General features: G+C 45.5%; 4 protein-coding genes, 1 long non-coding RNA gene and 1 pseudogene across 7 annotated transcripts; 4 read left to right on the top strand and 2 right to left on the bottom strand.

Moving 5' to 3' along the window:
- Positions 1–5136: 5136 nt before the first annotated feature.
- On the top strand, positions 5137–7386 carry LOC117071505. The gene is made up of 2 exons (XR_004432329.1): positions 5137–6511; positions 6875–7386. It is a non-coding gene; the product is annotated as an uncharacterized LOC117071505 (long non-coding RNA).
- A 231-nt stretch (positions 7387–7617) lies between these two features.
- UBR7 (ubiquitin protein ligase E3 component n-recognin 7) lies at positions 7618–30596 on the bottom strand. 2 transcript variants are annotated; one of them, XM_033191516.1, is made up of 11 exons: positions 30217–30596; positions 27714–27847; positions 27280–27340; positions 25870–25965; positions 23326–23379; positions 23023–23128; positions 19454–19662; positions 18826–18975; positions 17428–17590; positions 14501–14562; positions 7618–7792 (listed from the first exon to the last, which is right to left on the bottom strand). In XM_033191516.1, exons 1-11 carry the CDS (start codon positions 30364–30366, stop codon positions 7700–7702), a joined length of 1278 nt encoding a protein of 425 aa, XP_033047407.1. In that variant the 5' UTR covers positions 30367–30596; the 3' UTR covers positions 7618–7699. The 2 variants fall into 2 exon arrangements, with proteins under 2 accessions (XP_033047407.1, XP_033047408.1); XM_033191517.1 differs by lacking the exon at positions 27714–27847 and having other exon boundaries at positions 30217–30552.
- LOC117071503 lies at positions 12723–13525 on the top strand (annotated as a pseudogene).
- Positions 30533–35062, top strand: GON7 (GON7 subunit of KEOPS complex). Its single transcript, XM_033191518.1, has 2 exons — positions 30533–30827; positions 34178–35062. Exons 1-2 carry the CDS (start codon positions 30620–30622, stop codon positions 34270–34272), a joined length of 303 nt encoding a protein of 100 aa, XP_033047409.1. The 5' UTR covers positions 30533–30619; the 3' UTR covers positions 34273–35062.
- A 17349-nt stretch (positions 35063–52411) lies between these two features.
- TMEM251 (transmembrane protein 251) lies at positions 52412–54520 on the bottom strand. 2 transcript variants are annotated; one of them, XM_033191521.1, is made up of 2 exons: positions 54445–54520; positions 52412–53242 (listed from the first exon to the last, which is right to left on the bottom strand). In XM_033191521.1, exon 2 carries the CDS (start codon positions 53224–53226, stop codon positions 52831–52833), a length of 396 nt encoding a protein of 131 aa, XP_033047412.1. In that variant the 5' UTR covers positions 53227–53242; positions 54445–54520; the 3' UTR covers positions 52412–52830. The 2 variants fall into 2 exon arrangements, with proteins under 2 accessions (XP_033047412.1, XP_033047411.1); XM_033191520.1 differs by having other exon boundaries at positions 53992–54479.
- A 22-nt stretch (positions 54521–54542) lies between these two features.
- MOAP1 (modulator of apoptosis 1) lies at positions 54543–57270 on the top strand. The gene is made up of 2 exons (XM_033191519.1): positions 54543–54922; positions 55119–57270. The coding sequence occupies exon 2, from the start codon at positions 55239–55241 to the stop codon at positions 56292–56294; it is 1056 nt and encodes a 351-aa protein (XP_033047410.1). The 5' UTR covers positions 54543–54922; positions 55119–55238; the 3' UTR covers positions 56295–57270.
- The last annotated feature ends 12809 nt before the right edge of the window (positions 57271–70079 follow it).

The raw sequence follows: 70079 nt of genomic DNA on the forward strand, positions 1-70079 counted from the left end.
TTCTTGTGCAGGCTGTTAGCCTGTGGAGGGTCTTCAGAGAGGGTGAGGAGGCAGAGCCAGGAAAGCCTGCCTGGGAGGAGGGAGGAAGGCAGGAAGAAGGCCTGCCCGGGCTGGGGGATCCTCGGGGTACCTGCAGGGCAGGGCCGGGGCTGGGCCTGCCTCTGCCACTTCCTGGCTGTGGAAGCTGGGGCAAAGCGCCTAACCCGTCTCCTCATCCTTAAACTGGACATAATGCGAGTGCACTTCTTGAGCGCTTGTTGCGGACTTTCCATGTCTGACTCGCGATCCTCAAGTCACCCTGTGCAATAGTTCTCATCCTCAGGTTCAGGTGAAGAAAATTCTCCTCAATACCCGCCTTGCAGGGCTGCTGCGGGCTCCTGTGGGCACCTGTAGACGCCTGCACTCTCCTGGAATTCCTCACCCTTCATCTAGCTAGCTCCACGAATATCCTCCATCTCTGGAATCTTCTGGTACAGTCGTTGCCAACCCTTTTGGCACCAGGGACCGGTTTCATGGAAGACACTTTTTCCACGGACAGGGGTGGCAGAGGGGGTGGGCGGTTCGGGGTGGGGGGATGGGGAGGTTGGTTTCGGGATGATTCAAGCGCATTGCTTTTAACATTGGATTCTCATAAGAAGCGCGCAACCTAGATCCTTCTCATGCGCAGTCCTCAAAAGAATTCTCCTCCTATGAGAATCTAATGCCGCCGCGGATCTAACAGGAGGCGGAGCTCAGGCGGTAACACTCACCGCGCACCTCCTGCTGTCTGGATCCTAACGGACGATGGACGGTACCGTGGGACCCTCGTTCCAGCAAATGCACCATAAATGCCTCCCTGCCCTCTGAGACTGATCTAAAAGCAATTGTTCTTCCCATCTCTCCATGTTCCAACGGAGCCACTGAAGTCCCTGGGAAGTCCAACTGTAAGTGACCCCAAGAGACCTTAGTGCCCCCAACATCCCACCATTCCGGGGCTGCTGGGACTGGGTTCTTTGCAGAGTTGCAGTCAGGTGACCCTGTGCCTGCCGCTGCCGCTCTCCCGAGCCATTCGCCAGGCTTCTTCCTACAGAAGTCCCCTGATGGCACCCGAGGTTGTTTCCTCACCCTGCTCAGGTGTCCTCCCCGACCCCCAGTGCCAGCGTCCTTGTGCTCCTACCCCTCCCCTCCTGCCTCCTGCCCTGGCTGCCCTCCTAGCTCCTCCTCACCCACTTAGCCCTCTCCCAGGACGTGGGCTCCTTCTCGCTCTTTCCACGGACTGTGTGTCAGGAAGGGCGGTGGGAGATGTCTCTCTCTAACACCCCAGCACGTCTCCAGCCCCCATGGTCCAGAGTCCCGCTCCCACCCCTGCAGCTGCCACCCCCAGTCACTCCTTTCGTATCCTGAAGGCTTTGGCTCCAACCTCACTAACGTCCTCTCTGGTGTCCTCCTGGTAGCTGCCTAGACCGTCTCCAGCTACCTGTCCATGGCACAGCTCTCCCCTGTCCCCAGAACGTCTCCACCTTTAAAATCCTAACCTCACTGCCCGCTCTCAGGCCGGATCGCCTCCTATCCAGAGCCTCTCCCTGGACCTCCTCTGAAACTCTGGCCTCCTTGCTCCCCTGCCAGGATGGCCCAGCTTCCATAGGTGGCAGCCGTCTCAACGTGCCCAGCTGCAACCCATCCTCCCCGCCCAACTCAACCCATAAGCAGGGTGTCCATCTCCAGCTTTGGGAGACTGAAGACAGCCATGCCCCAGTGGTACCTGTGGTCCCCAGCCTCCCGTGGCTCAGTGTGCCTGGGTCCTGCGGGTCAGCCTTAACATGTTCTTCTCGGGGCCACTTTCCACCCCTCTTCTCTCACCTGAGCCGCCCTCCAGCGCACTCCTCCCCCCCACCTCTTCCCTCCTCTTACCTGAGCCGTCCTCCAGCTCACTCCTCCCCTCCCACCTCCCAGGGAAATGGAGGCTGCCAATGGAACTCCCTTGATTTTGAGGCCTCATTTCAACACCCTCACCTGCATCCCCCTGCCACCAGGTGTGGTGGTCCTTCTGTCCCATCCTATCCCATCTTCTAACAGCTCCAATGTCACCTGTGGTCCACTCTCAGCAATGGCTCCACCTTAAGAATGTGTGTTGGCCCAAGTGTCTCTGAACTTCAACAAGCAACTCCCTGGACTGGCCTTCTGCAGCTGCACCCTCTCCTTGTCCCCTCACAGTGGTGCCAACTGTGGCACACACCCTGCCCTCTGCAATCTGGCCTCCACCCACCACTCGTGGAAATTGCTCTAGCCAAGGTCACCCGCTGGTGACCTTCATCATTAAACGCAGTGGATGCTGTCAGGGCCCCTGGGCCCTCCCTCATTTCTCTTCTATCCAGGAGCACTCCTGCCCCCCACCCCCTCACTCTCCTCTGGCCTGCCTGATGCCGAGGCTCTGTCCTGCCTTGGTCCCTCCCCTCCCTCTCTCCTTCTTGGGAACCAAGTGCCCAACCAGGACATTAGCTCTGGAGTGTCCTCAACCAACATCAGGGGCTTAGCATGAAGAACGCTGCTTGCTGTGTGGAGGGTGCCTGCCCCCGGACCAGCCTACCTCCTGGAGTGTAGGACCAGGGAGGGGCCCAAGCAACCACAGACAAGGCCACATTACCCCAAATCAGCTTTACCAGGAATAAAATGGGGGTGGGGATCTGTCTTTCTTATTTCTAAGTTGGCTTAGAACTTAAAATCTCAATGGACCCGGACCCTTTTGCTCTTGACTTTGCTGCAGAGGCACCCCGACTTCTGTAATGTGGGTTCTTGGCCTCCCCAACCCCCAGGATGCTCTTCTCAATCTGCACTTCAGCTTCGGCCTTCCTTTCAGCGCTGGTGTCCCTGCATCTGCCCGAGGCCCCCTTTCCTTCTCACTTTTCCATATCTCCCTGGGGAAGAGCCCATTCATTTCCATGGTGCCAATGAGTGTGGCTGCTGATCACTCCCAAAGCTCATCCCCAGCCTTGGCCCCTGGACCTCAGATCCATTTACACAGCACCCCTCTCAGATGCCCAGCAGGCAGCTCCAAGCCACTCAGCACCTGTCTTCTGCCCCAGCCTAGCCTGTGCCGCGACAAAACCATTTGTTGCTCCCCACGTCTTTCCTATGCAAAAACCTCCTGGGGAGAAGCAGACGCCAGTGCCACGCAGCCTGTAGAACCGTGAGGCAAAATAAACCTCTCTTCTTATAAATCACCCAGTCTCTGGTATATTTATTTATTTATGAGACAAGACCTTACTCTGTCACCCAGGCTGGAGTGCAGTGCAGTGGCACAATCACAGCTCATTACAACCTCCACCTCTCAGGCCCAAGTGATCCTCGCACCTCAGCCTCGCAAGTAGCTGGGACTGCAGGTGTCCGCCACTATGCCCAGCTAATTTTTATACTTCTTGTAGACACAGGGTTTCGCCATGTTGCTCAGGTTGGTCTTGAACTTGGACTCAAGCAATTCTCCCACCTCAGCCTCCAAAAGTGCTGGGATTACAGCTCTGAGTCACTGTGCCTATCCCAGCCTCAGGTATTTCTTTATGGCAATGCAAAAAAGGATGAACGCAGTGACCCAAATGGGATGTGGCCTTGCTGGCTCCCGGGAGGTCGGCCAGGTTGGCTTCCTGTACTTCCCATGTTCCCCAGATAGCAATGACCTTCAGTAGGGCTGGACTAGGCCACTTCCTGGTCCTGTAACCATGCAGACTGATCTTTCAATTTTCTTCTGCTCCACTAATGTCCTTCAAGGGAGGTGGGAGAACTGCAGTCTTCGGGGCATTGATGATTATAGAGTCATCTCTTTTTAGCTGTGTAAGCAACTCCAGGACTGCAGAGAACACTTTACCCACGTAAGTTGAACTCACCATGGGTGATGACCACAAGTCCACATCCAAGGTAGCAGGAGTTTGGGGGAAGCCAAAGATGGGTCACTCTACTAGCTTTTTGGGTTGTTTTTATGTTTACTTAGAAATAATGGCTACTGTGTAGGGTGGACCTCACCTTTTTCACAGGCTGCCAGCTCCAGCCCTCTCCCTCTGCACACAGCAGTACCTGAACACTGTGACTGGTCACACCCCAGCCCATTGCTTTGTTCTGCTGTTCATCTAGACCCCAATTATTAGACCCCAGGGGGTATGGTGAAGTCGGGTGGATGAAGGAGCTCTGCTCAGGGGACCTTGGATCAGGCTGCATTTTATAGAATAGCAGAATAATGAACTACCCAATGTCGTGAACCAGTCCCTCTGCTTTGAGGGCAGGACCCCAGGGCGGGAAGAGCTGTTAGAATATACCATTACATTTCTTGGCCGGGCGCGGTGGCTCAAGCCTGTAATCCCAGCACTTTGGGAGGCCGAGACGGGCGGATCACAAGGTCAGGAGTTCGAGACCATCCTGGCTAACACGGTGAAACCCCGTCTCTACTAAAAAATACAAAAAGCTAGCCGGGTGAGGTGGCGGGCGCCTGTAGTCCCAGCTACTCGGGAGGCTGAGGCAGGAGAATGGCATAAACCCGGGAGGCGGAGCTTGCAGTGAGCTGAGATCCGGCCACTGCACTCCAGCCTGGGCGACAGAGCAAGACTCTGTCTAAAAAAAAAAAAAAAAAAGATATACCATTACATTTCTTTTGAAGAGACAAGGTCTCGCTCTATTGCCCAGGCTGTAGTGCAGTGAGTGGCTATTCACAGATGTAACCACGGCACTCTATAGCCTCCAACTCCTGGGCTCAAGCAATCCTCCTGCATCAGCCTTCCAAGTAGCTGGGACTACAGGCATGAACCTCCATGCCCGGCTCTATGCATTTTTTTTCTTTTGAGACGGAGTCTCACTCTGTTGCCCAGGCTGGAGTGCAGTGGCGCAATCTCGGCTCACTGCAAGCTCCACCTCCCGGGTTCACGCTATTCTCCTGCCTCAGCCTCCCGAGTAGCGGGGACTACAGGCGCCCGCCACCTTGCCCAGCTAATTTTTTGTATTTTCATTAGAGATGGGGTTTTACTGTGTTAGCCAGGATGGTCTCGATCTCCTGACCTCGTGATCTGCCTGCCTTGGCCTCCCAAAGTGCTGGGATTATAGGCATGAGCCACTGTGCCTGGCCTGCATTTTCTTATAACCTGCAGAGGGAGGCTGTGTAGACTTAAATATGACTAAAAACAATCTGAAAACCAATGATTTTGTATTGGTTTTATTTAAATTTTACAGAAACCTGATTAGAGTTAAGTATGTAATTATAAGTCCAGTAACAATTTCTACAAAAATGCACATACAATGCCAGAACTCCTTAAAAGCAACTAATATCATATTTGTGTTTTGCATAAAACATGCATTAATATGTTGGCCAAAATGAGTCTCTACAGGAAGAGACAGTCCAATACAGTCGATAAGAAAACTAGTTGTGAACAACAGGTAAAAAAAGAGGTTTCCAGTTAATGTGAAAGAAGGAATAGTACCTTTCATAAAACAAGCCCTTCAGCGTTGGGTTAACTGATTGGTACTATTGTGCTGCACGTAATGTAACACATCACCTCCAAGACTTGGTCCTGATGGGTCATAGGAAGTAAGGGACTTTCTGGTAGTTACATCAGATATTTGAGAAGATTAAAAGCTTTCTGGACATGATGGTATACTAATAGTAGAACCTTGCAAAAAGGGTTTGAAACATTCTCAGACTTGGAAGAGCTCCCAAGCTTGATAAACAACCTCAAAGATACCCCGAGCCTCTGACTGGAGCCCTCTGCACAAGGCCAGCTCAGGGCTCACCAGCATGTCCTACGGCCACAAGACCTTCCAGCTCCACTTACCACCCTTCGTGAGGATCTGTAATGAAGAGACTGAGTGCTGAAGAACATGGTTGTGCCATTTCTTTGAGGCTTTGACTTTTTATAAGGCCTAGTTCATCTCGTCCAGGGATTGGGCACTCAAATGAATACACAGATGCTGGACACATAAGGAGTATTAATATACATGATGGCCCCACAGTCTGAAATGCTTTTATTAACATACATCAAGATGTGTCTCCGACTGTCAGGAAAGACCTTGTTCCTCCAGAGGGAGAGAGAAGCTGAGGGCTCTCTATGTATCACAAGGCATTTACTACATAGACTAAGGGGCGTTAAAGAGGTCTCATATCAACTGAAAGGACTTCCCCTCAAATGTGGGGCTCTGTACAACCTTCCATGAGGATCTTCAAAAACAAGATCTCATAGTCGCTAGGGAAGTGGTGGTGGACGTTAACATTATATACACAAAACTCTGCATTCGTGCAGCCTCGGGCCTTGTTTGGAATCTCTTCCACAGTCTGTCTCTTCCAAAATAGGGCTCCCTGCCCTGCTTATTACAAGTAAGCTAACTCAGGATCTGTTTTCTTTAGCACAGATTTGAGGGGGAAAATAATAATTTATTGGGGTTCTAATAACATTTTCATACAGAATATCAAAATAGGTCCATTTTTGATATATGCTTATGAATATCCCTGATAATATCAAGAAATCCAAAGGACTTCGTAAACCACCAAGAGTTCACAGGGGTGGCCCCGGTCTGTTTTCTAGGCAGGGGTGAGCCCGGTCTGTTTTCTAGGCAGGGGTGAGCCCGGTCTGTCTTCTAGGCAGGGGTGAGCCCTGGTCTGTTTTCTAGGCAGGGGTGGCCCCGGTCTGTTTTCTAGGCAGGGGTGAGCCCGTCTGTTTTCTAGGCAGGGGTGAGCCCGGTCTGTCTTCTAGGCAGGGGTGAGCCCTGGTCTGTTTTCTAGGCAGGGGTGGCCCCGGTCTGTTTTCTAGGCAGGGGTGAGCCCGGTCTGTTTTCTAGGCAGGGGTGGCCCCGGTCTGTTTTCTAGGCAGGGGTGAGCCCGGTCTGTTTTCTAGGCAGGGGTGGCCCCGGTCTGTCTTCTAGGCAGGGGTGAGCCCGGTCTGTTTTCTAGGCAGCAGAAAAGGGACTAGTGTACTGGCAAATGTTCTCCAGCAAGCCCTGTGAGCGCTACAGTACTGAAAGTCTAATTCTCGTGCCAGTAGAATCGTGAACAAAAATTTCACTTGAACTGTATTAGTAAAATTCATAACAAAGGTTTGCTTCCTCAACCCTATCATCTGCTAATCTCTCTGCCTGTGACAGACATCCAAACCAGAAAACCATCAGTCCTGGCTACTCTGGAGGTTGGGCCTAGAGAAAACAAGCCCCAAGATCCTTTCTAAGCTATGACCAAACCTCAGAAAACAGGGATGTGAAAGAAGGAGCAGACCAGGCTTGAGGAAGCTTTGACCCAAGGCACCACGATCATAGGAGCGAGGGGACCTGCAGAGGTTCTAGGTGACGGGAAGAGAGCCTTCCGTGACGCCTGCGGAGGAGGTTCTGGGAGGCAACGGCTCTGTGGCAAAACACACACGTCTGGGAGTGAAATAACAGATCATTCAACAAGACACCAATTTGCTTTCTCAAAACCAAATCAAACTTTAAAAACTACGCAAATAACCCTGGGTGCACTGGAGTAGGAGTATACTGGAGAAGTCTGTCGAATGAGCTGCATTAGCTGAGTCACAGAGGACGCTGGCTGTGAAGTCAGCATCCACACTGTGGCTACTGCAGCTAAAGAGAATGAAGGGAGCGCAAGGCCTCTCCAAACAGAGGAGGACGGAAAGGGGGCCGAATGTGAACCACACCTCTTTTATTCCAAGAATGGGAAGTGTATTTTCATTGGCCTGAATGAGAACCTTCACACTCCACTCTAGCTGCAGTAATACTGCATCCCGTCCACTCTTCTTCTCTTTTTTGACTGAAACTCTTCAAAGAACTGCTGAATGTCTTCTCTCTTAACAACCTGTGGATGAAAAGCAAAGATTATGAAAGAGAACGAAGTAACAGAATCGCAATTATGAGGCCACAGCACTCACAAGCAAGTCAAATGATACTGCTAAGAATTATGTTCATGTGCAGTTAATGATACCATCTCCATTTTCTTTCTTTTTTTTTTTTTTTTGAGATGGAGTCTTGCTCTGTCACCCAGGCTGGAGTACAGTGGCATGATCTCGGCTCATGCAACCTCCACCTCCTGGGTTCAAACCGTTCTGTTGCCTCAGCCTCCCCAGTAGCTGGGATTACAGGCACACACCACCATGCCCAGCTAATTTTTGTATTTTTAGTAAAGACAAGGTTTCACCATGTTGGCCAGCCTGGTCTCGAACTCCTGACCTTATGATCCACCCACTTCGGCCTCCCAAAGTGCTGGGATTACGGGCTTGAGCCACCGTGCCTGGCCACCATCTCCATTTTCTAGGAGGGATACTCAGGCACAGAGGGCTGACCTGCTCAGAGCCACACAGCTGGGCACAACAGCAGAATGGTTCAAAGCTGGGTGACCCCTTACTGCAGTTTCCCTTTACAAAATAAGACAACAGGAGCACCTGTCTAGCAGGGTCAACTGAAGGCTGGATGAGCGACAACGCCCATAAAACACTGCCTGGCACGTGGCAAGTTCTCAAGATGAGCTGAAACTGGCAGAGCCAGCACACAAACTGAGAACCCCAAAGTCCTCCTCAGACCACTGCCCTTTTACCACATCCTTTTACCACAGCTGTGTTTCTGAATGTCCTCCAGCTCTGCAAAAGCACCCACAAAAAACAAAATGCACTATACTGGGAGATTGTGCTTTCTTTACCAGCAACAGAGGTGTTAAGAAAAAGGAACTAAAAAGCTTTTCCCTCTGGCCAGGCACAGTGGCTCATACCTGTAATCCCAGCATTTTGGGAGGCCGAGGTGGGTGGAACATGAGGTCAGGAGATCAAGACCATCCTGGCTAACACGGTGAAACCCCCTCTCTACTAAAAAAATTTAAAAAATTAGCTGGGCATGGTGGTGGGTTCCTGTAGTCCCAGCTACTCGGGAGGCTGAGGCAGGAGAATGGCGTGAACCCAGGAGGCGGAGCTTGCAGTGAGCTGAGATCGCCCCACTGCACTCCAGCCTGGGTGACAGAGCGAGACTCTGTCTCAAAAAAAAAAAACTTTTCCCTCTTTGTCATCAATAAAAAACCAAACTTAAGAGTCCAAAATTAAAGATGTTTGCTATATACACAGAAAAATAACTGGGAAAAAACTCATACTATAGAAGCAGCACTTTGAATAAATCCACCTTATGCAATAAAAATGGAAATTTATCTATTTTATTGGAAAAAGGATTTAGTGTCCCATACAAAGGTGTTTATGATATTAGCAAAATAAAATATTACAAATAACAAAATAAGACAAAGGGAAAATACAAATAAAAAAGCAAACTGGTCTAGGTGCAGTGGTTCACGCCTGTAATCCCAGCACTTTGGGAGGGCGAGGTGAGTGGATTGCTGGGGGCCAGGAGTTCAAGAACCAGCCTGGACAACATGGCGAAACCCTGTCTCTACTGAAAACACAAAAATTAGCAGGGCATGGTGACGGGGTCCTGTAATCCCTGCTACTCAGGAGGCTGAGGCAGGAGAATTGCTTGTACCCAGGAGGCGGAGGCCACGGTGAGCCAAGATCGTGCCACTACACTCCAGCCTGGGCGACAGAGTGAGACTCCATCTCAAAATAAACAAAACAAAATAAAACAAAACGCCAACTGGACAACCTGGCAGTCCCTGCCCACCACAACAGCGAGTCTGCGCCAATGGATCCATCGAAAGCTGTCTAATGCCATCACAGAAACAGGTTTATTTATTTATTTTTTGAGACAGGGTCTCCCTCTGCAACCCAGACTGGAGTGGAGTGGCGCAATCATAGTTCACTGCAGCCTCTACCTCATTGACTCAAGCAAACCTCCCGCCTCAGCCTCCCAAGGAGCTGGGACTATAGGGTGCACGCCACACCTGGCTAATTGTTTTTTTTGTTGTTGTTGTTTGTTTGTTTTTGAGATGGAGTCTCGCTCTGTCTCCCAGGCTGGAGTGCAGGAGTACAGTGGCACAATCTCGGCTCACTGCAAGCTCTGCCTCCCGGATTCATGCCATTCTCCTGCCTCAGCCTCCCAAGTACCTGGGACTACAGGTGCCCGCCACCACACCTGGCTAATTTTTTTTTTATTTTTAGCAGAGACGGGGTTTCACCATGTTAGCCAGGATGGTCTCGATCTCCTGACCTTGTGATCCGCCCGCCTCAGCCTCCCAAAGTGCTGGGATTATAGGTGTGAGCCACCACGGCCAGTCCATGCCTGGTTAATTTTTAAAATTGTGTAGATAGGAGGTCTCACTATATTACCCACACTGGTCTCAAACTTCTGAGCTCAAGTGATCCTCCCACCACTCCCTCCCAGAATGCTGGGATCACAGGTATGAGCCATGACACCCAGCATGTTTATTTTTTAATAAGGTAACACATGCTTATTGTTCAGAAAGAAGGACAGTGAGACAAGAAGAGTGAAGGAAAGAGAAAGAAAAAGAGAGCACGTGAATGCATTTGAGCAAAACGGGAAAGAGATAAAGAGAAAGTAAGAAAGAGGGGTATAAGGTGAAAACTTCCCCTCATTCCCTAGTAAGTGCTGCTAACATACTCAAAATATCAATGCTAACTTGGAATAATTTTCTCAGACCAGTAGCTGATACACCAGTTTCACAAGCACCAACAGTAATACTGCTGCTCAACCAGTGAGGAATCGAACCCCTAACAGATTCAGGATGCAGAGGCTGAACACATCCTGAAATGACTGCAGCTCAAAGTTCTAATGTACTTGGCTAAATGGCATGGGAATTTACACTTAACAAAATGCTAATAAATAGGATACTTGCAAGGTGCAAAACAAAGTATCTGTCCCTACCTTGGATTACAAACATTAACCACAGACAGCCCGTTAAGTGAAAGGAAATAATATCTCTAGCAAGGATACTGCAGGAGGAGACCTAGCAACACACAAATGAGACTGGACAGCTTTCGGTTTCTGGATATCCTCAAACGGTCACAGCTAATGTGCAGAGGAGAAATGCTAGTGAATAAATACTTGGGTTCAATAAAAAATCAGTTTTTTAATTTATTTCAGAAAATTTGTAGTTCCTAAGTTTATTAATTATTATTGCTTTTTAGAGACGGGGTCTTGCTGTCACCCAGGCTGCAGTACAGAGGTATGATTATAGCTCATTGGAGCCTCAAATTCCTGGGCTCAAGCGATCCTCTGATGTCAGCCTCCCAAGTAGCTGGGACCACAGACACACATAACCATGCCTGGCTAAAAATTTTTTTTTTTTTTGTAGAGGCGGGGTCTCATCATCTTGCCCAGGCTAGTCTTGAACTCCTGGGCTCAAGCAATCCTCCCACCTTAGCCTCCCAAAGTGCTGGGATTACAGGCATGAGACACTGTGCCTAGTCTAAGTGGTTTTTTTTGTTGTTGTTAGATACAAACATTAAATAAAAGGCAGTCTATCATCTAAGAACAGCTAGAACTTATTAACATTATCCCTATGGACAAATACAACCAAAGCAGACAAGCTTTATGGCAACCTGAGGTTTTTGTTTCTTTTTCTGTGAAGATCTGGTTAGTAATGTTATGGAACAAACAACAAAAATACCATATTTTTGTGGCTTTATTTTTTTGAGACGGAGTCTCGCTCTATCGCCCAGGCTGGAGTGCAGTGGCTGGATCTCAGCTCACTGCAAGATCCGCCTCTGGAGTTTACGCCATTCTCCTGCCTCAGCCTCCCAAGTAGCTGGGACTACAGGTGCCCGCCACCTCGCCCGGCTAGTTTTTTTTTTTTTTTTTGTATTTTTTAGTAGAGACGGGGTTTCACTGTGTTAGCCAGGATGGTCTCGATCTCCTGACCTCGTGATCCACCCGTCTCACTCTCCCAAAGTGCTGGGATTACAGGCTTGAGCCACCGCGCCTGGCCAATGACCTTTTAAATTATCTGGTCAGACAAAACATTCTCTCCTAAAGACTCCTAAAGAGTGGCTCTAGTGATAACAAGGACCCGGATGTTTAAGATACCTGTGAAGACTTTGAGTAAAAGTCTCCAATGTGCATGAAAAAAGAGAACATGCCTAACTTTTTTCTTTTATGTAATTTTAAGTATATGTATATGATAAAATAAAGAAAACTGACCACAGAAGAGTGGAGGTGCAGCAGCATCAGCATCGAGGGCATGCCTGCGCACTATTTCAAACACCGCAAAAGTCCCCTGACAGCTCAGAGGTTACCACACTGAGGCAGAATGCCCCACTACACCCACGAACATTCTTAGTTCTAGCACCAAAGAAGCTTGAGTCTGTATTAACCAGAGGATAGTCTCTGCAACAGAAACAAGAATAACTACATTAAGTTTTAAGAACTGTAGGGAAAGACGGGTGCGGTGGCTCACGCCTGTAATCCCAGCACTTTGGGAGGCCGAGGTGGGTGGATCACGAGGTCAGGAAATCGAGACCATCCTGGCTAACACGGTGAAACTCCATCTCTACTAAAAATACAAAAAAACTAGCCAGGTGTGGTGGCGGTCGCCTGTAGTCCCAGCTACTTGGGAGGCTGAGGCGGGAGAATGGCGTGAACCTGGGAGGCAGAGGTTGCAGTGAGCCGAGATCAGGCCACAGCACTCCAGCCTGGGCGACAGAGCGAGACTCCGTCTCAAACAAAAAAAGAAAAAAAAAGAACTGTAAGTAAGTAGGAACTGTTCCCAGTGATAGTGAAGAACAGTCTCTAAAACCTGAGAAAGCCATTTAGGAGAAGGCTCCTTTAACTTTACAATTCATTTTGCAGAAAGGCAGCAGGCAGCACTGTGACCCTGTCCAGAAATTCAGGCAGTTAAATGTTCTTCCCACATTTATGACAGAAAAAAACGACCTAGCCTTTTGCGGGTGGTGGCGAGCGCGGAGAGGACGCCATGAAGGCCTCGGACACACTACGAGTACAAGGTGGTAGGTCGCCGCCTGCCCACCCCCAAATGCCACACACCGCCCCTCTACCGCATGCGAGTCTTTGCACCTAATCATGTCGTCGCCAAGTCCCGCTCCGGTACTTCGTATCTCAGTTAAAGATGATGATGAAGTCTTCAGGGGAGATTGTCTACTGTGGGCAGGTGTTTGAGAAGTCCCCACTGCGGGTCAAGAACTTCCGCATCTGGCTCCGCCGTAACTCCCAGGGCGGCACCCACAACATGTACCGGGAATACCAGGACCTGACCACCGCGGGCGCTGTTACCCAGTGCTACCGAGACATGGGCGCCCGGGCCCACTCCATCCAGATCATGACGGTGGAGGAGATTGCAGCCAGCAAGTGCCGCCAGCCGTCAAGCAGTTCCACCACTCCAAGATCAAGTTTCTGCTGCCCCACCGGGTCCTGCGCGGGACCCGTCAGTACAAGTCAGCTTCACCACCAAGAGGCCCAACACCTTCTTCTCGGTGCAGGGCCTTCGCCCAGGTGTGCCCCAAATAAACTCAGGAACGCCCCCCACACCCCCCCCAAAAAAAAGAAAAAAAGAAAAAAACGACCTAAAGTAGGTAGACAGAGATGGTATCTTCTAAGAAAGCAGGGCTCAAGACAGCCAGCCTCCCAAGTAGCTGAAACTACAGGTACAAGCCACCATGCCCAGTTCTTTTTTTTTTTTTTTGAGATGGAGTCTTGCTCTGATACCCAGGCTGGAATGCAATGTCACAATCTTGGCTTACTGCAACCTCCACCTCCCAGGTTCAAGCGATTCTCCTGCCTCTCAGCCTCTGGAGTAGCTGGGATTACAGGCACCCGCCCTCATACCCAGCTAATTTGTGTACTTTCGTAGAGACCAGGTTTCACCATGTTGGCCAGGCTGCTGTTGAACTCCTGACCTCAGGTGATCCGCCCACCTCAGCCTCCTGAAGTGCTGGGATTAAGGAGTGAGCCACCACACCTGGCCACCATGCCCAGTTTCTATTCTAAACTATGGAACTTAGAATTCCAGAAAATGGGTCTGGTGTTAATTTTTCCTGCCCAGTCATTTTCCCCTCCCCGTCCCAAAGATCCATGCTTCAAGGTCAGGATCAGCAGAATCGGTACTGCAGATTCCTTCCAGTGATCTGCTAAGCTACAAGTACTCTCTCAGAGGCCGCGGGACTGCGTCCTCCCATCATGCCTCCCCGCCCAGCTGGGGGTGGTGAGGACTCCCAGTGTAACTCTGGTGTTTCACTACCTCTTACTCATTTCCCTTAGCCTGCCAATTTGCTCAAAATAGTCCCTGATTCAACTCTCAAGTACCCACTTAAGTCGCAGTCATTTTTTCTTTTTTTTTGAGATGGGGTCTTGCTCTGTCACCCAGGCTGGAGTGCAGTGGTGCGATCTCGGCTCACTACAACCTCCGCCTCATGGGTTCAAGCGAGTCTCCTGCCTCAGCCTCCTGAGTACCTGGTACTACAGTCGCCTGTCACCACGCCTGGCTAATTTTTGTATTTTTAGTAGAGATGGGGTTTCACCATATTGGCCAGGCTGGTCTTGAACTCCTGACCTTGTGATCCGCCGCGCCCCACCAGTCGCAGTCATTTTTAATCATCAAAGGAAATAAACACTTCATTCAAAACTTACAGGGCTATGATTAGAATTCTTTAACTCAACATACCGTGCCTTCATCAGCAAATCTCTTGAGATAGTCTTTAAGTTCAGTCTTCAAATCATTGTATTCTAAATCAAAATCACAAAAGTATTTACATGTAGATAAACCATTTGCTTTCAAAAACAAAATATACTTTGCCATTGACACCTGGCTCTTAATAATGTAGTTTAAATAAAAATTTTCTTTAGTGAAAGCTGCATAGAAACTCGTTCCCAAATTATCTGCACTTCCTCTATGTTGATATCTGAGACCCTTTTTCATTAAAAAATAAAAAGCTGGCCGGGCACGGTGGCTCAAGCCTGTAATCCCAGCACTTTGGGAGGCCGAGACAGGCGGATCACGAGGTCAGGAGATTGAGACCATCCTGGCTAACGCGGTGAAACCCCGTCTCTGCTAAAAAAAATATAAAAAACTAGCCGGGCGAGGTGGCGGGCACCTGTAGTCCCAGTTACTCGGGAGGCTGAGGCAGGAGAATGGTGTGGGCCCAGGAGGCGGAGCTTGCAGTGAGCTGAGATCCGGCCACTGCACTCCAGCCTGGGCGACAGAGCCAGACTCCATCTCAAAAAAAAAAAAAAAAAAAAAAAGCTGCCAGGTGCGGTGGCTCACACCTGTAATCCCAGAACTTTGGAAGGCCGAGGCGGGCGGATCACGAGGTCAGGAGATCGAGACCATCCTGGCTAACACGGTGAACCTTGTCTCTAATAAAAATACAAAAAATTAGCCAACCGCAGGGCGGGGCCTGTAGTCCCAGCTACTCAGGAGGCTGAGGCAGAAGAATGGTGTGAACCTGGGAGGCAGAGTTTACAGTGAGCTGAGATCACGCCACTGCACTCCAGCCTAGGTGATAGAGCAAGACTCTGTCTCAAAAATAAATAAATAAATAAAATAAATAAAAATAAAATAGGCCGGGCGCGGTGGCTCAAGCCTGTAATCCCAGCACTTTGGGAGGCCGAGACGGGTGGATCACGAGGTCAGGAGATCGAGACCATCCTGGCTAACACGGTGAAACCCCATCTCTACTAAAAATACAAAAACTAGCCAGGCGAGGTGGCGGGCGCCTGTAGTCCCAGCTACTCGGGAGGCTGAGGCAGGAGAATGGCGTAAACCCGGAGGCGGAGCTTGCAGTGAGCTGAGATCTGGCCACTGCACTCCAGTCCGGGCGACAGAGCGAGACTCTGCCTCAAAAAAATAAATAAAATAAAATAAATAAAAAGCAAAAATTTTTAAAAAGGACAACAAGCAGAGATATTCTAATCCCATAAAGATTAAGAATTTTTAAAAGGGCTTCCTATTTCTCTGGAATTCTGGTAGCTGAAATAACCTTGGACTTGTTGAATATTTATTTTATTTTATTTTATTTTATTTTATGAGATGGAGTCTCACTGTCACCCAGGCTGGAATGCAGTGGCACGATCTCGGCTCACTGCAATCTCTGCCTCCCAGGTTGAAGTGATTCTCATGTCTCTGCCTGCCGAGTAGCTGGGACTACAGGCACGCACCACCATGCCTGCCTCCTTTTTTGTATTTTTAGTAGAGACGGGGTTTCACCATGTCAGCCAGGCTGGTCTCGAACTCCTGACCTCGGGTGATCCACCTGCCTTGGCCTCCCAAAGTGCTGGGATTACAGGCGTGACCCATCGCGCCCAGCCCAAACAAACTGACTCAGTTTACATTATGTACAAGGTACCTTGAGGGCTACAAAAATCTTTTAGGTGCAAAAATCTTTTTTCTATCCTTGAAAAGTGTTTACCCTAATAAAGGCAAAAAGAAATTACCAGTTATAAATAAAAGACAAGGTGCAGTGGCTTGAACCTGTAATCCTAGCATTTTGGGAGGCCAAGGCAGGCGGATCACCTCAGCTCGGGAGTTCGAGACCAGCCTGGGTGGCATGGTAAAACCCTGACTCTACGAAAAATACAAAAATTAGTGGGGACGGGCATGCTGGCTTACGCCTGTAATCCCAGCACTTTGGGAGGCCAAAGCGGGTAGATCACCTGAGGTCAGGAGGTCGAAACCAGCTGGGCCAACATGGTGAAACCTCGTATCTACTAAAAATACAAAGTAAATTAGCCAGGCATGGTAGTGGGTGCCTGTAATCCCAGCTACTTGGGAGGCTGAGGCAGGAGAATCACTTGAACCCGGAAGGCAGAGGTTGCAGTGAGCCGAGATCGTGCCACTGCACTCCAGCCTGGGCGACAGTGAGACTCCATCTCAAAAAAAAAAAAAAAATTAGCAGGGCACAGTGGCATGCGCCTGTAGTCACAGCTACTTCAGAGACTGAGGCAGGAGAATCACTAGAGCCCGGGCGGCAGAGGTTGCAGTGAGCCAAGAATGCACCATTGCACTCCAGCCTAAGAGCAAGACCCTGTCTCAAAATAAATAAATAAATAATAAAAGACAGAAATTACTGATGCCATAAAAGACACATAAAAGTGGTGGCATCCAAGTGGAAATGGCTGGGATAGAAATCACTGAAATAAGTTTGGCATGCTGCCCTTGGGTAGTGGTGGGGGGATGTAAAAGCCTTCAATCAAGGGTTTGGGGGTATTTTCTCCTCTAGTGGTTTCCTGTGAACCACTAAAGCAACCTCAAGAACTGTCAAAATGGTGACATGCCTTGCTCAAAAAGATGACACATAATGTCCAAAAAATTGTTTCAATGGATGGAAAAATTTTATTCATCCATCTACCCTTAATCAGAAATAGCGTTATGTTGTGGTTTCTCAAGCATGTAATTATTCTAGCGTGTAACTCTGCTTCAATGGTAACAGCAGCTGAATACCCACCAATATGAAAATCAAGCAATGATCTACAATTCACAATTTTAATTCTTTGTATTAAATTAAAAATATAGGTGTTTATTGCCCCCTTTATAGTTTTTTACATAGTGAAAGAAACTGAATTTTCACACACACACACACACACAGTATTTACCACAAATGAGTTCTACTTGCTGGACTCTATTCATGCTGCTGAGGGTATCCATTAGGGGATCGCTCCTGTCAGTGGCCTGGGCAATCTTGCCTTTGTTTTCATAAGCCAGAACTGTGTCGTATTCATCTGTCAGGAACAAGACATCTAGATCTCCATACATTTTCTTTAGAAAAAAAAAAAAAAAAGAAACAGTTTCCCCATTAGAATTGTTTATCATTCTCAGAAAGTCAATTTCATCAGAATCACTAAAAATGTAATTTTTAAAATATTAAGACCTAGAAAAACTGGAACCTCAACACAGAATTGCTAGAAGGATTTATTCTTTTTGCCCAGATTTCTGTCAGAATTCTCCCAATTTCCCAGATGTCATATACTCGAGATCTTTATTTAAAAATCAGTGATAGCTGGGCGCGGTGGCTCAAGCCTGTAATCCCAGCACTTTGGGAGGCTGAGACGGGCGGATCACGAGGTCAGGAGATCGAGACCATCCTGGCTAACACGGTGAAACCCCGTCTCTACTAAAAAATACAAAAAAAAACTAGCCGGGCGAGGTGGCGGGCGCCTGTAGTCCCAGCTACTCCGGAGGCTGAGGCAGGAGAATGGCGTAAACCCGGGAGGCAGAGCTTGCAGTGAGCTGAGATCCGGCCACTGCACTCCAGCTCCGGCGACAGAGCAAGACTCCGTCTCAACCAAAAAAAAAAAAAGAAAAAAAAAATCACTGATTTACTGTAACTTTCTTTCTTTCTTTTTCTTTTTTTCTTTTTTTGAGATGGAGTTTCACTCTTCTTGCCCAGGCTGGAGTGCAATGGCACGATCCCGGCTCCTTGCAACCTCCGCCTTTCGGGTTCAAGCGATTCTCCTGCCTTGGCCTCCCAAGGAGCTGGGATTACAGGCATGTGCCACCACGCCCAGCCAATTTTGTATTTTTAGTACAGACAGGATTTCACTATGTTGGTCAGGCTGGTCTCGAACTCCTGACCTCAGGTGATCCACCCAACTTGGCCTCCCAAAGTGCTGGGATTACATGCGTGACCCATCACACCTGGCCAATTTACTGTAACTTTCAACCAGTGTTTCCAAGCAACTTTTTGATGTAACAAAGAACTGCTATTTGCCTAAAGATAAGTAAACTAAAATTAAAATAAGCAAATTTAAAATACTGCATAATTATCCATTTCTTCCACAAACATTCCAACTGTAAGTACTATAGCATAAATTTGCTTAATGTAAAAATTTTGAGGGTCTCCTAAACATTAATTCCATAAATATACTGTTCAGGTGTTCTTTTTATTTTTCTTTCTTCCTCTGGTACAAAAATTGAATTGTTTTCCCAGGTGTCCTTATTTTGGGGGACAGTACACAAAATATGCTAACACTGAAATTAATCAGATACTTTACCATACAGTCTTGGCAGGTACACAACTTGCTACGCCAGTTCAGGGGCCAATAGGTGGCAGTGTCTTTCTTTATAAACTGCTTAGCTTTAAGCTCCTGAAGTTTGCAGCCAGATTTTGATTCTGCGTTGAGGCTTTCGTTCTTAAACACTGTCTGAAATAAAATTAAGTTTTGAAGCATGTTTTTTAAACTACCACAGTTTTCATAGTTTAGATTTTGTAAAGAGATTTCTTTAGGCAAAGGATAAAATTGAAATCCAAAGCCATAAGTTTACAGAATTAATTCCGCTTCAGTTTTCTTTCGTTTTTGTTGAGACAGAATCTCGTTCTGTCGCCCAGGCTGGAGTGCAGTGGCATGATCTCGGATCACTGTAACCTCCGCCTCCTGGGTTCAAGCAATTCTCCTGCCTCAGCCTCCTGAGTAGCTGGGATTACAGGCACGTGCCACCATGCCTGGCTAGTTTTTGTAATTTTAGTAGAGATGACGTTTAACCACGTTGCCAAGGCTGGTCTCAAACCCGTGACCTCAGGTGATCTGCCTGCCTTGGCCTCCCAAAGTGCTGGGATTATGGGCACGAGCCACAGCCCCTGGCCCAGTCTTATTTCTTGATGGCTTGTACTTCACATATTACCTGGAGATCAGATTCAGAACTAGAGCTAGCACATGGTTCACTGTTCTGCTCTGCTTTAACCTCCTGGACATCATCCTTTCCCTGTTCTGGAACATCCTCTTTGAGGGTACTATCTTGATGCTCTCCATTTTCAGGTTTAATAACTTCCTGATCACCTATTCCATCAATGTTCCGCACCAATCCATCATCCTCAGTGGATATTTTGGTTACTGTGGGTTCAAAGAAAAGAAAAGAAAAACACATACACACATATCCACTGACCTAACAGACAATAAAATCCCAACAGACAATAAAATCCCTTATTCTATTATTATTATTTTTTTTTTTTACAGACAGATTCTCAGTCTGTCACCCACGCTAGAGTGCAGTGGCATGGTCTTGACTCACTGCAACCTGTCTCCCAGGTTCAAGTAATCCTCATGCCTCAGACACCCGAGTAGCTGGGACTACAGGTGCGCGCCACTATGACTGGCTAATTTTTTGTATTTTTAGTAGAGACAGGGTTTCACCATGTTGGCCAGGCTGGTCTCGAACCCCTGATATCAAGTGATCTGCCTGCCTCAACCTCGCAAAGTGCTGGGATTACAGGTGTGAGCCACCACGTCAGGCATACAATAGCTCTTGCCTTTTTTTTTTTTCCAGATGGAGTTTCGCTCTTGTTGCCCAGGCTGGAGTGCAATGGCACAATCTTGGCTCACTGCAACCTCCACCTCCCGGGTTCAGGCAATTCTCCTGCCTCAGCCCCCTGAGTAGCTGGGATTACAGGCATGTGCCACCATGCCTGGCTATTTTTTATTTTTTATTTTTTAATTATGTTATTTTATTTATTTTTTTTTTGAGACGGAGTCTCACTCTGTCCACCAGGCTGGAGTGCAGTGGCGCAATCTCGGCTCACTGCAAGCTCCGCCTCCTGGGTTCACGCCATTCTCCTGCCTCAGCCTCCCTAGTAGCTGGGACTACAGGTGCCCGCCACCGCGCCCGGCTAATTGGTCAGGCTGGTCTCAAACTCCTGACCTCAGGTGATCCGCCCGCCTCAGCCTCCCAAAGTGCTGGGATTACAGGCATGAGCCACCACTTCTGACCTAAAATCGCTTTTTCTGATTTTAAAATATTTCAGAATCTGGAAAAAGAGATTAGTCCACCATAGTCTCCGAAATACTGAGAAAGAAAATACTGATGCTTCTTTAGGTTATGTCTGTCTAACCCAAAGAATTCAAATAATTGAACAATTTATTTGAAAATATCAATCACTGCTTAAGCACTTTACACATAAAGGAGAAAATAATGTACTGTACTTGTTAGAGACAGAATAAGAAGTAGGAGGAAGAGATTGAACTGTAAACACAGACAGAAGGGTAATTTTTTAAAAACAGCTTTTCTTTATGGGAAGAAGAAATAAAAAAACGATGGGTGTAGCAGCAGATACACTCTGAGACAGAGAAGAGAAACGACAGGGGAGCTCACATTGGATGCCAGCATTTCAATGTAATAGGAGATGAAGCCATCTGCTGACGGGAGAGGAAATGAAGGGAGAGGCAGGAGATCAATTTTAAAAACCCAATTAAGCTGGGTATGGTGGCTCACACCTGTAATCCCAGCACTTTGGGAGGCCAAGACAGGTGGATCACCTGAGGTCAGGAGTTCAAGACCAGCCTGGCCAACATGGTGAAACTCCTTCTCTACTGAAAACAGAAGAATTAGCTACGCATGCTGGTGCATGCCTGTAATCCCAGCTACTTGGGAGGCTGAGGCAGGAGAATTGCCTGAACCCAGGAGGCATAGGTTACAGTGAGCCGAGACTATGCCACTGCACTCCAGTCTGGGCAACAGAGCAAGACTCCGTCTTAAAAAAAAAACCCAACGAGTAAGAACTATACATAGATAGGTTCAGCATCTGTGGACAGTGAGAGAGATCACTGGAAAGGGTATGAACAGAAAGGGAGCAGCACTTAAGAACTCTGAGGCAAACTGGCCAGGTGTGGTGGCTCACGCCTATAATCCCAGCACTTTGGGAGACCGAGATGGGTGGATCACTTGACATCAGGAGTTTGAGACCAGCCTGGCCAACACAGCAAAGCCTTGTCTCCACTGAAAATACAAAAATTTGCCAGGTGTGGTGGCATGTGCCTGTAGTCCCAGCTACTCTGGAAGCCGCATCACAAGAATCGCTTGAACCCAGGAGGCGAGGTTGCAGTGAGCCGAGATACCACCCCTGCACCCCAGCCTGGATAACACAGCCAGATGCTGTCTCAAAAAAAAAAAAAGACAGAAAAACATGAGACTGGAGGTACAGCTATGCTGCTCATGGTTTGTATGGTGAACTGGTCTCTAAAGATGAGAAGGGCAAGAAATTATGAAGCCAAAGCAGCAGATACTACGAGTTTAACTGCCACCTTAAAAATAAATTAAGAAACACATAAAGCATTACCAATAAGATATTTAATGCCTCAGGACCATTCATTAATTAGTTGTTTTGATTTAATTTCTTAGTGTATAATAAAAGCACCAGATAGGCTGGGCATGGTGGCTCATGCCTGTAATCCCAGCACTCTGGGAAGCCAAGATGAGTGGATCACTTGAGCTCAGGAGTTCAAGACTAGCCTGGGCAACACGGCGAAACACTGTCTCTACAGAAAATACAAAATTAGCAGGGCGTGGTAGCGTGTGCCTGCAGTCCACTTTTATAAGGGCACTAATCCCATTCATGAGGGCTCAGACTTATAAAACAGGCTCAAGTGAGCTTGTTTGCCCCTTTTAACAGGTACTGACACATAAAAGCCTCCATCTACGAGGAATGGGCCCTCAACCAAACCACTGACTCTGCAGGCACCTGAATTTTGGACTTCCCAGCCTCCAGAACTGTGAGAAATATCCGTCTATTGTTTATAAATTACCCAGCCTAAGGTATTTTGTTCTAGCACCCCAGACAGACTAAGACACCACCCCCTCGCCAACCGATACCATGTGTTATAATTAACAACTTATTTCGGTTCTATTTATCTTTCAAAATCCCATTCGAAAACTGCCTCCTCCATTTTCTCTAACTCTGGTCTCATCAATATTCTCCATCATATCATTTAAGTATAAATTTGTTTTTGGTAGTATCCTAACCAATCTATGCACCTTGTGGAGAAAGAACACATACTATTTTTTGGTTTTTTTTTTTTTTTGAGATGGAGTCTCGTTCTGTTGCCCAGGCTGGAATGTAGTGGCGTGATCTCAGCTCACTGCAACCCCTGCCTCCTGGGTTCAAGCGATTCTTCTGCCTCAGCCTCCTGAGTAGCTGGGATTACAGGCACGTGCCATGATGCCCGGTTAATTTTTGCATTTTTAATAGAGACGGGGTTTCACCATATTGGCCACGCTGGTCTCGAACTCCTGACCTCAGGTGATCCACCTGTCTTGGCCTCCCAATGTCCTGGGATTAGAGGCGTGAACCATCGTGCCTGGCCAGAACATATACTATTTTATAACCACAGAGTTAAAAATAGTTGCTAAAAATTCTGAATTGAACACACAAATTTCACAAGCACAAGTTTGTGGCACACTAACTTCACAAAGATACCTACCTGCCAATTGTGCAGCATAAGCCCACAAAAAAGAACAACGTTTCATGCAGGCCTGGCATACCATCTCCTGAAAATCCCCACTCTCAGGGGGAACGGCACCAAGATGCTGTGAATATAGAACACCAAAAATTTTCTTGTGATTGCCAAACTGTCCAAAATGTCCATTATTTTATAAATAAATACCGTAATAATACACTGATCATATCACTAGAATTTATTTTTAGAAGAGTAATTATAATGTAAAATATAACCTTTATCTTTTTGTGATGACAATGGTTTCAAAACGTAGAACATTTTCCTTACCCTTCCATGGAACCAGTCTTCACAGACTACACACTGGATCATCTCATCTGGAATCTAACAGAGAAAAGCAGTTTGTTAAGGATTACACTGAATTCGGGAACATGGAAGTAACCTGGCACACAGTAGAATAAGATACTAAATATTCATTCCACATGAACTGGTGTTCCAAAGGCTTACATTGAGATAAGCCCTTTACAAACAATCTCAAAGCTCTTTCACATCAGTTACTTAATATCTGATTCTCACAAAACTGTGTAGACAAGGAGGGCATTCCCATTTTATACAAAACTCAGGCCCAGGCAAGTAATGTGAACGGACCAATGCAGACAGTGACAACTAGGACTTTTCACCACACCATCCTTTAATACAATACTCAGTTGTATTACTGTATAAGGATAGTCACTCCAGCCTTCTTTATGATATTGAAAAATTAGACAATGTCTTTCTGCTGCAGAAAAACCATCCTGCCAAGTACACTAAAAAGTAAATGTTAGGAAAAACCTCTTGATAGATAACTCCTCTAATTTGAATAAATTAAATAATTAAATGCTGGCCCTAGGAAAATAATATACCAAAGAACACAGACTATTTGGGGGATGATTTTCTTTTATTCCCAGGCTCTCTTAACTGTTAATTAACATCCCAATGTTGTCCTTTTCCTGTTGTAGGCTTCTTAAAGGGGAAAAAAAAAGCACATATTGTGGAACAGGAGGAGCTGTAACACTTTACTACACGCCTTAAAATATCCAGTTTTGGCCAGGCGCGGTGGCTCACGCCTATAATCCCAGCACTTTGGGAGGCCAAGGTGGGCGGATCGCCTGAGGCCAGGAGTTTGAGACCAGCCTGCCCAACATGGTGAAACTCTGTCTCTACTAAAAATACAAAAATCAGCCAGGCATGGTGGCAGGTGCCTGTAATCCCAGCTACTCAGGAGACTGAGGCAGGAGAATCGCTTGAACCCAGGAGACAGAGGACACAGTGAGCCGAGATCACGCTACTGTACTGTACTGTACTGTCACCAGCCTGGGTGACAGAGCGAGACTCTGTCTTAAAAAAAAGAAAGAAAAAAAAAATCCAGTTTTAAGATTTTATTTTTGCTAACTCAGAGACCTTCAATCTGTCCCTGTACATAATTTGGTTTAATAATTATAGTTCCAATGCAATTAGAAAACAAGGAAGAAGGCAGAAGGCTAATATCTCTAAAGACAAAAAGTACTCTTTCAAATCAGTAAATACTCAAACAAAACCCAAACCAATCAAAACATGGGCTGAGGATATGAAAGGACAATTCAGAGGGAAGGTTATTACGGATGTCCAGCAAACTCGTGAAAAAATGCATAATCTCACTTATCATCAGGGAAAGAAAAAAAATTTAAGATACTATTCTTCATTTATCAAAATGGCAAAATTTCCGACAACTGGTAATACGCAGGGTTGACAAAAGTGTTGGGGAGAAAACATTATCATATACTGTTGCTCGTTCAACTTTTTTGGCAGATATGATCACAATTTTATTTTATTATTTATTATGATTATTATTTTTTGAGACAGAGTCTCGCTCTGTCACCCATGCTGAAGTGCAGCGCCGCAATCCCGGCTCACTGCAACCTCTGCCCCATGGGTTCAAGTGATTCTTGTGTTTCAGCCTCCCGAGTAGCCAGGACTACAGGCATGAGCCACAGTGCCCGGCCAATCACAATTTTAAACCCCACAAATACACTTTGATCTGTCAATTCTACCGATCCATTCTACATAAATACGGAGTATACTCAGTTGTATTACTGTATAAGGATGGTCACTCTAGCTTTCCTTATAATATTGAAAAATCAGACAATGCCATTCTGCTATAGAAGAACAATTAGGTTGACTAACTTATGGCATATGAAGTTATGACACTCCGCAGCAGTTAGAACGGGGTAAGTGTGTTTGTTAACATGAAAGAATGTCTATGATATACTGGTGAGAAAACCCAGCTGCAGAAGTGAGTGTACAGAATTTTCACTTCTGTTAATGGAAAGGAAATTACACACTGAAACACACATTCAAACACTTTCATGTGCACAGAAAAAGACCTAAAAATATACACACCAAAAGTGTTAACAGTGGTTAGGCTTGGGAGGTAGGAGGTGCAGGAGTGAGGAAGAACTCATTTTGAATTTTGCATATATTCTCATTGACATTTTTAAGAGGATGCTGTTTGTACACCCCATTTCTTTCCGTAAAGAGACACAAGAAATTGAAGGTCATTTCTTAGAAAGTGTTAGGGGGCAGGGGGAGGCAGTCAGGGAAGGAGAGGAAGGGAAGAAGCTCTGGCTTTGGGAAAGTCCTCTCCAATATTTCATTCTTATGATGTAAAAATGAAAAGAATGGTTGAGATGTGTACCAATTATAGATCCAACCCAGATTCATAAGAAAAGATAAATCTAGAACCCTTTCACCATCCCGCACTGCCTCCTGAAGAGCCAGAGGCTCAGATATGACAAGCAGTTGAGGAATCAAGGCTAGAGGGGACACACTCCCAGGTTTAACTTACAATTCTCTTACCTCGTCTTCAGGATCAGGATAAGGTCTCTTGCAAATGCAGTACAATCCAAAAAAGTTGTCATTGTACTTATTGCCAGAATTTACCTTTGCTTTGTCCTGAAATATAATATTGATTTCAATAATAATATGATCTAATTTTAACTATAATTTCACACATTATAAAATTAATGCATTCAATACATTTCCACATTATTTCCCCCAAGATGCTGATCTTTAACTTTCAAAGTAGGAAAAAAAAAACTCACTACTACTAAAGGGATACTTTTTTCAGGATACAGAGAAAAAATAAAATGTTTTTTTTTTGGTGGTAATTAGGAGAAATTAAATACACCTATTCAGTAAAGTGGAGATAAAAGTTAATCATAAATATTAATTATCAATCTATGTGAACTGATATTGGCCTGGAATTTCAAAGTACTTCTTTTTCCTTTTTGATAGAGATGGGGTCTCACTATGATGCCCAGGCTGGTCTGGGGTCAAGCCATTCTCCCACGTAGGCCTCCCATAGTGTTGGGATTACAGGTGTGAGTCACCATGCCCGGCCTTATTTATTGGTTTTTCTTTTTCTTTTTTTTTTTGAGATGGAGTCTCACTTTGTCACCCAGGCTGGAGTGCGGTGGCACAATCTCGGGTGAGAGAAACCTCCGCCTCCTGGGTTCAAGCGATTCTCGTGCCTCAGCCTCCCGAGTAGCTAGGATTACAGGCACACACCACCATGCCCAGGTAATTTTTTGTATTTTTAGTGGGGGGGGGGTGGTTTCACCATGATGGCCAAGCTGCTTTCAAACTCCTAACCTCAAGTGATCTGCCCACCTCGGCCTCCCAAAGTGCTAGGATTACAGGTGTGAGCCACAGTGCCAGTCTATTTATTGTTTTTGTTTTGAGATAGAGTCTTGAACTGTTGCCAGGCTGGAGTGCAGTGGTGCAATCTCAGCTCACTGCAACCTCTACATCCTGGGTTCAAGCAATTCTCCTGCCTCAGCCTCCCAAGTAGCTGATGGAGTAGGTGACTGGGTGCCACCATGCCCAGCTAATTTTTGTATTTTTAGTAGAGACAGGGTTTCACCATGTTGGCCAGGATGGTCTCGATCTCCTGACCCTGTTTATTGTTTTTAAGTCATACCCTTCGCTTTAAAAGCCTCAGAGAATAAGTACAACCAATATAATTAAACCTGAATTACTTTCAAGTACATCTCTCCCCCAAACCTTTCATATTAATTACCATCTATCTTGTAGGCTCTCAACAGTTTATATAGTTTTTCCAACAAAGTAAAAAATGAAATGGCCATCTGCAAAGAATAAGCATAAGAACTTCTTTTTTGGAAAATACAGGTATTTGTTTTTTACCCACTCTGGCAAATATTAACCCCCGCTGCTCTAACTGCATTTACAGTTACAGTGCTTACTTACAGGAAGTAATTTGCATTCCAAAGTTTTAAACTTGCTGTTTCCACAATCACAACGAAAATTTCTGAAAAAAGGAGGAAATAACAATTTTATTTTTCTTTTTACAAAATCCAATTTAAAATTTCTTCAAGCATTCAAGCACATAATAAGACTTCACAATTCTGGAAATTAATATGTACAGAAGCAAATATTTATATCACATACACACAAACACACACAAGTAAAATGATGGCAGAGAAAGATGAGTAGTTTGAGTTTGTACCATATTATGTTTTTAAAGGCTCTAGAAACAACTCTCTCTAATTATATAAAATAATTACATGAAATTTCACTACTGTACAACAGCTTTGCATGAAAAAACAAGATTAGGAAAAAGTGTAGATGGGAAAGAATCTATACTTCAAAAGCATTTAGTAACAATCTCTGACTATGTTTACCTTTTTGTGTATAGCTCAAATAGTTTGTGACTTCCATGACATTCATAACTGCAAGCTAAACAAATTCCTGCTGGTTCTTCTCCCTCTGGGGTGCAGGTACTACAGGCATATAGTGCTTGCCTCTTTACTGAGCCCTAAAAGCCCCCAAAATGGAAAAGAGAATTAATGTAATAGCATGGTTTACCTAATACCCACACTAGGAACTGAAAAATAATTAAAATCAGATTATCTGTGGTCAAGACCTTTCTGTAAAAACCATTAAAACTAAAAAGTTTACACAGCAGAGCATCAACCAAAACACAGTTGTGTTGCATGTTTCATTTTTATACTAGTGCTTTTTTTTCATGCAAGCACTTTTTTATTTCTTCCTAATTTATTTATTTTTTGCAGAGATGAGGTCTTGCTATGTTGCCTAGGCTTGTCTCAAACTCCTGGGCTCAAGCAGTTCTCTGCCTTGGCCTTCCAAAGTGCTGGGATTACAAGTATTAGCCATGACACAAGTCAGCACTCCTTTCTTAAAGTGATAGGATGTCTGAATTTGTCAGTCGGCTGTGAATAAATGGATCTGTTTAATCATTTTAACATGTGAAAACACAGGAGCATATGTATAGGTTTATGTAAGTAATATCACACTTTCATCCTGCAAAATGTTTGTAAATCCACCAAAGAGAGAATCAACACATGCAAAGAATCTCTTTGATTTTTAGGAGATGCATGCTGAAGTATTTAGAGGTACAGTGTCATCATGTGTGCAACTTATTTTTAAATAGTTCAAAATTTTAAAACAACAAATTTTAAGTAGAAAGGAGATAAATGTGACCAAATGTTAAAAAGTGAATATGTAGGCTGGGTGCAGTGGCTCACGCCTGTAATCCCAGCCCTTTGGGAGGCAAAGGTGGGCAGATCACCTGAGGTCAGGAGTTCAAGACCAGCCTGGTCAACGTGGTGAAACCCCCATCTCTAAAAAACCCCACCTACTAAAAATACAAACATTAGCTGGGTGTGGTAGCGGGCACCTGTAATCCCAGCTACTTGGGAGGCTGAGACAGGAGAATCGCTTGAACCCAGGAGGTGGAGGTTGCGGTGAGCCAAGATCAGGACATTGCACTCCAGCCTGGGTGGCAAGAGTGAAATTCCATCTCAAAAAAAAAAAAAAAAGTGAATATGTATAATAGGTATAGTTACTTTCCTCTAGGAAGGAGGAAGATAGACAAGGAGGCTTCCGGGATGCCAGTAAGGTTCTATTTCTTTCTTTTCTTTTTTTTTTTTTAAGTTCTTTTCCAATAAGCCTTTTGCACTCCTAATGTTCTATTTGTTGATCTGGGTGGTGAGAACATGCACACTTTCCTTTCAAGCTGTGTACATGATTTGTGCAAATTTCCATTTTTTTTTTTTACCACAATAAAAAGAAAATATTAAGGGAATCCATTTTATAAAGGTAACTACACTTCAAAAATAGTTTACATACAGACTTAGAACTTTTTTTTTTAAGGAAAGCAGGCGAAAAATTGTTTTAGTGGTGACCAAAGGTTTTAAAATACCTGGGGCTATGTCTGGATACCAGGTTTATTCAACAATCTAGCACTTACTTTGCAGTGTAAACTAAACTTGGTCAACAACGAGAACTGGTATTATGACCTCAGTTCATACCACATAATGAACGCAAGTCTCTCTTCTCATCTCCCCAGTGTTCCAATCCACCCCTCTGCCTAGGTAACCCTTCTTCCTGCCAATTCTTATCCTTTGTCAGTCTTCTTCCTACCCATCCTTTTCCATTTTTGTAACTCGAAGTATAGGGTGAGTCACTAAACACATCACACCCCCTCAAACACTTGCTCACTCATAACGTCTTCCAAATGCCAAATAGATCCTTTTCTCCTCTCTCCCCTCCCTTGCCAGAGCCACTTGCTGTTCTGTTTCCGGTCTATTTCCAGGGGAGGAGGGCAGACTGCAGACAGACATGGGTACTTGCTTCATTTTGCCAAAAAAAGAAAGAAAAAGTACTAGCTAGCACTTGTCAAACTAAATTGCAGAGGAACTAGCTGTCAAGGAGCTCACCGCAAATCCCTATGGATTTGAAAATCTCTTTAACCTGACTCTCCCATTTGGTCCCTAATAAATAAATAAATAATCTTAGGATGGGAAAAGCAGGGACAAAGATTTCTGGATCTGAGAGGTCGCGGGCTGGTTTCGTGAAAAGCAGTGGTGCACCAGGAAGAGGCTGGAGAGTACGGACAGAGCAGCTGCTCCAGGGCCCTTCCTGGCTGGCCGGACAGAGTTAGAGAGAGAAGATGGGGGCCCCTGCTGGACACAGGCTGAAGGGGGCCCAGGAGGTTGGGGATAAAAGGGAAGGGTGGGCTTGGGGTAAGCAAGCGGCAGACTAACGGCGGCCCCGGACCACCACTGGGGAGACGACTGCGGCAGGCGGGAATAGGGACAGCCGGGCCGGGAAGGGGAGGTTCGGCGGGAGCCGCGGGAGACAAGGCCCGGGCCGCGTGCCCACCTGCGAGTAGGAGCACTTCTCGGAGTCGCTGCCGCCCAGGACAGCACACGCCTCATTCTCCAGCTCCTCGTCCTCCTCGAGGACGTCGACCAACGATACCACGGGCTCCAGCTCCGACTGCCGCCCAGCGGAGCCCTCAGCTCCGGCCATCCTCAACTGTCACCCGAACCGCGGCTCGGCCCCGGCGGAGGCGGGAAAAGCGGCCACGAGGGGCGTAGCCGGAGGAGGCGGGGCCCGAGTGCCAGGAACCAATGACAAGGAAAAAAGCGAAGGAAGGGGGAGGAGCGACTTCCGACAAACGGATGTCACTCCTCTCCCTTCTGCCGCCTGCGCGGGCCACGGGCTGATTTCCGCCTCCGGGTGGCGCTTCCCGGTGTCGTGTTCTGGAAGCTTAGCGGTCACCATGGAGCTGCTGGGAGAGTATATCGGGCAGGAAGGGAAGCCGCAGAAGCTGCGGGTGTCCTGTGAGGCGCCGGGTGACGGCGACCCTTTCCGGGGCCTGTTGTCTGGCGTGGCCCAGATGAAGGAGCTGGTAACGGAATTATTCGGCCCCCTGGTACAGGCGGAAGTGCAGCACCGGGTGGCGGCGGCTCCAGACGAGGCCCTGGACGGTGAGCTCTGAGACTGTGCTGCAGCGACAGGAGGACGGGGCGGGCGCCTGGGGAAATTGGCTTGGGGAGCCCGTTTAGAGTGGCAGACTTGGGCAAAGTGAGCCTCGAGGAAAGAAGAATTGCATCTAAAAATTTTTGGCGGGCCAGGCGAAGTGGGGCTCACGCCTGTAATCCCAACACTTTGGGAGGGCGAGGCAGGAGGATCACTGCAGGTCAGGAGTTCCAGAACAGCCAGGGCAACATATCGAGACCCCGTTTCTATTATTATTTCAAAGATAATTTAAAAAATAAAAATTGTTGGCATTTATCACCATATTTATTTGGGCTGCTTCTACTCAAGCATTTCCACGACTCATCGCTATTTCATTTATTTCACTAAAAAACGTGCCGAATGCCTGCTATTTGCCAAACCCTGAGCTGAGCCCTGGAGGAAGAATGAGGTGAATGCGACTCAGTTCCTGCCCTTGTGAAACACAAGGGAATTAGGCAGGCAGACACTCTTATTAAAAGTGAAAGTGGGCCGGGCCGGTAGCTCACACCTGTAATTCCAGCACTTTGGGAGGCTGAGGCGAGCGGATCACAAGGTCAGGAGTTCGAGACCAGCCTGGCCAATATGGTGAAACCCTGTCTCTACTAAAAATACGAAAATTAGCTGGGAGTGGTGGCAGGCACCTGTAATCCCAGCTACTCGGGAGGCTGAGGCAGAAGAATCGCTTGACCCCGGGAGGCGGAGGTTGCAGTGAGCCGAGATCGCACCACTGCACTCCAGCCTGGGCGACAGAGCAAGACTCCGTCTCAAAAAAAAAAGAAAAAGAAAGTGGTTCTATGGCCCTCTGTAAGTGTTGCAAACCCAGAGACCCTCAGAAGGCTTCAGAGAGGATAAGACTTTTGAGCTGGGTATTGAATAAAAAGGAGTTTTATCAGATGTGAAACTACAGACATATTTGGAAGAGTACAATCTATCACAGAGTAGGAACAGGTTCCAAAGACTGGGACAGACTTAATTTTAACATGTATTAACTCCCAGAGACTCCCTTGCCTTTCCAGTTTTGTAGGTGCAGTTTGAAAGTAGAAACGTGAAGTTTAACTGTATTATTTTTTTAAAAATTGCCTCGAATGCAGAAATAGGCAGGTACTTTTTTTTTTTTTGAAATGTGCCCAGGCTGGAGTGCAGTTGCACAATCTCGGCTCACTGCAACCTCTGCCTCCTGGGTTCAAGTGACTCTCCTGTCTCAGCCTCCCAAGTAGCTGAGATTACAGGTGCCTGCCACCACTCCCAGCTAATTTTTGTATTTTCAGTAGAGACAGGGTTTCACTGTGTTGGCCAGGCTGGTCTCAAATTCCTAACCTCATGATCCACCCGCCTCAGCCTCCCGAAGTGCTGGAATTACAAGCCTGAGCTGCTGCACCCGGCCAGGCAGGTACATTTTAACTGTCCTGAGCTGAAAAATCCAAGAATAGATATTAGAGTCAGGATTTACAATTCTCTAAGAAGAGCTTAAACTGTACTTTCCTTCCATCTTGGGAATTACATCTTGATAATATGGATGTTGGCTATAATCAAAAAGAACAATAACAAGTGTTGGCTGGAATGTGGAGAAATTGGAGATCTTGTACATTGTTGGTGGAAATGTGAAACAGTGTAACCACTGGGAAAAAGAGTTTGGTAGCTCAAAAAAATTGACATGAAGTTACCATATGACCCAGGAGTTCCACTGGTAGTCCTCCCAAGGGAACCGGAAAGTATGTTCACACAAAAACTTACACATGAATGTTCATAGCAGCAGCATTTATAGTAGCTAAAATGTGGAAACAACAATTGACCGGGCTTGGTGTTGCACCTTTAGGAGGTGGGAGGATCACGTGAACCCAAGAGTTTGAAGCTGCAGTGGGCTGATTGTTCCACTGCACTCCAGCCTGGAGGACAGAGTGAGGCCTCATCTCTTCATCTCTAAAAATAATGATCATTTTAAAAAATAGAAATAATGCAAATATCCATCAACTGATGAGTGCATTAACAAAATGTGGTGTATCCATACAATGGAATATTATTAGCAATAAAAGGTAATGAAGTATTGGCCGGGCGTGGTGGCTCAAGCCTGTAATCCCAGCACTTTGGGAGGCCGAGACGGGCGGATCACAAGGTCAGGAGATCGAGACCATCCTGGCTAACACTGTGAAACCCCGTCTCTACTAAAAAATACAAAAAACTAGCCGGCAAGGTGGCGGGCGCCTGTAGTCCCAGCTACTCGGGAGGCTGAGACAGGAGAATGGCGTAAACCCGGGAGGCGGAGCTTGCAGTGAGCTGAGATCCGGCCACTGCACTCCAGCCCGGGCGACAGAGCGAGACTCCGTCTCAAAAAAAAAGAGAAAAAAAAAAGTAATGAAGTATTAATACATACTACAACATGAATGAACCTTGAAAACATTATGCTAAGGTGAGAGCCAGACACAAAAGGGTACATGTTATATGATTTTGTTTATATGAATATACAGAATAGGCAAATCCATAGAGATAGATTAGTGAGCTGGGTGCAGTGGTGGGCACCTGTAGTCCCAGCTACTCTAGAGGCTGAGACAGGAGGATCACTTGAACCTGGGAGTTTGGGTCTAGCCTGGGCAACATAGCAAGACCCTCTCACTAATAAAAATTAAGGGGGAACAAAAGTAGATTAGTGGTTGCCGAAGGCTGAGGGGAATGGAAAGTGACTGCTAATGGGCATAATTCATTTCTCTTTGGAGTGATGAAAGTGTTCTAGGATTGGATAGTGGTGATGATTGCACAATCTAGTGAATATACTAAAAACCACTAAGCTGTACACTTTTAAAAGTGGATTTTGGCCGGCCACAGTGGTTCATGCCTGTAATCCCAGCAGTTTGGGAGGCTGAGGCATGCAGATCACGAGGTCGGGAGATCAAGAACATCTTGGCCAACATGGTGAAACCCCGTCTCTACTAAAATGCAAAAAATTAGCCGGGCGTGGTAGCCCGTGCCTGTAATCCCAGCTACTTGGGAGGCTGAGACAGGGGAATCACTTGAACCCTGGAGGCAGAGGTTGCAGTAAGCTGAGATAACGCCACTGCACTCCAGCCTGGTAACAGAGAAAGACTCCATCTCAAAAAAAAAAAAGACTGGATTTTATGATGAATGAGTTAAAGTATTTCCAAAGAGGAAAGTGATAGAAAATAAAGATTTTAAACACTGAAATTCTCAAAATCATTTTAATCTAAAATGTGCATGGTTTTATTAATCCCTAAAGTGAAATGGTCTCATTATCAACCACTTTAGCTATATATATTTCTTTCAACCATAGAACGTATTGTCATACAACAAATATTTATTTTAAAAGGTGATGATGAAGATGATGCAGAAGATGAAAATAACATTGATAACAGAACTAACTTCGATGGACCATCTGCAAAACGGCCAAAACCACCGTCTTAACAATAGCCTTTGTGACATTTAAAAGATGGCTGTTGTATCCCAATTGTCACACTAGGACATTTAAGGAAGTTATGCTCTAATTTGGAAAAGCATTTGTGTTGTTTTCCTGGGACAATTTTGTCAAAGAGAAAACTGGTTTTTCTATTTCTAGCAAAGATAGTAAAGGCTTAGAAATAAAATCTGTTTTCTTGAAAAATAAATTTCAGACCATGGAAGGAAAATAGAACACTTCATAATATATAAAATCCTCTGAAGTTGGCAACTGAATTTTTATCATTGTTTTCTATTTTTAGAATAACCATCGATTTGTGTGATGTCTACATCTTTTAACTTCCGCTTCTGTTATAAACAGTACTTCATGGTTCATAGGCAGTAACATTTCAGAGAACTGACATGAACAAGTGGTGAAAAGTGGGCATTAAATGTAAAAATAACAGTTCTTCATAAATAGAAGGAAAATGAGGAAATAGAAATACTGAAGAGAGAGTCCTTGAAAGAGACCCAAGGAAACCCTGAATTCATACCCATGTCAAAGATACAGAGATCCTGAGATGATGCCGCTTGATGAATGTGCATTAATCTGATTTATCATGTACCTTAAGAGAGCCAGATGGGGTAGGGTATGTTTTTGTGCTGTGATATGGTATGTATACAGGTACAAATATAAGGCCTTACGTAAACAATCTGCATTGATTACAATTTGGATATTTCCTCTCCTCCTGTAGCCATACTTTGATTTTGCTTTAAAAAGATGATTGAATCCTTTAAAAATATATATTCCTAAAGTATGTGTGTGTGTGTTTCTTTTTTGCTTGTCATTGGGACTGAGGCATTTTTATTCGCTATGCATCCTTCCTGATTTAGATAGCTTCAATGCAAAGAAATCAAGTATAATGTACCTAGTAAAATACAAATAGTCATGGGATTTTAGAGTTAGAAGTAACTTTACAAATTATGTGATTTATTTCAGAGATAAATCTCAGGATAAGTATTTGCCCTCAGATTACAGAGTACTGGGTTACATAAATAGCCTTTAGATTTTTTTTAAGCTGATAAAAGGTGAGAGAAATCATTAATCAACTTTTTTTTTTCTTTTTTTTTTTTTGAGACAGAGTTTCACTCTTGTTGCCCAGGCTGGAGTGTATTGGTGCGATCTTGGCTCACTGCAACCTCTGCCTCCCGGGTTCAAGCAGTTCTCTTGCCTCAGCCTCCCAAGTAGCTGAAATTACAGGCATGTGCCACCACGCCCAACTAATTTTGTATTTTTAGTGGAGATGGGGTTTCACCATGTTGGTCGGGCTGGTCTCGAACTCCTGACATCAGGTGATCCACCCACCTTGGCCTCCCAAAGTGCTGGGATTACAAGCGTGAGCCACCAAACCAGGTCAACTTTTTTTTTTTTAGATGGAGTCTCACTCTGTCGCCCAGGCTGGAGAGCAATGGTGCAGTCTTGGCACACTGCAACCTCCGCCTCCAGGTTCAAGCAATTCTCCTGCCTCAGCCTCCTGAGTAGCTGGGATTAGAGGCGTGTGCCACCATGCCTGACTGATTTATTTATTTTTTAGTAGAGATGGGGTTTCACCATGTTGGTAAGGATGGTCTCAAACTCCTGACCTCGTGATCCGCCTGCCTCGGCCTCCCAAAGTACTGGGATTACAGGTGTGAGCCACTGCTCCCAGCCTTTTTTTTTTTTTTTTTAATTTTAGACAGGGTTTCACTCTGTCACTAAGGCTGGAGTGCAGTGGCACAATCTTGGCTCACTGTCACTGCAACCTCCGCATCCTAGGCTCAGGTGATCCTCCCACCTCAACCTCTCAAATAGCTGGGACCACAGGCATGTACCAGCACATCCAGCTAATTTTTTTGTATTCTTTGTAGAGATGGTTTCACCACGTTGCCCAGGCTGGTCTAGAGCTCCTGGACTCAAGGGATCTGCCCACCTCAGCTTCCCAAAGTGCTGGGATTATAGGCATGAGCCACCATGCCCGGCCTAATCAACTTTTATGAATCACTTTTATTATGAAATAATTTAAGTGAAAATTTGCATACCTTTTCATATCCTTGAAACACTGTTTTACTTCGGAACAGCAGCCTTCCACTAAGTAGGAAGGGCAATCAATGCCAATTAGAAAAAATTATGGATCGTCAGAAAGTATCTGTTTAGTTTATGCTAATGTTTCTAATATTTAGCTGTTATTTATTATAGTACTGTTATCTCTATACAATCATTAAAGAAAAAACTAGTTAGGTGCGGTGACTGATGCCTGTAATCCCAGCACTTTGGGAGGCCGAGGCGGGCGGATCACCTGATGTCGAGAGTTTGAGACCAGCCTGACCAACATGGAGAAACCCCATCTCTACTAAAAATACAAAATTAGCCTGGTGTGGTGGCCCATGCCTGTAATTCCAGCTACTTGGGAGGCTGAGGCAGGAGAATAGCTTGAACCTGGGAGGCAGAAGTTACAGTGAGCCGTTCGTGCCATTGCACTCCAGCCTGGGCAACAAGAACGAAACTCCATCTCAAAAAAGAAAAAAACTTACCTGTATATACGGAAAATAGATCACATTGTTAAATTGATATCTGAACCTTTTCTCTGAACATTTTATGTTTCCTTTGGAAAATGTGGTTATAAAGAAGAAATTTCAAGATAATATTTGTGTTGGTAGCCCAGTGTTTTTTAGATTCTGATTTATAAGATTGGTCTTTTAATTAATTTTAATACTGATTTCAATTCTAATACTGTCTTCTTCATAAGAAAGCCATATGTTTGACAAAGATGGGCCAGTATAGAAGAAATGCTTTGCCAGGTTTTCTAATCTGCTGCTGCGCTTGGGTGTCACTGTCACTCAGGCTGGAGTACAGTGGCACAATCAGCTCACTGCAGCCTGGAATTCCTGGGCTCAGGTGATCCTCCCACCACAGCCTCCCAAGCAGCCAAGCACTAGGTGTGTGCCACCATGCCAGGCTAACTTATTTTTTATTTTAGTTTTTTTTTTTTTTTTGAGACGGAATTTCACTCTTGTTGCCCAGGCTGGAGTGCAATGGTACAATCTCAGCTCACCACAACTTCCACCTTCCTGGTTCAAGTGATTCTCCTGCCTCAGCCTCGTGAGAACCGGGACTACCGGCATGCACCACCACGCCAGGCTAATTTGGTATTTTTAGTAGAGACGGGGTTTCTCCATGTTGGTTAGGCTGATGGCAAACTCCCGACCTCAGATAATCCACCTGCCTCGGCCTCCCAAAGTGGTGGGATTACAGACACCGCACCCAGCCTTTTTTTTTTTTTTTTGAGATGGAGTTTGACTCTTTTTGCCCGGGCTGGAATGAAATGGCACGGTCTCGGCTCACTGTAACCTCCACCTCCCAGGTTCAAGCGATTCTGCTGCCTCAGCCTCCCAAGTAGCTGGGATTACAGGTGCCTGCCACCATGCCTGGCTAATTTTTGTATTTTTAGTAGAGACAGGGTTTCACCATGTTGGCCAGACTGGTCTCAAACTCCTGACCTTAGGTGATCCACCCGCCTTGGTCTCCCAAAGTGCTGCGATTACAGGCGTGAGCCACCGAACCCAACCACCAGGCTAATTTTTTAATTTTTTGTAGAGATGGGGGCCTTGCTTTGTGTCCCCGGGTGGTCTCGAAACTCCTGGCTGTAAGCGATCCTCCTGCCTTGGCCTCCCAAAGTGCTAGGATTACAGGCATGAGCCACCGCACCTGACAAATCTGCCTTCTATGGTGCAAACAGCCACAGGCAAGCAGAATAAAGTAACTCTTTGAAACAGCTCCAACTTTACTTTTGAACAGGAAAGTCAACTGCACAATCCTACCTAAAAATAAGCTTGACATTAGACTTAGATAAATCTTTTAAAATGTGAAACATATGGAATTTATGCAAGATAGATGTGTTTTCTAAAAGTAAGTCCTTTTGCGTCACAGTAAGAAATGTTTATTTTAATAATAGAATTCTGTGGCCAAGGACAAGAACTTTCACTCTTTTATAATAGGTTATGGTTGCTTGGCTATAGTATTAGGTGGTGCAAAATTAATTTTAAGACATTTAAACCTTTTTGGGAAGAAAAACTTACTTTGGAAAAATAGGAAAAAAAAATATGTGAGGAAATCAATTCCCCCCACCTCTCCATTTAGAAATGGGCATTCAGAATCGGAGAATTTTTTTTTTTTTTTTTTTTTGAGATGGTTTCTGTCACCCAGGCTGGAGTGCAGTGTTATGATCATAGCTCGCTGCAACTTCAAACTCATTTGGAAGGTAAGGGCTCAAGCAATCTTCAGTTCAGTAGCTCAAGATTCTTGAGGACTCAAACAATCTTCCCACTTAGCCTCTAGAGTAGCCAGGACTACAGATGCATGCAACCATGCTTGGCTATTTTTTTTTTTTTTTTTTTTTTAAGAGACGAGGGAAGTCTCAGTTGCATTGCCTAGGCTGTTTTCTAACTCCTGGCCTCAAGTGATCCTCTTCAGCCTCAGCCTCCCCAATAGCTGAATTATAGACCTGAGCCACCATGCCCAAATCCTTAAGAGGATTTATGCTTCTGCCACTAGTTGCCTTTCAAATCCTGGGCCAAATGACCTCCTTTGTCTATCTACTTATCCTTTAGATTTCAGTTTAAACATTTGCTTCAGGAGAACTTTTAAATTTTTTAACTGAAAAAGCCTATACTTTTAAAGGAAATAAAGTTTATGTTTTCTTCCAAATGAGAAAATCAGTTGGAGATGTCTGTGGCCCTCAGTTTATTATGTAGTACTTTTATCTAGTTTCTATTTAACCCAAAGATGCAACTATCTCTCAAATTGTTCAATCAATATAAGTCTAGACTATCATTTCTTATATTGCAATAAGATGCATACATATAAGACAACCTGAGGCTGAGCGTGGTGGCCCACATCTGTAATCGCAGCACTTTGGGAGGCCAAGACGGGCAGATCACCTGAGGTCAGGAGTTTGAGACCAGCCTGGCCAACATGGTGAAACCCTGTCTCTACTAAAAATACAAAAAATTAGCTAGGCATGGTCGTGTGCAGCTGTAATCCCAGCTACTAGGGAGACAGGCAGTAGAATTGCTTGAACCTGGGAGGCGTGGGATGCAGTGAGCCGAGCTTGTGCCACCGCACTCCAGCCTAGGTGACAAAGCAAGACTTCGTCTCAAAAAAAAAAAAAGACAACCGGAAAATCTAAGCTTTTTAACTCAGTCGTCAACCTCTGTGTTATGACAAACCTTTTTTTTTTTTTGAGATGAAGTCTCACTGTGTTGCCCAGGCTGGAGTGCAGTGGTACCATCTTGGCTCACTGCAAGCTACACCTCCTGGGTTCACACCATTCTCCCTCCTCAGCCTCCCGAGTAGCTGGGACTACAGGTGCCCGTCACCATGCCTGGCTAATTTTGTTGTCTTTGTATTTTTAGTAGAGACGGGGTTTCACCATGTTAGCCAGGATGGTCTCGATCACCTGACCTCGTGATCCACCTGCCTCAGCCTCCCAAAGTGCTGGGATTACCGGCGTGAGCCACTGCGCCCGGCCGGACAAAATCTTTATAAGCAATTCCTTGTATGAACTATTGTGATTGGTAGTTGAGCACCACACAGTTCAAAACTATATCCATACTGGTGATGGGTGCAGATAAGCATGTTTGGGGAAATTAATAACACTACAAGGTAAAAATCCAGAAACTATAGTGGAAAATATTAGTAAACGTGATTCATAATAACTGAAATTTCTGAACATTCTGTAAATACGTTCAAAATAAAAACGGAAAAAGTATTAAGCATTTTCAGCACAAATGACTAAGAACGAATTCTTTTATGTAGATCCCTTATATACTAGTCAGGAAAATATAACAGAAAAATAGGCAAAGGAAAGGAACCACAAGATCACAGAAAAAATACACATGGCTTTTCAGTGAAAAAAAAAATGTGCACTTCAAATAAATTGACATTAAAACCACAATGCAATACCATTTTTTTACTTTTCAGACTGAAAAATCAACAGTTTTGATGCAGCATTGAGCTGGAAAGGATGTGGGGTCTATCATATATTCATGGTGAGAGTGTAAATTGCTGTAAGCTCTTGGAAAGTCAAGTTGACAATTCTGTTAAAATATTAGGCTGGGGGCGGTGGCTCATGCCTGTAATCCCAGCACTTTGAGAGGCCAAGGTGGGTGGATCACAAGGTCAAGAGATCGAGACCATCCTGGCCAACATGGTGAAACCCCGTCTCTACTAAAAATACAGTAAAAATTGAAAGTTTTGGCGTGCCTGCAGTCCTAGCTACTTGGGAGGCTGAGGTAGGAAAATCGCTTGAACCCGGGAGGCAGAGGTTGCAGTGAACCGAGACTGAGCCACTGCACTCCAGCCTGGCAACAGAGCAAGGCTGTGTCTCAAAAAAAAAGAAAATACATATATATGTGTGTGTGTGTGTGTGTGTGTGTATATATATATATGGCACATGCTCTTTGACTTAGCAATTTCACTTATAGGTATTTGTCCTATAGAGTAACACATGTGCACAAAGATCTATTTATAAGACTATTTGTTGCAGCATTATTAGTAACAAAAGGCTGGAAACAACCTAACTATTCATCAGAAGACCATAATTAGATAAAAATAGAGGAACCTTAGTACAACAATATTGTGCAGCCATGGAAAACACTAAGGTAAAGCTCTATATGCTGTTAAAGATCAATCTCTGAGATATGCTCAATAAACACTAGCAAGGGGGCCGGGTGCGGTGGCTCACACCTGTAATCCCAGCACTCTGGGAGGCTGAGGCGGGTGGATCACAAGGTCAGGAAATCGAGACCATCCTGCCTAACACGGTGAAACCCCGTCTCTACTAAAAATACAAAAAATTAGCCAGACGTGCTGGTGGGCGCCTGTAGTCCTAGCTACTTGGGAGGCTGAGGCAGGAGAATCACTTGAACACAGGAGGCAGAGCTTGCAGTGAGCCGAGATCGTGCCACTGCACTCCAGCCTGGCAACAGAGCGAGACTCTATCTCAAAAAAAAAAAAAAAAAATTAGCAAAGTATAGAACTGTGTCGAATGCTACTATGCTACTGTTGGGGAATAAGCTAGATAGACATGTCTCTGAAAGAATAGCACAACTACCTCTGGGAAGAGGGAGGGGAGTAGGAGTTGGGAGTCAGGGAGATTTTTCATTTTATGCCATTTTGTTCTTTTTCCATTAAAAAAAGGATGTAATTTTCTACATGAATACAGAAAATATTTTGAAACTTTCAATTATTTTATTTATTTATTTATTTTTTGAGACGGAGTCTTGCTCTGTCCCCCAGGCTGGAGTACAGTGGGAGGATCTTGGCTCACTGTAAGCTCCGCTTCCCGGGTTCACGCCATTCTCCTGCCTCAGCCTCCCAAGTAGCTGGGACTACAGGCGCCCACCACCATGCCCGGCTAATTTTTTTGTATTTTTAGTAGAGATGGGGTTTCACCGTGTTAGCCAGGATGGTCTCCATCTCCTGACCTCATGATCTGCCTGCCTCTGCCTCCCAAAGTGCTGGGATTACAGCTGTGAGCCACCTCACCCAGCCAAAACTTTCCATTTCTAATTTTACAAAGTTATGCTTTAGATTTAATAAGAACACAGCAGCCATATTAACAGTTTAAAACACTGTCATGTTGGTAATTCAGGGCGAAAAATAACCAGTTCAGACTTTAAAAGCAAAGCAAAAAAAATCCACATTTCCCATTCAACTACTTTGTCAGAAGAAGGAGGAAAAGCCCAGCACAGTGGCTCTCCCTGGTAATCCTAGCACTTTGGGAGGTGGAGGTGGGAGGATCCCTTGAGCCCAGGAGTTTGAGACAAGCCTGGACAACAGAGCGAGACCTTGTTTCAAAAAAGAAAACAAGAAAAAGAATGATAATGCAACTTCCAGAGAGTAGGAGAGCTTGGCTAAATATGAAATAAGATATCATAAAAAAAGAGCCACCTTGGCCAAGCACAGTGGCTCACACCTGTAAGCCCAGCACCTTGGGAGGCTGAGAAATAAGATACCATAAAAAAAGAGAAGAGGTATTTCTAAAACTGATGTGCCTAACCTTGAAAAAAATGGCCTATGGCCAGTGTGTTATTTTCAAAGTATAAAATGAATTTCACAATGTTGCTGTAAGTACTCCACTTCTCAGGTGACCTTTGAGAACAGAATTGCTCTATTTAAAGACATGGCCCAGGAAACTGAAGTTAGACAGTAAGCTTCTATTTAAATCTTTTAAAAAGTAGCAGCTGACATTGGGATAGTAACAGGCCATAGGGTGCAGTTTTAAATAAGAGATTTATTCCAATGCCAAAAATTCTACTGGGGATGGAAGTAACTTCTAGAGACAGTAGTTTAAATGAGTGCTTTACAAGTCCAAGATACTGAACACCAGAGTACTCAACTGTGTGCTGTAGCTCTAAGAACTGTGACACTTGGCCAGGCACGGTGGCTCACACCTGTAATCCCAGCACCTTGGGAGGATGAGGCAGGAGGATTGCTTGAGCCCCAGGAGCTTGAAACCAGCCTGGGCAACATAGCAAGACCCCATCCCTTAAAAAAAAAAAAAAAGAGCTGTGATACTTGCTGCATGTAAGGTGGTTTAAGAAACCATTATCTTCATGATTGTAGCTTCAGAATTTCTCAGGGACTCTAACCACCACTTAAACCTTGTTTGTGAATGTGTTTTTCTCTGCATCAGTAAAGAAAATTGGCCAGGCGTGATGGCTCATGTAATCCCAGCACTTTGAGTGACCAAGGTGGGCAGATCGCTTGAACCCAGGACTTTGAGACCAGCCTGGCAATGTGGTGAAACCCCATCTCTAAAAATAAAAACAAAAAATAAAGAAAATTCCAAGACAGGCCGGGCACGGTGGCTCAGGCCTGTAATCCCAGCACTTTGGGAGGCCGAGGCAGGTGGATCATGAGGTCAGGTCGAGACCATCCTGGCTAACATGGTGAAACCCTGTCTGTACTAAAAATACAAAAAATTAGCTGGGTGTGGTGGTGGGCACCTGTAGTCCCAGCTACTCAGGAGGCTGAGGCAGGAAAATGGTGTGAACCCGGGAGGCGGAGCTTGCGGTGAGCCGAGATCGCGCTACTGCACTCCAGCCTGGGCGACAGAGTGAGACTCTGTCTCAAAAAAAAAAAAAAAAAAAAAAAAAGAAAATTCCAAGACAACCAATATTACAAGAACTGTTGGTAAAACATATTGTAGTCTGTCCCTGGATCTAAAATAAATAAATAAATAAGTTGAGATACTCATTTTAAATCTTGGCCTTGAAGATGATATACCCCTAAATGCCAAACTATGAAAGAGCTCAACAACTAAACTAGAAGACAGGACAGATTGTACTATGCGTTTAACAGTAAATGTTAATTTAATTTTATTTTTTGGAGACAGAGTCTTGGTCTGTCACCCAGGCTGGAGAGCAGTGGCACAATCTCAGCTCATTACAACCTCCGCCTTCCGGGTTCAAGTGATTCTCCTGCCTCAGCCTCCTGAGTAGCTGTGATTACAGGTCTGCATCACCATGCCTAAATTTATTTTTAGTAGAGGCAGGGTTTGGCCATGTTGGCCAAACTGGTCTCAAACTCCGGACCTCAGATGATCTGCCTGCCTCAGCCTCCCAAAGTTCTGAGATTACAGGTGTGAGCCACTGCGCCTGGCCAGATGTTAACTTTTAACCTTTATCCTATCTGGACAGTGAACTAGATTGTTTTGTAGTCTAGCAAGAAAAGTGTTTGGTGGCAATAAGATTTACTCATTCAATAAAAAATTACTGAGCAACTACTATGTGCCGGGCACTGTTCTAGGCATAGGATCCGCAGCAGTGCACAAAGAGACAAAATTTCTGCTCTCATAAGAGTTTAGATTCTGACAAAATATGTAACATAGTACATGATGCTAGGTGCTATGGAGAAACACAGGGAAAGTGGATGCTTAATTTCAAATAGGGGTCATGAGAGGCAGCCTTACTAAGGTGACATTTCAGCAGGCCAGGGTGGAGCATCCAGACAGAAGACACACTGAGTGCAGAGGCCCTGGATCAGGATATTCTGGTGAGTTCAAGAATCAGCAGGAAGACCAGTGTCTGGAGTGGAATCAAGGGCAAAAGTAGTAGTAGAAAATGAAGTCAAGGCCAGGTGTGGTGGTGCACCCCTGTAATTCCAGCACTTTGGGAGGCTGAGGCAGGTGGATCACTTGAGGTCAGGAGTTTGAGACCAGCCTGGCCAATATAGTGAAACCCCATCTCTACTAAACATACGAAAATTAGCTGGGCATGGTGGCGGGTGCCTGTAATCCCAGCTACTCGGGAGGCTGAGGCAGGATAATCACTTGAACCCAGGAGGCGGAGGTTGCAGTGAGCTGAGATTGTGCCACTGCACTCCAGCCTGGGCAATAAGAGCGAGACTCCATTTCAAATAAATAAAAGAAAATGAAGTCAAGGTCAAGGGCAGGGCAGGGCCATTCATTTATTACTTGCCATGTTAAGGACTTTGCTTTTCATTCTGAGAAGGGAAACTATGGGAGGATTTTTGAGAGGAGTAACATTTTAAAAGGATCCCCCTGGCCACAGGGATGATAACAGACTTGTAGGAAACTCAAGGCACAGATTTTGATGGGTGGAGAGATCGGCAGTTTAGATTTGAATAGGTTCAATTTCATGTACCTGGTAAGACATCTTACCAAGCACCATGTCAAGGCCTATCAAACAGGCAATGGGATAGTAAAGTCTGGAGCTCAGGAGAGGGATCCAAGGTAGTGACATAAATTTGTATATTTATTTATTTTGAGATAGGCTCTTGCTCTTTCGCCCAGGCTGGAGTGCAGTGGTGCAATCTCCATTCACTGCAACCTCCACCTCCCAGGCTCAAGTGATCCTCCCACATCCACCTCCCAAGTAGCTGGGATCACAGACACGTGCCATCATGCCTGGCTAATTTTTGTATTTTTAGTAGAGACGGGGTTTTGCCACGTTGCCCAGGCTAGTCTCAAACTCCTGGCCTCAAGTGATCTGCCCCCCTTGGCCTCCCACAGTGCTGGGATTACATGCATGAGCCATCATGCCTGGCCAATTTGTATACTGAAAGCCATGAGCCATGGATGAGATGTCCAAAGGAGTACACACAGAAAAAAGAACTGGGGCACGCCAACATTTAGAGGTTGAGCAGATCCCCAACAAGGAACTAGCAAAGAAGACTTAAGAAGCTGCTGAGGGCCGGGAGTGGTGACTCATGCCTGTAATCCCAGCACTTTTGGGAGGGTGAGGTAGGAAGATCACTTCAAGTGAGGAGTTGGAGACCAGCCTGGCCAACATGGTGAAACCCCATCTCTACTAAAAATACAAAAATTAGCTGGGCACAGTGGCGCACGCCTATGGTCCCAGCTACTTGGGAGGCTGAGGTGGGAGAATCACTTGAACCCGGGAGGTAGAGGCTGCAGTGAGCCAAGATCACACCACAGCACTCCAGCCTGAGCAACAGAGCAAGAGCTTGTCTCAAAAAAAAAAAAAAAAAAAAAAAAAAGGAAAAAAAAGGCTGGTGAGAAGAAGGCAAACCAGTTAAGTATCTAGAATGGGACCATCTAATACACAGTGCCACATGTGCTATTTAATTAAAATTTAAAACTCAGTTTCTCAGTCACATTAGCCGCATTTTTTCTTTTTGAGAGACAGGAGCTCACCGCAGCTTCAAACTCCTGGGCTCAGGGTATCGTTCCGCCTTAGCTTCCCAAGTTGTCGGCATACAGGTGTGAGCCACCATGCCAGGCTCATGTTAGCCCCGTTTCAAGAGCTACTTTCGGGTAGCTATTGGCTACCGATCTGGACAGCAAAGATAAAGCACATTGCCAGCATTGCTCAAGTTCTATTGGATGGTGCTGGTCAAGAAGACAACTGAAGAAAGTATCTCAAGGACAGGGAGTGTCAAAAACTAATAGTAATAGGAATTTGAGGGTGGAGACTTGACCATTGGATTTAGTGTAAGTGACCAGCAACTTCCTGACAGGACAGCAGTTTTGGTAGAGTGGGAGGCAAAAGCCTGAGAGAAGTATATTCAGGACAAACTGGAGGAGAGGACTCGAAATCAAAAGAGACAACTCTCGGCCGGGCGCGGTGGCTCAAGCCTGTAATCCCAGCACTTTGGGAGGCCAAGACGGGCGGATCACAAGGTCAGGAGATCGAGACCATCCTGGCTAACACGGTGAAACCCCGTCTCTACTAAAAATATACAAAACTAGCCGGGCGAGGTGGCGGCGCCTGTAGTCCCAGCTACTTGGGAGGCTGAGGCAGGAGAATGGCGTGAACCCGGGAGGCGGAGCTTGCAGTGAGCTGAGATCCGGCCACTGCACTCCAGCCTGGGTGACAGAGCGAGACTCCGTCTCAAAAAAAAAAAAAAAAAAGAGACAACTCTCAAGATTTGCAATTAAGATGGCGAGGGTGAACTGAACTGCAACGTATTTGTTGAAGCTGTTCCAAAGACAAGCACAGTTCTCATGATAGCTGAGTTTTTGGTAAATGGCACATAAAAACCCATGGACCAGCGATTTGTAACCCTGAGAGAATCATTTGAAGATTGCTTGGGGTCCATCCCAGAGATGTAACTGGTTGGAAAGGGACCCTAGCATTGTTTAAATATAAGAAGTTTTCCTTGGGTAATTCTAATGTACATAAAGCCACAGTCCAAGACCTACTTACTGCCTTAGAGCAAAGCATAAATACGAATGCATGATGATTCCCAATCATGCTCCAAAATTATATGGCACTTCTTATGTTGGAAAATTTATTAAATGATGGCACATATTTGCTGCAAAGATGAGACATGGTATTGTGGTAAGTTTTTCTGCCAGTGTTTTGGAGATTGAGAATGTTAAATCCATCAAGATGGGAATCAACACTAGATCATCTTTTCTTATTATTTTTATTATTTTTTTGTTTAAGACAGAGTTTCACTCTTGTTGCCCAGGCTGGAGTGCAACGGTGCAATCTCGGCTCACCACAAACTCCGCCTTCCGGGTTCAAGCGATTCTCCTGCCTCAGCCTCCTGAGTAACTGGGATTACAGGCGTGCACCACCACACCCAGCTAATTTTGTATTTTTAGTAGAGATGGGGTTTCACCATGTTAGCCAGGCTAGTCTAGAATTCCCGACCTCAGGTGATCCGCCCACCTCGGCCTCCCAAAGTGCTGGGATTACAGGCATGACCCACTGCGCCCAGCTGATAATCTTTAAAAAAAAGAAAACAAGAAAAAAAAAAGACTACCCCTACTCACCATGAACAAATGTGCTGGTTTCATTACCCTGGGGATACAGTTACTCACAGAAGCACTTGATCTGATGACTGTACTTCCCCAAAGAAAAGCTTTCTGTTAACTGTACAAATTCTGAAATAGAATCAAATTCTAACCTTTAGGGAATCATAGCTTTCACTTTAAAACTGGTATTATGAACAATTTAATATTAAAAAAAGAGACAACTTAGAAACTAGTAGCATCTTTAAAACCAGAAAATTTACATGCGGACTAAAGCTCCATGAATTACGTGATTCTGTAATTCAGTTTTCTGAAAAAATAAAATATCTGGCATGTTTTGAAAAAATAAAATATCTGGCATGTTTTGGTGAAAAATCTCAACAGGATTACTTCATTTCACATATAGTTGCAAATAAAATCACCTATCAAATCACTATAGGATATAGCTCTATTTTTCTCATCTCTGGAAGCGACTGTTTCCTAGTTATGAATCCTAGAATGTTTGTCCCTCCCTAAAATCCCTGAAGCACTTACCATATTTGCTATTCGTCTCACTAAGTAATCCTGTATTCACTGTTTTTTGTATGGTGATGTGAATATGAAATAAATGGGCTGGGCACAGTGGCTCACACCTGTAATCCCAGCACTTTGGCAGGCCAAGGCGGGTGGATCACCTGAGGTCAGGAGTTCGAGACCAGCCTGGCTAACATGGTGAAACCCCCGTCTCTACTAAAAATACAAAAATTAGCCAGGCGTGGTGGCATGCACCTGTAATCCCAGCTGCTTTGGAGGCTGAGGCAGGAGAATCACTTGAATCCAGGAGGCAGAGGTTTCAGTGAGCCAAGACCACATCATTACTCTCCAGCCTAGGCAACACAGTAAGACTCTGTCTCAAAAAAAAAAAAAAAAAAGAAAAGAAAAAAATGATGATCTGCTATCATACACAGGTCTCCTAGCCATCAATTTCTTTTCTTTCTTTTTCTTTTTTTTTGAGACAGAGTCTTGCCCTGTCGCCCAGGCTGGAGTACAATGGCACCATCTCAGCTCACTGCAACCTCCGCCTCCTGGGTTCAAGTAATTATCCTGCCTCAGCCTCCCGAGTAGCTGGGATTACAGGCACACGCCCCCATGCTCAGCTAAGTTTTGTATTTCTCAGTAGAGTCAGGGTTTCACCATGTTGGCCAGGCTGGTCTCAAACTCCTGACCTTGTGATCCACCCACCTCGGCCTCCCAAAGTGCTGGGATTACAGGTGTGACCCACTGTGCCCAGCCACCAGGCTAATTTTTTAATTATTCCCTAGCCATCAATTTCAACTTCTTCCTCAATCCAAGAGCTAACAGATTAAAAAATATTATTTCACTTTTCCCTCTTTACCTTACCTAAAAAATGCTTTGAACCATTAAATAGCCACAAACTAGAAATAACCCACAACTTGGATAAATAGCGCCTAAATAATCAAAAAGCAGATTAAACCTGCAATCTGAAATGTAGTAATTACATTTGGAAACACTAAGTTTACTACATTAATCCTACTCTAATATTTCCACTATCAAGGCAAAAGGCAATATAATCTTGAAAGACAGAGATGGACTGAACATTTTCTTACCAAATCCCAAAATACTAGAATTTGAAGTATCAAGAGAGATAAATCTACTTCATTCAAAAGGAATTACTACTTTGCAGTACCAGTGGCAACCTCACAAACCTTGCATTACATAAAACTTTTTTTTTTTTTTTTTTTTTTGAGATAAGTCTTGTTCTTGAGGCCCAGGCTGGAGTGCAGTGGCGTGATCTTGGCTCACTGCAACTTCTCTCTCCCGGGTTCAAGCAATTCTCCTCCCTCAGCCTCTCAAGTAGCTGGGATTACAGGCATGCACAACCAGCCCTGGCTGGTTTTTGTATTTTTAGTAGAGACAGGGTTATGCCATGTTGTCCAGGCTGGTCTTGAATTCCTGGCCTCAAATGATCTGCCTGCCTCGGACTCCCAAAGTGCCAGGAGTAGCATGAGCCATCCCTTTTTAATAGAAATGGGGTCTTGCCATGTTGCCCAGGCTGGTCATGAACTCCTGGGCTCAGGCTCTCCTCCCATCTCTGCCTCCCAAAGTGCTGGGATTACAGATGTGAGCCACCACGACTAGCCTACATAAAGCATTTATAAAAACAAAACTGAAATAATTGTCTTAAATCACTGCCTCAAGACTAATAGAACTGGAAACTCTCGATGATTTACCTCAAATTACTCTCTTTTTTGAGAAGCAGTATAGAATGATAAAAAAGCTGGAGCTCTGAAGCTGACATCCTGGGTTCAAATCTTGGGTCTTTCACTTACTGGCTGTGTGACTATGTACAAGTTATTTGTATGTTTCAGATTTCTTCCTCTGTAAAATGATACTAGTAGCAGTGTAATACCTGCCTCCCAAGACTGTTGTGAAGAATAAATGTAAATCACTCATAAACAATGCCTGTAACATGCATACTGAAGACTTAAAAGATGCAAGTGATTTGGTCATCTGAACCTCACAGAAACAGGTATTTCAAACTGCTGCTTACTTTGAGGATTCCATGTACTGTATCAAAAGATATATCATTTCAGTAACTAGACCTTTGGAGGCAGTGAGATAAATGAGACTAATGTATCTGAAAGATCTGATCTGCTACTTTTACATCACAAAGGTACCTGCTTTATCTTTTAAGTAAAAGCTTGCTATGAAATACTCAGCCTTCCTTTCTGGTTCAGTCAGATGTAGTGAAAAGATGAGGTTGCTAGGAAGCTTTCAGATTTCTAGTAGACAGATGGAGAAGAACTTGTAAATAATATTGCCATTTCCGAGGCCGAGACGGGCGGATCACGAGGTCAGGAGATCGAGACCATCCTGGCTAATACGGTGAAACCCTGTCTCTACTTAAAAATACAAAAAACTAGCCGGGCGATGAGGCGGGCGCCTGTAGTCCCAGCTACTCGGGAGGCTGAGGCAGGAGAATGGCGTAAAAAACCCGGGAGGCAGAGCTTGCAGTGAGCTGAGATCCGGCCACTGCACTCCAGCCTGGGTGGCAGAGCAAGACTCCGTCTCAAAAAAAAAAAAAAATAATAATAATAATAATAATAATAATATTGCCATTTCCATTCTTTGACATGACTGGGCAAACAGTACCCAGTGCTTAAAACATCTGTCATTTGTGAGAAGCACTATGCCTCTGTGGTTAGTAGCAAAGGCATGAGAATACCTGTTTATACCCCTGGCTCTGCTACTCGCTGTGAACTCTGGCAAGTTACTTGCCTTCTCTGCCTCAGTTTCCTTATCTGTGAAATCTGGATAATAATAGCCATCTTATAGGGTTGTTCAGAGGATTACATGAGTTAATTTCCATAAAGCTCTTAGAATAGGGTTCAACAGAATCAGCACCAAAAAGTGTTAAGATTATTATTAAAAGCATAAAATGTTTTCCAGTATTAATGACATAACTGTATAAAAATATATCTTGATCTCACACAGAAAAGAACACATTCTACTGTGTCCATGTTTTAGTTATTTGTATTAGTACCAGATGTGAGGTAGTACAAATGCAAAGGAGAAGGTACAAGGATCACATCTTCATGTAATTAACCTACTGCCTGACGACCTGACCTTGGGCCAGAAAAGAAAATCAGAAAGATTATGACTTGATAGCATCTTTTAGAGGGGTCTCATGCATCTGATAAGGACTGGACTAAATTACCTGTTAAAGGCTGGGCGTGGTGGCTCATGCCTATTATCCTAGTACTTTGGGAGACTGAGACGGATCACTTGAGGTCACGAGTTCGAGACCAGCCTGGCCAACATGGTGAAACCCCATCTCTACTAAAAAATACAAAAATTAGCCGGGCATGGTGGCGGGTGCGTATAATCCCAGCTACCTGGGAGGCTGAGGCAGGAGAATAGCATGAACCCGTGAGGCAGAGGTTGCAGTGAGCTGAGATCGCACTACTGTACACCAGCCTGGGCGACAGAGCGAGACTCCGTCTCAAAATAAATAAATAAATAAAATAAATACAGCTGGGCATGGTGGCTCATGCCTGTAATCCCAGGCCTTTGGGAGGCTGACACAGGCAGATTACCTTAGGTGAGGAGTTTGAGAACAGCCTGGCCAACATGCTGTAACTCTCTCTACTAAAATAACAAAAATTAGCCAGGCATAGGGGCGGTCACCTGTAATCCCAGCTACTCAGGAGGCTGAGGCAAGAGAATCTCTTAAACCCGGGAGGTAGAGGTTGCAGTAAGCCAAAGGTTTCAGTGAGCCAAGAATGCACCACTGCACTCCATCCTGGGTGACAGAGCAAGGCTCCGTCTCAAAAAAAATAATTTTAATTAATTAATTAATAACCCGCTTATTTTCACTGAACACATTGTTTCCATCTTCTATTTGTAAGTTATTTCTAGCCTTTCAACATTTACCTTTTAGTCTCTTCCCAAATAGTTTTCTAAACCAGTAGCATTGGGGCATATGTTCTCAGGGCCTCCTGAGACTGTGTCAGAAGCCATGGAAAAAAAATTTTTTTAATTAAAAATAGCTGGGCATGGGAGCTCACGCCAGTAATCCTAGCACTTAGGGAGTGCTAGAGGGAAGGAAAGCTTGAGCCCAGGAGTTCGAGACCTGCCTGGGCAACATGGCGAGACCTCATTCTCCACAAAAAAGAAAAATATAAAAAATAAAACCATTAAAAGCACTAATAATTTAGCTAGCCATTACCAAGAGGAAAAACAAATTCTGCTTATCAAGACAGCCATTACCTTAATACTTTTTTTAGCAATGCCTCATAAGCTAACAGCAAGTATAAACAGCTGGCTTAGCTGCAATAGAATGGATTGGTGTTTTAAGTGTGAAGAATTTAAAGCAAGCCAAGTAACTGTATAAAATTTAAATTTTATGATCATGTCTGGACCTTTTTACACTTAACACAATGGAAATGTTCATATTCATTTTTTTTCCCCAAAGGAAAAATTTCTGAATCATCACTATGTTGCACAGTAGAATAGAAATATGAATTCAGGTACTTAGTCAAGTTTCTAAAGAATGCAAGTAACAGACACGATTTAACTTCCAAAATCTGAAGTCATCAACATGATTTTGTAGTACTGTATCTCAGGTTTTACCTAAAAATTCATTATTATTCAGATAAAGATAGCCCCCTGATCACATGTTTTTAAAAAGCCTCTGCCCCACCACAACTTCCTGAGATCTGTGAAGAAACTGCAGTCTTGTGATCAGACTCCATATAGGACTGGCAGTTTTGTAATCGCAGGGAAAAAACGGTGACTGATTTTATGTGTCAATCAGTTGTAGTCTGCTGATCTGATTAGAAGCCTTGACAAATGCCTGGTGGCGATTGCAAATAACTGCCAAGCATATAGGGATGATACAGTAGCCCACTGTTTTGGGATCAGCTCTTGTACAGGAGTATAGGAACAAAAACATCTGTAAGTAAGGTACCAGAAAAATAATTGTCCACAACCAAAAAGGCAAGGAGAGTAATCGAGCTTTCAAGGAGTGTGTCCATGTGGTTCCTTCAAGGGGCTCCTCAGGGTGCTGTTGAATGTGTTCCAAGGCCAGCCTATTGTAAGTCTCATTGATTTCAAAAACATAGTAAAATGCTGCCGCACTTGCTAACAGATACAATCCCACTCCAATCCATCCCATCCGCTGACGGAAATTCATCATTCTCCATGCTCTGTGCCTTCAAATTAAAAAAGAAAATACAATTAGGGTCTTGTAGTACTGTCACGGCAACTACTCCAAATGTACTTGCTTTATCTCCAAGAATTCTAGGTCGGTCGGGCGCGGTGGCTCACGCCTGTAATCCCAGCACTTTGGGAGGCCGAGACGGGCGAATCACGAGGTCAGGAGATCCAGACCACCCTGGCTAACATGGTGAAACTCGTCTCTACTAAAAACACAAAAAATTAGCGGGGCGTGGCGGCGGGCGCCTGTAGTCTCAGCAACTCGGGAGGCTGAGGCAGGAGAATGGCGTGAACCCGGGAGGCAGAGCTTGCAGTGAGCCGAGATCGCGCCACTGCACTCCAGCCTGGACGACAGAGCGAGACTCCGTCTCAAAAAAAAAAATTAAATTCTAAAGCATCCCACTAACACACTTAAGATTTAAAATAATTAAACACCTATTAAGAAATGTAAAACTTACAGGTTTTGTGTAATAGATACAATAAAAAAAAACAAAACATAACCATTGATTTCAGTATATATTGAGTTCTGTTTTTTAACGGGAATCTCTCAGAATAAATCACTGCATCCTACTTAAACAGGTCCATAATACCCGCCCTCCAGAAACTGGAATTAAACTAGTTTCCCACAGCACATTTCACTTTGACAGGTGAAACACTTTCGGCTTTACAGTACTGCTTCAGATGTGAACGCGGGGTGCTACAAGTCAAGCCCCCAAGTTAAGACAGTAAACTCCTAAGCACTTACAATGGTCCCGAAAATCTTCCTGTTCCCACGGCAAGCGTTAAAGAGTCATTCAGCTCTGAATAATCGGGTGGCTTTGGCATTTCAGAGAAAGCCACCATAAAATAAATCCCCTGGGTCACCCGGCTAGGAGAAAGGTGAGCGCCGCCAGCCTGGAGCACCAGCTACTAGTGATTAAGAGCGGCGTGACTGCGGCGGGTCACGCGCGGCCCGGCCCCCGTCGCTGCCGCCGGAGACCCGCTATGGGGACCCGACCCGGCCGGGAGGCGTCCCCGCCACACGGGCCTCCAGGCGGCCGGCCCCGCCCCCTGCCGCGCTGCAGTGCCGGCACGCCGCGACCAGGGTTGCGCTGACTGCGCCAGTCCAGGGCCTCGCCGCCCTGCAGCGTCGCGAGCCCAGCGCCAGTCAGCGGCCGCCGGCAGAGCCTGCCTGCAAAGCTAAGGTCCCGGATCTCACCTTCCTGTCCCGGGTGGCCAGCCCGCCCGCCGTCCCGGATGCCGCCGCAGTCGGGGCTTCCGGCTCGGGCCGGAAGCGCGCGCGCCCCGCCCCCCCAGAGGCCCGCCCCCTCATGACGTCAGATCGCCCCCGCCCGCCGCGCAGCTTCCCCCAGCGAGACCCAAACAGCTAGAATCCGGGCTGGAGCTGGGGGTCTAGCTGCGCGGGTGGTGGCACATCCCTTCAGGTGGGCGGCTGTCTGGGTCTGGCGACTCAGAGTTCCTCAGCCTTTCCTCCCGGTGTCCGCTCGCGACTGTCATCGCCCCATCACTTCTTGCTGCGGAGAGCATCACAAGCACCTGGAGGACCGGCATCGATCGCTTTGGCCCCTGAGTGTCCGTCCGAGCCTAGGGGAGCCCGCCCTGCGGCGCCTCGTCGGGGCCCAGCCAGGCACCTCCGCCGCCGGCGCACGGACGCGGGCACGGAGCACTAGATTACGGTGAGTGGAAGCTGGCCGGGAGAGGCCCTGCAGGCCCGACATCCGCCAGGCACCGGGGCTGGGAGGGGTGAGGGGCGCGCGCCGCAGTGCGGCGGCACTGGAGTCGCCGCGGGGGGCAGGGCGCGCGGGCCTCGGGGCCTGCACGCGTGCCTTGGACGTTGGCACCTTTAGCTAACCTGTCTGCTCTGTTTTGCAGGCTGCTGGACCTCGGCACGTTGACGAGATTTCCCTGGGGTACCGCGGAGGATTACTTTGAATTGCAGTGGCCGCCTGTGGTCCGCAATATTTAGAACTTAAGTCTATTATTTCGGGCACCATGACTTTGAGGCTTTTGGAAGATTGGTGCAGGGGAATGGACATGAACCCTCGGAAAGCGCTGTTGATTGCCGGCATCTCCCAGAACTGCAGTGTGGCAGAAATCGAGGAGGCTCTGCAGGCTGGTTTAGCTCCCTTGGGGGAATACAGACTGCTTGGAAGGATGTTCAGGAGGGATGAGAACCGGAAAGTAGCCTTAGTAGGGCTTACGGCGGAGACTAGTCACGCAGTGGTCCCTAAGGAGATACCGGGAAAAGGGGGTATCTGGAGAGTGATCTTTAAGCCCCCTGACTCTGATAATACATTTTTAAGCAGATTAAATGAATTTTTAGCGGGAGAGGGCATGACAGTGGGTGAGTTGACCAGAGCTCTTGCACATGAAAATGGCTCCTTAGACCTAGAGCAGGGCGTGATCCCAGAAATGTGGGCCCCTATGTTGGCACAGGCATTAGAGGCTCTTCAGCCTGCCCTGCAATGCTTGAAGTATAAAAAGCTAAGAGTGTTCTCGGGCAGGGAGCCTCCAGAACCAGGAGAAGAAGAATTTGGACGCTGGATGTTTCATACTACTCAGATGATAAAGGCGTGGCAGGTGCCAGATGTAGAGAAGAGAAGGCGATTGCTAGAGAGCCTTCGAGGCCCGGCACTTGATGTTATTCGTGTCCTCAAGATAAACAATCCTTTAATTACTGTCGATGAATGCCTGCAGGCTCTTGAGGAGGTATTTGGGGTTACAGATAATCCTAGAGAGTTGCAGGTGAAATATCTAACCACTTACCAGAAAGATGAGGAAAAGTTGTCGGCTTATGTACTAAGGCTGGAGCCTTTGTTACAGAAGCTGGTACAGAGAGGAGCAATTGAGAGAGATGCTGTGAATCAGGCCCGCCTAGACCAAGTCATTGCTGGGGCAGTCCACAAAACAATTCGCAGAGAGCTTAATCTTCCAGAGGATGGCCCAGCGCCTGGTTTCTTGCAGTTACTGGTACTAATAAAGGATTACGAGGCAGCTGAGGAGGAGGAGGCCCTTCTCCAGGAAGTATTGGAAGGGCATTTCACCTGAGTCTCAGGGAACCACGAAGGGATATGGCAATGAGTAGAGCATGAAGGTAGAACAGTCCATATACTCTTGTGACACATACAATCCCTACCTTGTGCTGGCAAGTAACTCATTTTTGTGCAATTCTCAGTATAAGCCCTTTGTCGTTTGTATGCCTATTTCAAGTCTCCTAAAGGTGTAATTGACTAGGAAGGATGTAGTTCTACACTGCTGTTTACCTATTTAAATTCATCCTTGTGAATATGTTTGTTGTTGTTGTAGGGACAGAGTCTCATTCTCACCCAGGCTGGAGTGCAGTGGCGTGATCTTGGCTCACTGCACCCTCCACCTCCCGGGTTTAAGCTATTCTCCTGCCTCAGTCCCTCAAGTAGCTGGGACTACTCATGCCACCACGCCCAGCTAAGTTTTGCATTTTCAGTAGAGACGGGGTTTCACCATGTTGGCCAGGCTAATTTTGAACTCCTGACCTCAAGTGATCCACCTGCTTCAGCCTCCAAAAGTGCTGGGATTACAGGTGTGAGCCACTGCGCCCGGCCTCATCCCTGTGAATTTCTTATTGTACAAAAGTTCTTTCACTACCTGTGTGCAGTGCTCTGAGAGGACAGACAAGGCTCTGGTGTATATGCTGACCAGATCTCATTGAAATATCAGCTTGTTTGGTACGAGGCGCAAGTGTAGCATGTCACATGTGATCATGTTGGATCATTGACAGTTTTTAGGTATGTATTGATCTACATTTATGATGAAGATCCTGAGTGGAGGTTAAGATGCTAAGTTATTTTCTGTATGAATCAAAATTATATTGATTCTGTGCAATCAAAACAAAAGGCAGAATAGAATGCTGAGATTGGTTAAGTTTGCAATGACCGTCTTTACAGATTTCTGCTGTGTCATCAAAACATCTAGTTCTGAGTAACATTTTCACGATTGTTATAAAATTATAGGTGTGCACTTCTAAAATAAAGGAATGGTAATAAAATGATGTTGTTTGTTTTGTTTATATCAAGGTTCCAAGAGAGATTTCCTTTGAATAAAGAGTTCCCAAAGCATGAATCTGCAAACCACTGGACCTACACAGACTTAGTTCCTTGGACTCTTTCCTGTTGGTGCTCAGGGTAGGAAACTGTTCTTTAAGTGAAGGGAGTTTCTACTGAAGCAGTAAAACAATGGGGTGAAACAAGACAGTGCACAAATTAGTGCAAGTAGTACAGATGTATCAGTGTGTCAAATCTGGAGGGAGAAGGAAAGAAATGAACATTGCATGCTGCTGCTTGGAAGATTGGACTAAAAGTTTCTCTGTTTACTTTCTCATTTAGTCCTCTTGAAAAAAGGTTGAGCAGTATAATCTTAGCACTTTGAGAGGCTGAGGCAGGAAGATTGCTTGAACCCAGGAGTTCGAGACCAGCCTGGGTAACGTACAAAAAAATGTTTAAAACTAGCCAGGCATGGTGGTGTGCACCTGCAGTCCCTGCTACTCAGGAGGCTGAAGCTGGAGGACTGCTTGAGGCCAGGAGGTCAAGGCTGCAGCATGCCATGATCATACCACTGCACTCCAACCCGGGTGACAGAGCAAGACCCTGTCTTAAAAAAAAAAAAATCCTGCAATATAGGAAAACTCAGTTTCACACTTGTGGAAATGGGCACAAAGGGTTAGAAATTGGTCAAGGGCCGGGCATGGTGGCTCACACCTGTAATCCCAGCACTTTGGGAGGCCGAGGCAGGCGGATCATGAGGTCAGGAGATCGAGACCATCCTGGCTAACACGGTGAAACCCTGCGTCTACTAAAAAACCAAAAAAGTAGCCAGGCGTGGTAGTGGGCGCCTGTAGTCCCAGCTACTTGGAAGGCTGAGGCAGGAGAATCTCTTGGACCTGGGAGGCAGAGGTTGCAGTGAGCCAAGATCGTGCCACTGCACTCCAGCCTGGGCAAAGAGAGACTCCGTCTCAAAAAAAAAAAAAAAAAAAAAAATGGAAATTTGGTCAAGGTGAAACATCCTTGGGCCAGAATTCTATCCTCTGTAGTAAGTGTAGTGAGTGATTAGGTCAGAATTCTCTTCTCTGTCTTTCTGCAGGGCCCATATTCTTTCTACTACCAAGAAAGAGAAGCAATCATCAGGGTATCTACCCAATAGCCTCACAAGGGAAGCAGGGCAGGCATTGGCTCCATTTCATAAATGTCCATCTTATGTGCATTGGAGGGGAGTACAGTTGACCCTTGAATAACTTGGGGCTTCAGGGAGCCAGCCCACCGCACAATCTGTACATAACTTTTAGTTCCTCAAAGACTTAACTATTATTACTGACTGGAAGCCTTACTGATAACAGAAAGTTGATTAACATAATTTGTATGTTATTTGTATTATAGACTATATTAAAGTAAGCTAAAGAAAAAATGTTCTTAAAATTATATGACTGGGTGCAGTGGTTCACACCTGCAATCTCAGCACTTTGGGAGGTCAAGGCAGGTGGATCACTTAAGTTCAGGAGTTTGAGACCAGCCTGGCCAACATGGTGAAACCCGCACACACCTGTAGCCCCAGCTACTTGGGAGGCTGAGACAGGAGAATCGCTTGAACCTGGGAGGCAGAGGTTGCAGTGAGCTGAGATTGCACCACTGCACTCCAGCCTGGGCAGCAGAGCGAGACTGTGTCTCAAAAAAAAAAGAGGAAGAAAATCGTAGGAGAAACTATATTTACAATTCATTAAAGAAGTGCATCACCATAAAGGTGTTCATCCTGGTTGTCATCTTCACATTGAGCAGGCTGAGGGAGAAAAGGAGGGTTGGTCTTGCTGTCTCAGTGGTGGCAGAGACGGAAGAAAATCTGTGGATAAGTGGACCTGTGTAGCTCAAGCTCCTGTTGCTCAAGAATCAGCTACACATTATTCTGGATCAGAATCCTACTGCAAATTAGACACTTAGCAGTGGAGAATATGAGAATCTGTAAGACCTGGGCAGGTGGCATGGGTTATCTTTTACCTTAAAAAAAAAAAAAAAAAAAGCACAGTTAACAATTGCTGAAAGGTAGGATAAAGTATTTCACAAAGTACCCAAATTTGGGATGTGCACCTTGGTTTTACATTCAAAGGCATAGTATAATGTTTGTGTTATGACTAAATGTCATGATTAGGTTCCCATAAATTCTTCCACGATGGAAAGATAAATATTAGATGACATATGGATTCTGAATAGATTAGAAGGTGTAATTCTGATCTTGTTCATATTTGTGTAGTCATTTGGCGTGTACAAGGCATTGTGACACGGGCCACTCACTTGCCCCCTCAGTAATGGGAAGCAGACATGGTGAATGTGTGCACCCATGGGTATTAATACAGGTTGCACCTCTCCATATGTGAGGCACTGAGCTGAGGGCTTAAGACTGTGTCATTAGATTTAGACTACAATCCCTGCCCTGGAGGTCTATTCAGGGTCAGTGATGATAGCTGGCATTGAGCAGCAGATACTGAGCACCAGTGAACACATTTGGTCCTACAACGATCTCAGTCCTTGATTTTCCCTGTTTTACAGATGAGACTGAGAAGCTAAGAAACTTGCCCAGGGTTTCACAGCTAGTGAGTGGCAGGCTCAGACATTTCCAGAGTTCCATCTTAATGTATTCTATGCTACCTTGTTCAGAAACCTGCTATTTCCCCATTTGACAGATGAGAAGCTTGAGGATCAGAGAGATTCAATGCCAGGGGTAAGGGCTCATAATCTGATTCCAGAACGCTGTTCTCAAGGTGTTCTGACATGTATCTGGTAAACACTACATAATTTTTGTTTAAGTTATGTTTATGGAATCATGTAAAATAAAATATGCTCCCCTTAAATAGCTATGTTTCAACTGGGCGTGGTGGCTCACGCCTGTAATCCCAGCACTTTGGGAGGCCAAGGCGGGCAGATCACCTGAGGTCAGGTGAACCTCAGGTGAACTGGCCAACATGGTGAAACCCTATCTCTACTAAAAATAGAAAAATTAGCTGGACGTGGTGGTGGGCACCTGTAATCTCAGCTACTGGGGAAGCTGAGGCAGGAGAATTGCTTGAACCCAAGAGGTGGAGGTTGCAGTGAACTGAGTTTGTGCCACTGCACTCTGGCCTAGGCGACAGAGTGAGCCTCCACCTCAAAAAAGAAAAGAAACCATAAAGAAACCATCACAGATCACAGACTAGAGACTAAGGAAAGAGGTGGTGAACTAAATGTAATGTGTCCTGGAAGGGATCTTGGAACAGATAAAAGGCATGAGTGGAAAAGTGGGATCCAAGTATAGTTAGGAGGTTAGAGGTAACAGAAATGTGTCAATGTTAGTTTCCTGGAGGTGCCAAATGTACCATGGAAATGTAAAGTGTTAACAGTAGGGGAAAGTAGGTGAGAATTCAGGAGTTCTCTGCACTCTTTATAACTTATCTGTAAGCCTAAAGCTACTATTAAAAAAATATTCATTGAAATACACACATATCTTGGGTTCCTAGATGTTTCAGCAAAAAGTAAAAAATAATTTTAAAAAGAAGGACTGGGTGAGGTGGCTCATGCCTGTAATCTCAGCACTTTGGGAGGCTGGAGCAGGCTGATCATTTGAGCCTAGGAGTTCAAGACTGACCTGACCAACATAGTGAAACCTTGTCTCTACAAAACCACATGTGATAGTGCATGCCTGTGGTCCCAGCTACTTGGGAGGCTGAGGTGGGAGAATCTCTTGAGCCTGGGGAAGTTGAGGCTGCTGTGAGCCAAGATCGCACCACTGCACTCCAGCCTGGGCGACAGAGCAAGACCCTGTCTCAAAAAATAAAAATAAAAATAAAAAATCTGTGTAGATATATACACCATATGCATGGTAATAACAAATGACCTGAGATGCCAACCAGTAAAACAAGTCATTTCATTCATTGAAACACCACTAGGTGGCAGTTAGCACGAAGGGCAGGCCCCAGCCAAGCCAAAGCAGGGAAAGGGATTCTTACGTAAACAGGATCATAATCTAACCCTGGAAAACTAGAACATTTCTCCAGCTTTTATGCAGAAAAATATTTTTCAGTACTCAGTCTAGGACAATGACTTCTCTCTAGGTCCATGACATTCTAGAATCTTCTAATTCACTGGTCAGAGAGGCCTGGCCTCACCAAATGGATTGATCCCAGTCTGTTCAAGTGAGAACATTCTTCATGATTCCACTTCACTCCCAGCTAGTGTGTCTCTCAACATTGGAAACCAGATCAACTTCTGAAAGTCACTTATTTTAAAGAGAATGAAATTGAGGTTCGGGCCAGGCGCGGTGGCTCACACCTGTAATCCAGCACTTTGGGAGGCTGAGGCAGGCATATCACCTAAGGTCAGGAGTTTGAGATCAGCCTAACCAACATGGAGAAACCTCGTCTCTATTAAAAATACGAAAATTAGCTGGGCGTGGTGGCACATGCCTATAATACCAGCTACTTGGGAGGCTGAGGCAGGAGAATCACTTGAACCCGGGAGGCAGAGGGTGCGGTGAGCTGAGATCATGTTTCCCAATATTATCAGCATATCTTTTGATGAGTATGCCTTTTAACTCTCCCACTAGATTCTATACTCCTCTTCAAGGAGTATCACATCCCTACATAAGCCCAATACACTTGGAAGGTAATCAATATTTCTTTTCTTTTTTGAGACATGGTTTTACTCTGTTGCCCAAGCTGGAGTGCAATGGTGCAAACACAGCCCACTGAAGCCACACTGCACTCCAGCCTGGGCAACAAGAGTGAAACTCTGTCTCAAAAAAAAAAGAAAGAAAGAATTTGAGATTCAAAGTACTATGGAGCTATGGTGGGTTCCCACATGCTCTCCTTCTACTGCTGCCAGCCAGCCTCACTCTGCTTTGAGAGGTGTTAGTTTTTTGTTTGTCTTGTTTTATTGAGACTGAGTCTCACTCTGTCACCCAGGCTGGAGTGCAGTGATGCGATCTCGGCTCACTGCAACCTCCGCCCCCTGGGTTCAAGCGATTCTCCCGCCTCAGTCTCCCAAATAGTTGGGATTACAGACACCTGCCAACATTCCTGGCTAATTTTTGTATTTTTGTAGAGATTGGGTTTCACCATGTTGGCCAGGCTGGTCTTGAACTCCTGACCTCAGGTCATCTGCCTCCTCCGCCTCCCAAAGTGCTGGGATTATAGGCGTGAGCCACCACGCCTGGCCTAGTTTTCTTTTTCTTTTCTTTTTTTTTTTTTTGAGATGGAGTCTTACTCTTGTTGCCTAGGCTGGAGTGCAATGGCACGATCTCCGCTCACTGCAACCTCCACCTCCCGGGTTCAAGCGATTCTCTTGCCTCAGTCTCCCGAGTAGTTGGGATTACAGGCATGCACCACCACACCCCGCTAATTTTGTATTTTTAGTAGAGACGGAGTTTCTCCATGTTGGTCAGGCTGGCCCCAAATTCCCAGCAGGTGATCTGCTCGCCTTGGCTTCCCAAAGTGTTGAGATTACAGGCGTGAGCCACTGCGCCCGGCCTATTCTTATATTACCATATAAACTGGGTAAGTATGTTAAATAAATTAGTGTCATATATTACACTGATTTACTGATAATTATTCATTAATTCACTGTAAAGCAGGCTTGTAAGTCACCACCCTAAAAGGTAGGTTGGGAGTCAGATGTTGGTTCGACAATAGCAGAATTCTACAGATGAGGCATGTAAGGCTCAGAGAGGGTGAGAAGCTTTGCTCCAGGACATGAAGCTGAGTAGAGGTGGGGCCCAACTGGGAACCCAAATCTGAGGCTGCTTCTGTCTTGTTCTGTGACCTGAGCAGAGATGCTTAATTCATCTTGGACTTCAGTTTATTTACCTACAAAATCTGTGCTCTCTTTTAGCTCTAACATTTTGAGTATCTTTAAACTATAAACGGGTGTGGTGGCTCACGCCTGTAATCCAGCACTTTGGGAGGCCGAGGTGGGCAGATCACTTGAGCCCATGAGTTTGAGACCAGCCAGGCCAACATGGTGAAACCCCATCTCTACCAACAATACAAAAAAATTAGTTGGGCGTAGTGGTGCATGCCTGTAATCCCAGCTACTCAGGAGGCTGAGGCAGGAGAATCACTTGAACCCGGGAGGCAGAGGTTGCAGGGAGCCGAGATTACATTACTGCACTCCAGCCTGGGCGACAGTGAGACTCTGTCTCAAAAACATAAATAAGTAGGATATAAACTGACTCTAAGTTCTTAATATTTGTCATTTAATATGAGTTTCCAAATATTATCAGCATATCTTTTGATGAGTGTGCTTTTAACTCTCCCACTAGATTCTATACTCCTCTTCAAGGAGTATCACATCCCTACATGAGCCCAATACACTTGGAAGGTAATCAATATTTCTTTTCTTTTTTGAGACATGCTTTTACTCTGTTGCCCAAGCTGGAGTGCAATGGTGCAAACACAGCCCACTGAAGCCTCAAACTCTTAGGTTCAAGCAATCCTCCAACTTCAGCCTCCTGAGTAGCTGGGACCACACACGCACAACACTACGTCCAGCCAATCGATATTTCTTATTTGTTTGTTTTTTCTTTTTGAGACAAGGTCTCACTCTGTCACCCAGGGTGGAGTGCAGTGCCACGATCACGTTTCACTGCAGCTTTGACCTCCCGGGTCCAGACAATCCTCCCACCACCTTAGCCTCTGGAGTAGCTGGGACCGCAGGCATGCACCACCGTGCCCAGCTAATGTTTTGTCATCGTTTGTAGGGACAGGGCTTCACTATGTTGCCCAGGCTGGTCTCGAACTCTTGAGTTCAAGAGATCCACCCACCTCAGCAAGAGTAGGCATAAGGAAATGAATATAATCATTGGTGAACCTGTTTCTCACCTTGTTTCCTAAACCCAACCCATCACCTCTCTTCTATTAATCATTAATAATAATAATTATTATCTCTCTGATGATAATAATAATAATAATACAGCATAACTTATGCTACAGAAGAGACAACACTGTTCGCTACCACCCAGTACAGCAACTATTAACCCTTTTCCTCCTTTGTAATTACGATTTGTTCACCCACTTTACAGAACCATTAATACCAGAGGAAGTTCAGCCTCTCCCCAGCCCTAATAGAAAGAGTGGGTGGTAAATCTTTTGTTGTTGTTGTTTTTGTTTGTTTATTTTAGAGATTTGGTCTCACTCTGTAGCCTATGCTGAAATGCAGTGGTGCAATCACAGGTCACTGCAGCCTCGAACTCCTGGGTTCAAGTGCTCCTCCTGTCTCAGCCTCCTCAGAGAGTGGTAAATCTGAAAAGTTGAAATGATTTGGTATCCTTTGCCAAACTGCTTGCTATAGGCGTGGGCAAATAATTCAGATCTAGCCAGTGAAATATGAGCAGCTATTTTTTAAACTGTCTTCATAGGAGCATAGACTCTGGTGCCAGATTGCCCCAGGTCAGATTCCAGCTTCAGGCTGGGCACAATGGTTCACATCTGTAATCCCAGCACTTTGGGAGGCTGAGGAAGGCAGATCACTCGAGGTCAGGAGTTCAAGACCAGCCTGACCAACATGGTGAAACCCTGTCTCTATTAAAAACACAAAACAGGCCGGGTCAGGTGGCTCAAGCCTGTAATCCCAGCACTTTGGGAGGCCGAGACGGGCGGATCACGAGGTCAGGAGATCGAGACCATCCTGGCTAACACGGTGAAACCCCGTCTCTACTAAAAATACAAAAATTAGCCGGGCGAGGTGGCGGGCGCCTGTAGTCCCAGCTACTCGGGAGGCTGAGGCAGGAGAATGGCGTAAACCCGGGAGGCGGAGCTTGCAGTGAGCTGAGATCTGGCCACTGCACTCCAGCCTGGGCGACAGAGCGAGACTCCGCCTCAAAAAAAAAAAAAAAAAAAACACACAAAAATTAACCAGGGGTGATGGTGCATGCCTGTAATCCCAGCTACTCGGGGGGCTGAGGCAGGAGAATCGCTTGAACCCAGGAGGCAGAGGTTGCAGTGAGCCAAGATTGCGCCACTGCACTCCAGCCTGGGCAAGAGAGGGAGACTCTGTCTCAAGAAAAAAAAAAAAAAAAGAAAGAAAAACAAGAAGCAATAACCTGCTTGGCCCCTGACACTCTCATCCCTCTGTCAGAGTGGGGAGACTTACCTTGTACCAACCAGCTTTTGGTTTCTAAGCAACTGTACTATGAATATTTAACAAAGGCTTTTATTTTTTTGCTTTTGTCTCACTCTTTTGCACAGGCTGGTGTACAGTGGCATGATCACAGCTCACTGCAGCATTGACCTCCCAGGCTCAAGCGATCCTTCCACCTCAGCTTCCTGAGGAGCTGGGACTGCAGGTGCATGCCGTCACACTTGGCCATTTTATTTTATTTTATTTTATTATTTATTTATTTATTTATTTATTTTGAGACGGAGTCTCGCTCTGTCGCTCAGGCTGGAGTGCAGTGGCCGGATCTCAGCTCACTGCAAGCTCCGCCTCCCGGGTTTACGCCATTCTCCTGCCTCCGCCTCACGAGTAGCTGGGACTACAAGCCCCCGCCACCTTGCCCGGCTAGTTTTTTATATTTTTTAGTAGAGACGGGGTTTCACCATGTTAGCCAGGATGGTCTTGATCTCCTGACCTTGTGATCCGCCCGTCTCAGCCTCCCAAAGTGCTGGGATTACAGGCTTGAGCCACCGCGCCCGGCCTTATTTTTATTTTTATAGAGATAGAGTCTTGCCATGTTGCCCAGGCTTGTCTGGAACTCCTGGGCTCAAAGCAGTCCTCCTGCCTCAGCCTCCCTTAGGCTTGCAAGTGTGAGCCACCATACCCAGCAACAAAAGCTATTAAAGTGTGCATTCCTTTTATCTAACATATTCTATAGAAATGTATCCCAAGAAACTAAATAAGGATGTCTACAAAGAATGGACTAAAATGTTTTTCATTGCAATATTTTTTATAATTGTGAAAAAAATCAGAAACCATATAAATATCCAATAATAACTAACAGATTAAGTAAATTATGCAATGTCCAAAGGACTATAAACTCAGTAGCTATTAAAAATTTTGTACTGAGGGCTGGGTGTGGTGGCTCATGCCCGTAATATAGCACTTTGGGAAACTGGAGTGGAAGGATTGCTTGAGCCCAAGGGTTGGAGACTAGCCTGGGCAACACAGTGAGACTCATCTCCACGAAAAAAATAAAATTAGCCAGACGTGGTGGTGTGCACCTGTGGTCCCTGCTACTCAGGAAGTTGAGACAGAAGGATCGCTTTAGTCTAGGAGGTCAAGGTTGCTGTGAGCTGTGATCAAGCCACTGCACTCCAGTCTGGGCAATATAGCAAGATCCTATCTCTATATTAAAAAACAAAAAACAAAAAACTTGCATTGAGTTGCAAGTATTGCAGTTGCTGTTTTTGTAGGTCAAAACTATTTGAATTTGGGTAATTTCATATGTTTCAACCTAATAGAAGAATTTTTTTGCATACAAATAGGTTTACAACCCACCATGAAGTGAAAAGAGGCCAGGTGCAGCGTCTCACACCTGTAATCCCAGCACTTTGGGAGGCTAAAGCAGGTGGATCACCTGAGGTCCGGAGTTCGAGACCAGCCTGGCCAAAATGGCGAAATCCCGTCTGTACTAAAAATACAAAAATTAGCTGGGCATGGTGGCAGGTGCCTGTAATCCCAGCTACTCGGAAGGCTGAGGCAGGAGAATCACTTGAATCTGGGAGGCAGCGTTTGCAGTGAGCCAAGATCGTGTCATTGCACTCCAGCCTGGGTGACAAGAGTGAAACTCCATCTCAAAATAAAAAAAAAAAAGGAAAAAAAGAAAACAGCAGAGTACAACAGTATTTATGGAACAAACTCATTTTTGTATTGGCAAATACATGTAAATTATTTGTAACGAAAAAAGTCTGGAGCGGCATATGCCAAACGGTTAACAGCAGTTATCTGTGGGTAGCAGAATTATAAGCCATTTTAACATTTTTTTTTTTTTGAGACGGAGTCTCGCTGTGTCACCCAGGCTGGAGTGCAGTGGCCGGATCTCAGCTCACTGCAAGCTCCACCTCCCGGGTTCACGCCATTCTCCTGCCTCAGCCTCTCCAGTAGCTGGGACTACAGGCGCCCGCCACCTCGCCCAACTAGTTTTTTCCGTTTTTTAGTAGAGACGGGGTTTCACTGTGTTAGTCAGGATGGTCTCGATCTCCTGACCTCGTGATCCGCCCGTCTCGGCCTCCCAAAATGCTGGGATTACAGGCTTGAGCCACCGCGCCTGGCCCATTTTAACATTTTTTAAAATGAAGTTTCTGCTTTTCTCCAGTGAATACTTCCTATTTGTGTAATGTTTACAGATTCTTAAATAAATGAAACAAAATAAACCATAAGAGATAAATTGCGAGCTTGAGTCTGGGAGGTCAAGGCTGCAGTGAGCTGTGATCATGCCACTTGCACTTTAGCCTGGGTGACAAAGCAAAAAAAAAAAAAAAAATTCCTTCACTTAAAAATATCTGCAGTTGGCGGGGCACACTGGCTCATGCCTGTAATCCCAGCACTTTGGGAGACCAAGATGGGCAGATCATGAGGCCAGGAGATCAAGATCATCCTGGTTAACACAGTGAAACCCTGTCTCTACTAAAAATACAAAAAAATTAGCCAGGCTTGGTGGCAGGCGCCTATAGTCTCATCTACTCGGGAGGCTGAGGCAGAAGAATGGCTGAACCCAGGAGGTGGAGCTTGCAATGAGCCGAGACTGCACCATTGCACTCCAGCCTGGGAGACAGAGCGAGACTCCGTCTCAAAAAAAAAAAAAAAAAGCAATTAATTCTTGTTGATCATAGGGGGGAATAATCTGCAAAGACCCTCTTTGTCTGTCTTTCTTTCTTTCTTTCTCTCTCTCTTCTTTCTTTCTTTCTTTCTCTCTCTCTCTCTTTCTTTTTCTTTCTTTCTTTCTTTCCATTTTTGTTTTGAGACAGAGTCTCACTCTGTTGCCCAGGCTGTAGTGCAGTGGTGCACTCTCAGCTCGTTGCAACCTCTGCCTCCTGGGTTCAAGTGATTCTCCTGCCTCAGCCTCCCGAATAGCTGGGATTACAGGCGACAGCCACCACTCCTGGCTAATTTTTGTATTTTTAGTAGAGATGGGGTTTCACCAATTTGGCCAGGATGGTCTCGAACTCCTGACCTCAAGTGATCCACCTGCCTCGGCCTCCCAAAGTGCTGGGATTACAGGCATGATGCACTGCACCCAGCTTTTTTTTTCTTTCACCCCTACACCTTCTTCTGGGACTTTCTTGCTTTCTTTCTTTCTTTCTTTCTTTCTTTCGAGAAAGACGTGAGCCGCTGCACCCAGCCACCTTTTTCTTTTTAAATTTTTTAAAAGTTTACTTGTTTATTTGAGACAGGGCCTTGCTCTGTCTCCCAGGCTGGAGTTTGGTGGTACGATCATAGCTCACTGCAGGCTTGACCTCCCAGGCTTGAGCAATTCTCCCACCTCAGCCTCCCAAGTAGCTGGGAGACCCTTTCCCTCCATTCCTCCCTCCTTTCCTTCCATCCTTCCTTCCTTCTTCCTTCCTTGTTGTTTTTTTTTTTGAGACGGGGTCTTGCTTGGTCACCCAGGCACTGAGATGTAGTGGTGTAATCATAGCTCACTGTAGCCTTGAACACCTGGGCTCAACTGATCCTCCCACCATAGCCTCCCAAGTAGCTAGAACTACAGGCCTGCACCACCACACCTGACTAATTTTTATTTTTGTGTAGATGAGCTCTCCCTCTGTTGAACAGGCTGATCTCGAACTCCTGGCCTCAAGCAATTCTCATCCTTCGCCCTTCCTCAGCCTCCCAGAGGGTTGGGATTACAGGCGTGAACCACTGTGCCCGGCCCAAAGACCCTTTTTCCAATCACAATAGTGTTCATAGATTCCAGAGATTAGGCCCTGATATCTTTGGGGGTCATTCTTCAACCTGTTACTCCCTCTGCTTTCAGACCGTGGTGTGTGGCTGTGTCCTGTCCTGTGTCCATCCTGCTGCCCTAGTGTTGTGGAAGATCCGGGGGGGAGACATGTTTTCACTTGGTAGCCCCCTCTGCAGGGACTGTTCCTTTAACAGTTGTTCAGGCTGAGCATGGTGGCTCATGCCTGTAATCCCAGCACTTTGGGAGGCCAAGGTGGGTGGATTGCCTGAGGTCAGGAGTGCAAGACCAGCCTGACCAACATGGTGAAACCCCGTCTCTACTCAAAATGGCAAAAAAAAAAAAAATTAGCTGGGCGTGGTGGTGGGTGCCTGTAATCCCAGCTACTCAAGAGGCTGAGGCAGGAGAATTGCTTGAACCCGGGAGGCTGCAGTGAGCCAAGATTGTGCCATTGCACCCCAGCCTGGGCGACACAGCGAGACTCCGTCTCAAAAAAAAAACAACAACAGCTGTCCATATTCCAAAACATATTGACATCACTCCTCGGCAGTCGACGTACCCACTTCTCCTTGTTGTAGGTTTATATTTGTTTTCATCCTTGACTGTCATTTTGGATGAGTTTCAGGTAGAAACAGAGATAACATGTGCATTCAGTATACAGTGTTTAACCAAATGTTTCTCTACAGGCTTTAAATACTTTTGTGACTAGCTTTATTACTTCTTCCATTTGTTAAACTATTATCTGCTTGTTTTCAAAATATTCTCGTATCGAGGACAAATAGGCTGCTAGAAATCACATCTCTTGGTCAGGTGCAGTGGCGCATGCCTGTAATCCCAGCATTTTGGGAGACCAAGGTGGGAGGATTACTTGAGCCCAAGAGTCTGAGCCCAGCCTGGGCAACATAGTTTGACCCAGTCTTTATAAAAAATAATGAAAATAAATAAAAT

The sequence above is a fragment of the Trachypithecus francoisi genome, unplaced genomic scaffold (genome assembly GCF_009764315.1).
Source record: "Trachypithecus francoisi isolate TF-2019V2 unplaced genomic scaffold, Tfra_2.0 Lachesis_group3, whole genome shotgun sequence".
In the NCBI taxonomy this organism is placed as follows: Eukaryota; Metazoa; Chordata; class Mammalia; order Primates; family Cercopithecidae; genus Trachypithecus; species Trachypithecus francoisi.

Coding starts and splice junctions, on each gene's coding strand:
- MOAP1 (XM_033191519.1), top strand. CDS start 55,239: ATGACTTTGAGGCTTTTGGAAGATTGGTGCAGGGGAATGGACATGAAC.
- TMEM251 (XM_033191520.1), bottom strand. CDS start 54,089: ATGGTGGCTTTCTCTGAAATGCCAAAGCCACCCGATTATTCAGAGCTG. Junction 53,243..53,991: donor GGAAGATTTTCGGGACCATT/GTAAGTGCTTAG, acceptor TTTAATTTGAAG/GCACAGAGCATGGAGAATGA.
- UBR7 (XM_033191516.1), bottom strand. CDS start 30,366: ATGGCCGGAGCTGAGGGCTCCGCTGGGCGGCAGTCGGAGCTGGAGCCC. Junction 18,976..19,453: donor GTTCTGAATCTGATCTCCAG/GTAATATGTGAA, acceptor ATTTTATTTCAG/ACAGTGTTTAAGAACGAAAG. Junction 14,563..17,427: donor GCAAGTAGAACTCATTTGTG/GTAAATACTGTG, acceptor ATTTTGATTTAG/AATACAATGATTTGAAGACT.
- GON7 (XM_033191518.1), top strand. CDS start 30,620: ATGGAGCTGCTGGGAGAGTATATCGGGCAGGAAGGGAAGCCGCAGAAG. Junction 30,828..34,177: donor TCCAGACGAGGCCCTGGACG/GTGAGCTCTGAG, acceptor TTATTTTAAAAG/GTGATGATGAAGATGATGCA.